Genomic DNA, 72089 nt, shown 5'->3' with positions numbered 1-72089 from the left:
CCTTGGAGAAGCTGCTTACATATTAGGCATCAAGATCTATAGAGATAGATCAAGACGCCTCATTGGTCTTTCACAAAGTACGTACCTTGACAAGATATTAAAGAAGTTCAATATGGATCAGTCCAAGAAGGGGTTCTTGCCTGTATTGCAAGGTGTGCAATTGAGCACGGCTCAATGCCCGACCACGGCAGAAGATAGAGAAAAGATGAGTGTCATCCCCTATGCCTCGGTCATAGGGTCTATTATGTATGCCATGCTGTGTACCAGACCCGATGTAAACCTTGCCGTAAGTTTGGTAGGAAGGTACCAAAGTAATCCCGGCATGGAACATTGGACAGCGGTCAAGAATATCCTGAAGTACCTGAAGAGGACTAAGGATATGTTTCTCGTTTATGGAGGTGACGAAGAGCTCGTCGTAAAGGGTTACGTCGATGCTAGCTTCGACACAGATCTGGATGACTCTAAGTCACAAACCGGATACGTGTATATTTTGAATGGTGGGGCAGTAAGCTGGTGCAGTTGCAAGCAAAGCGTCGTGGCGGGATCTACATGTGAAGCGGAGTACATGGCGGCCTCAGAGGCAGCACAAGAAGCAATCTGGGTGAAGGAGTTCATTACCGACCTAGGAGTTATTCTTAATGCGTCGGGCCCGATGACTCTCTTCTGTGACAACACTAGAGCTATTGCCCTTGCCAAGGAGCCCAGGTTTCACAGGAAGACCAGGCATATCAAGCGTCGCTTCAACTCCATTCGTGGAAGTGTTTAAAATGGAGACATAGATATTTGTAAAGTACATACGGACCTGAATGTAGCAGATCCGTTGACTAAACCTCTCCCTAGAGCAAAACATGATCAACACCAGAACTCTATGGGTGTTCGATTCATCAGAATGTAACTAGATTATTGACTCTAGTGCAAGTGGGAGACTGTTGGAAATATGCCCTAGAGGCAATAATAAAATGGTTATTATTATATTTCCTTGTTCATGATAATTGTCTATTGTTCATGCTATAATTGTGTTATCCGGAAATCGTAATACATGTGTGAATACATAGACCACAACATGTCCCTAGTGAGCCTCTAGTTGACTAGCTCGTTGATCAACATATAGTCATGGTTTCCTGACTATGGACATTGGATGTCATTGATAACGGGATCACATCATTAGGAGAATCATGTGATGGACAAGACCCAATCCTAAGCATAGCACAAAAGATCGTGTAGTTCGTTTGCTAGAGCTTTTCCAAATGTCAAGTATCATTTCCTTAGACCATGAGATTGTGCAACTCCTGGATACCGTAGGAGTGCTTTGGGTGTGCCAAACGTCACAACGTAACTGGGTGACTATAAAGGTGCACTACGGGTATCTCCGAAAGTGTCTGTTGGGTTGGCACGAATCGAGACTGGGATTTGTCACTCCGTATGACGGAGAGGTATCTCTGGGCCCACTCGGTAATGCATCATCATAATGAGCTCAATGTGACCAAGTATTTGGTCACGGGATCATGCATTACGGTACGAGTAAAGTGACTTGCCGGTAACGAGATTGAACAAGGTATTGGGATACCGACGATCGAATCTCGGGCAAGTAACGTACCGATTGACAAAGGGAATTGTATACGGGATTGATTGAATCCTCGACATCGTGGTTCATCCGATGAGATCATCGTGGAATATGTGGGAGCCAACATGGGTATCCAGATCCCGTTGTTGGTTATTGACCGGAGAGTCGTCTCGGTCATGTCTGCATGTCTCCCGAACCCGTAGGGTCTACACACTTAAGGTTCGGTGACGCTAGGGTTGTAGAAATATTAGTATGCGGAAATCCGAAAGTTGTTCGGAGTCCCGGATGAGATCCCGGATGTCACGAGGAGTTCCGGAATGGTCCGGAGGTGAATAATTATATATAGGAAGTCCAGTTTCGGCCACCGGGAAAGTTTCGGGAGTCACCGGTATTGTACCGGGACCACCGGAAGGGTCCTGGGGGTCCACCGGGTGGGGCCACCTATCCCGGAGGGCCCCATGGGCTGAAGTGGGGAAGGGAACCAGCCCCTGGTGGGCTGGTGCGCCCCCCTGGGCCTCCCCTGCGCCTAGGGTTGGAAATCCTAGGGGTGGGGGGGCGCCCCACTTGGCTTGGGGGGCAAGCCACCCCCTTGGCCGCCGCCCCCCTTGGAGATGGGATATCCCAGGGCCGGCGCCCCCCAGGGGGCCTATATAAAGGGGGGAGGGAGGGCAGCCGCACCACAGCCCCTGGCGCCTCCCTCTCCCTCCCGTGACACCTCTCCCTCTCGCTGAGCTTGGCGAAGCCCTGCCGAGATCCCCGCTACTTCCACCACCACGCCGTCGTGCTGCTGGATCTCCATCAACCTCTCCTTTCCCCTTGCTGGATCAAGAAGGAGGAGACGTCTTCCCCAACCGTACGTGTGTTGAACGCGGAGGTGCCGTCCGTTCAGCGCTCGGTCATCGGTGATTTGGATCACGACGAGTACGACTCCATCAACCCCGTTCACTTGAACGCTTCCGCTCGCGATCTACAAGGGTATGTAGATGCACTCCTCTCTCTCGTTGCTAGATGACTCCATAGATTGATCTTGGTGATGCGTAGAAATTTTTTGATTTCTGCTACGATCCCCTACACTTTACTCGTTCCGTAATACTTCATCCCGCAACTAACTCATTAGTCACATTGCTTGCAAGGCTTATAGTGATGAGCATTACCGAGAGGGCCCAGAGATACCTCTCCGAAACTCGGAGTGACAAATCCTAATCTTGATCTATGCCAACCTAATAAACACCTTCGGAGACACATGTAGAGCATCTTTATAATCACCCAGTTACGCTGTGACGTTTGATAGCACACAAGGTGTTCCTCCGGTATTCGGGAGTTGCATAATCTCATAGTCTGAGAAACATGTGTAAGTCATGAAGAAAGCAGTAGCAATGAAACTGTAATGATCATAATGCTAAGCTAACGAATGGGTCTTGTCCATCGCATCATTCTCCTAATGATGTGATCCCATTCGTCAAATGACAACACATGTCTATGGTTAGGAAACATAACCATCTTTGATAAACGAGCTAGTCAAGTAGAGGCATACTAGGAACACTTATGTTTTGTCTATGTATTCACACATGTACTAAGTTTCATGTTAATACAATTCTAGCATGAATAATAAACATTTATCATGAAATAAGGAAATAAATAATAACTTTATTATTGCCTCTAGGGCATATTTCCTTCAGAGGCCCCGATCTGCGGCGAGTATATAGCGTAGGTTCGGTTTGGGAGCTAGCCGGCGGCGTTGGGGAGTGGGCGGCTGGGCCGGAGTGGCGTTTTGCGACGGAGGTCTTCCCCTCCGGCGGTGGAGGTCCGAGGAGCTCCGCTGCCGATCTTCCGTCTTCCGCGTGCTCGGGGCTCGGTGGAGCTGCTGGGTGCACTTTTCCCTCGCCGTAGTCCGCGGGACGGTGGATCCGGGATCTCGAAGTTCTGAATCGAGCTGGTGGTGCGGTGCAGGGCGTTGGCTTCGACGACGCGGGATGGAGGCCTTCCGGGGCTGAGCTTCATCGACTTCCCGTCCGCAGAGGGTCTGTTCCAAATCCAAGGCTTGTGTGGAGCAGCCGCGGCGGCGCGCCGGCGATACGTCGTCGTCGTCTTCGTCAACGGGGTGCTAGGGGGCTTCAATGTAATTTTTTCTTATCTCAGGACCTTTCTGTAAGAACCCTGTGCTAAATATCAGCAGTTCTTTTCCCGCAAAAAATATATATAAAGAGTTATAAATACTGCTCGGAGTATAAGGTATCGGCTAGAGATGCTTCTAAGATTCGTAAGTCCCATCTGCCCTGTCTTTTGTGGGCGTGATTTCCTTACACATACATCAAAGATGTTTGATGCAAAACTACTGGGTTGGTGTTAGTGTTTTTCCATTGTGTTTCAGGTTGTATTCGAGAAACTCTTTCGATATTGTTGATTAATCAATAAAGCCTACGCTCTCTCAAAGAAAAATGTCGTATATGCAAGGCCAAGTGCCAACTCTGCTCACATCCTTGTGGGGGCAGCCGCCTTATGTTGGGCGTTGTGGCTCACCAGGAATGATATAGTTTTTAATCATAAATGCGTTCCATCTGCTATGCAGGTTATTCATATATGTTCGCGATGGCTCCATACGTGGTCTATCCTGCAGAGGCCGGTGGACAGAGACCTTTTTATGATGGCATCTACTCGGCTGGAGCGTTCGGCAAGGGAGGTTTTCTACCTCATGAATGGCGGTGTGACCTTCGGTTAGGATCAGCCACATCGTAGGTTGGCTTTGCTTTCTTTTTTAATGTGTTGGCTGTGTCAGCCTATTATGTTTGCTTTTAAGTAGGACTAGACGTGTTGTCTGTGTGCATCTAGTTATGCAGAGGCCGGGCTTTCTATGAAACGATTGTATCATCTCGATATTTTAATTCAATAAAATGCTCTTTATCGAAAAAAGTGCCAACTCTGTGTAGGGCTACTAGTCAAAGAGGATAAAAAAGCAGATCACTGGGGCTACCACCAAGTCTCATCGTCACGTCCATGTGGGACGCCAGTACAACTTTTTTGCAGAGCACGAGAATCTTGTATAGTCTGCTTGTTTTGTTTTTCCTTTGCGTGGAGGAGAAACAGGTTGTTCTCTTCACTCATCAGAGTAAGTAAAAAGGAAAAGTTGTTTTCAGAGTTCATGTTCCAAACACGCCTTGGATGAGTGCACTCTCTTGTGTTACTTTCAGCGCTAGGAATAGTAGGGCAGCCATCATAGAACTTTTTTTTAGCGGGGTGCTATCATAGAACTAGCGTGTCGCGTTGCGTTCGTCTCAGCCTTCCGGTCTTACTCTAGCTTTTCTCACTGATGATGGCCAGTGGCGTTTTGTGTCTTTTTGACCTAGAGAATTTCTTGGGCACGCAACAACTGAAAGCCTGGGAGTCATCACTGTCTCTTTTCTGCAACGTGGGGCGCACAACGAGGACCGACATGGCCAGAGATGGATGCCGTGCTGCGTATCCGTCGTCCCTAGAAACGGCCGTGTAGGTTGTGTGCACGATATTTTGTCAATCATCGTGGATTATATTTGTCCTGTCTATTTTTTTAAAGAATTGGATGTAAGTTGAGGAAGATTTGTGGGCGTCCGGACCTCCGTTACGTAGAACTTCGTCCATCGAAATCCTCCTTCAGATTATTTTTATTTCACTCCGCCTCTTCTTCCCCTTAATCTGCATTCTAACCCTCCTTGTTTGACACCGCTGATGTACCCATTCGACCGCCGCACATGCATTGTCAATGTCTGTAACTCTAACCACGCGCATCCCGCATTGGACTACGCCGCCGTCCACCTTGGATCCGGCCGCAATCAGGTACCCTCCGCCCCCCGCCGACGCCGTCCAAGATGGACACCACGTCTGACAAGTGTTCGGTCAAGTGCCATTAAGATTTTTTACCTTATGGTTGTTTCTAGAGTAAGCACAATGACAGGGTTCTCGGTGATGAAGGATGAGTTGTTGTGCGATGCATGGTTAATCGTATCAGCAGACTTTATAGGCATAAGGCAAGGGGCCTTGACCTTTTTCGCCAAACGTGCATTCTTGGTTTTATGAGCAAAGCTACTTGGCACAATACAACTTGCATGTGATCTACTAACGCAATGTGAAGTCGCTAGCCCATCGGTGGTGCATCAACTTTAACTCCGTCATGAAGTATTGCGGCGCGATTGCACAGTTGTGGCCACCGGGTACGGCGGCGTTGAAGATCATAAATTTTGCTTCTTGTTGTTCTATATGTTGGTCAATTCATTAATTCACTCAATGTTGCAACTTAATTATTGATCATAGTGCAGCACACAAACGGAGGGCAGGTCGTTCATGTTGACTTATTATTGGATGAAGCTTAAGGGGCACAATGGATGGATCGAAATGTGCGCATACCGACTCATATAGTTGAATTTGGAATCAATGAATTCAAAAGACTTGTTGAACATCTAGTTATTTCAGATGTAATATTTATATTTGAACTACTGTTGTACCAGAAATATTTGCATGATATTTACGGATGAATTGTGTTATTTTTTATAATTATTTTGAGTGTTACGGGCTTAGAAAAAATATTGACCAATATTTAGGAGACATGGTTGAATGGTCGGCTTGTGTATCCATGTCCACGGACGAGTACAGACCCGTCCGTGAACAAATAGTGTGTCTGATTTAAAGGACGACATTGAAGATGCCCTTATTGAGCATGTGGGAACGTGAACTTGGCACAAATGAAATCTATGCATCGTTTGTTGCCACACGGAAGAACATGAGTGGACTGTGTTCAAAATCGACTTTAAAGAGGTTATGACAAAGTCAAATGATCCTTTCTAGAATGAAGGTTTTCTTCGAGAAATGACAGTCGGTAATTTCGTTTATGGACATAGCGTGACTACGAAAATCAATGATGGTGTTGGTCATTATTTCCATAAAAAAATGGGACTATGTCAGGGTGATCCATTTTCTTCAATGCCATTCAACATAGAGACAACATTTAGGATATTTTGATCAAACATGCCTAGTAAGACGATCAAATTGTAGGGGTAGTGTCGTGGATGGAGGACTCTTCATTCGGCAATACGTCGATAACACAATTCTTTTAATGGAATATGACTTTAAAAAGACGAAAAATTGAAAGTTTTGCTTTCAGATTTTGAGCATATGTCATGTCTTAAAAAATTTATATAAAAGTGAATTGTTCTGTTTTGTATAAGACTATAAGCCAATGAGGTAGTCGCTCAATACACTGAATTGTTTGGCTGCGAGGTCAATTCCCGGAAAGATACTAGGGAATTCCAAAACATTATCAATGTCTCACATGTGCGGAATGAAAGTATGTTGAAGAGCGCTTATATATATGGTTGACTAGTTGGAAAGGCAAGTTGTTCTCCATTGGAGGACAACTTGTTTTGATCAATTTTGTACTCGCAAGCATGTTTCTCTACATGCCCATTTTCCAACCCTCAAAAGAGGGTCCTGCAAAGACTGGATTATTGTAGGATATTCTTCTGGCAAGGGGTCAGTGAAAATAATAATATAGAGTGGCCAAATGGAGAAAGTTGCAGACTAAAGGACCATTGATGACTTGGTATACAAGACCTCTAGGTCAAAAATGAGGCCCTACTTAGTAAATAATTGTACAAGCTTCTTATCAAGAATGGTGTTAGGCAAAACCTTCTGCGCAAAAAGTATTTAGGCCCAAAACGTGTGTCTCGGGCATGTTGGATGTCAGGGGAACCACATTTCTAGGCGGGACTGATGGCAACACAGAAACATCTTTTTTCGCTTTGCTTCCTTCATGATAAATGACAACTCATAATTCCTATTCTACTACGACACATGGCTAGAAAATGCAACTCCTGGAGAACAGTATCGAGCCTTGCACCACATTATTCGCGATAAGATTGGTACTCTTGCACAGATATTGAACTCCTCCACATCGGATATATACTTTTAGAGGAATTTGGGCGACCTCGTCTTTCACCATGGCAACTAAAAATGGGTCGTGTACAATCGACTCTACGTACCGGACGCTTTCGCACTCGGAGATTTGATAACCCACAAGTATAGGGGATCGCAATAGTTTTCGACGGTAGAGTATTCAATCCAAATTTATTGATTCGACACAAAGGGATCCAAAGAATATTCTCAAGTATTAGCAGCTGAGTTGTCAATTCAACCACATCTGAAAGACTTAATATCTGCAGCAAAGTATTTAGTAGCAAAGTAGTATGGAAGTAACGATAACGGTGGCAAAAGTAACAGTAGCAGTTTTGTAGCAATTGTAACAGTGGCAAGGCAAAAGTAACAGTAGCAGTTTTGTAGCAATTGTAACAGTGGCAACAGCAAAGTAACGTAGCAAAGATCAATATGTGAAAAGCTCGTAGGCAATGTATCAATGATGGATAATTGTGTCGGATGGCATTCATCATGCAACAGTTATAACCTAGGGTGACACAGAACTAACTCCAATTCATCAATATAATGTAGGCATGTATTCCGAATATAGTCATACGTGCTTCTGGAAAAGAACTTGCATGACATCTTTTGTCCTACCCTCCCGTGGCAGCGGGGTCCTAATGGAAACTAAGGGATATTAAGTCCTCCTTTTAATAGAGAACTGGAACAAAGCATTAACACTTAGTGAATACATGAAGTCCTCAAACTACGGTAATCACCGGAAAGAATCCCAATTATTGTCACCTTGGGGTATGCGGATCATAACTCGTAATAGGTGTCTACAACTTGCAAGATAGGATCAAGAACACAAATATATTCATGAAAACATAATAGGTTCAGATCTGAAATCATGGCACTCGGGGCCTAGTGACAAGCATTAAGCATAGCAAAGTCATAGCAACATCAATCTCAGAACATAGTGGATACTAGGGATCAAACCCTAACAAAACTAACTCGATTACATAATAAATCTCATCCAACCCGTCACCGTCCAGCAAGTCTACAATGGAATTACTCACGCACTGCGGTGAGCATCATGAAATTGGTGATGGAGGAAGGTTGGTGATGATGATGGCGACGGATTCCCCTCTCTGGAGCATCGAAGGGACTCTAGATCTGCCCTCCCGATGAAGAACAGGAGGTGGCGGCGGCTCCGTATCATTAAACGTGATGAATCCTTCTCTCTGATTTTTTTTCTCCCCGAAAGTGAATATATGGAGTTGGAGTTGAGGTTGGTGGAGGTCCAGGGGACCCACAAGGCAGGGTGTGCGCCCTAGGGGGGCGCCCTCCACCCTTGTGGACAGCCGATGGGTCCCCTCTGGTTGATTCTTTCGCCAATATTTTTTATTTATTCCAAAAATATTCTCCGTGGATTTTTAGGTCATTCCGAGAACTTTTATTTCTGCACAAAAATAACACCAAGGCAATTCTGCTGAAAACAGCGTCAGTCCGGGTTAGTTCTATTCAAAGCATGCAAATTAGAGTCCAAAACAAGGGTAAAAGAGTTTGGAAAAGTAGATACGATGGAGACGTATCAACTCCCCCAAGCTTAACCCATTGCTTGTCCTCAAGCAATTCAGTTGACAAACTGAAAGTGACAAACAAAAACTTTTACAAACTCTGTTTGATCTTGTTGTTGCAAATATGTAAAGACAGCATTCTGGTTTTCAGCAAAGATTATGAACTAACCATATTCACAATAACATTTAGGTCTCACGTTTACTCATATCAATGGCATAATCAACTAGCGAGTAATAATAATAAATCTTGGATGACAACACTTTTTTCAAAACAATCAAGATATGATATAACAAGATGGTATCTCGCTAGCCCTTTCTGAGACCGCAAAACATAAATGCAGAGCACCCCTGAAGAACAAGGACTGACTAGACACTGTAATTCATGGTAAAAGAGATCCAGTCACAGTCATACTCAATATCAATTAATAGCAAAGCATACAAATAACAGTGGTGCTCTCTAACTGGTACTTTTTATAAGAGGATGATGACTCAACAATAAAAGTAAATATATAGGCCCTTCGCAGAGGGAAGCAGAGATTTGCAGAGGTGCCAGACCTCGAGCTTTTTGAAACAGAGATAAATAATATTTTGAGCGATATGCTTTCATTGTCAACATAACAACCAAGAGATCTCAGTATCTTCCATACTCGATACATTATAGGCAATTCCCAAACAGAATGGTAAATTTTTTACTCCCCCTCCGCCAACAAGCACATTCCACGGCTGGTCCAAAACAACGGGTACCATCCAACTAACACAATCCTAGGGGAATTTTGTTTGAAATTATACTTTGATTTGATTTGAGCATGGAACTAGGCATCCCAATTACCAGCCATTCTCTCGTGAATGACGAGCGGAGTCCACTCATCATGAGAATAATCCACCTAGCATGGAAGATACTGACAGCCCCCAGTCGCTACATGAGCGATTCGGGCATACAAAACAGATTATCATTTGAAGGTTTATAGATTGGCACATGCAAATTTACTTGGAACGGCAGGTAAAAACCACATATAGGTAGGTATGGTGGACTCATATGGAACAACTTTGCGTTTATGGAGATGGATGCACAAGCAGTATTCCCGCTTAGTACAAGTGAAGGCTAGCAAGGGATTGAGGAGCGACCCACTAGAGAGCGACAATAGTCATGAACATGCATTGAGATTAACCAACATTGAGTGCAAGCATGAGTAGGATATAAATCACCATGAACATAAATATGATAGAGGCTATGTTGATTTTTTTTCAACTACATGCGTGAACATGTGCCAAGACAAGCCACTTGAATTATTCAAAGGAGGATACCATCCTATCATACTACATCACAACCATTTTAAAAAGCATGTTGGCATGCAAGGTAAACCATTATAAACTCCTAGCTACTTAAGCATGGCATGAGTAACTACAATCTCTAATTGTCATTGCAAACATGTTTCATTCATAATGGGTTGAATCAAGAACGATGAACTAATCATATTTACAAAAACAAGATAGGTCGAGTTCATACCAGCTTTTCCTCATCTCAACCATTTCATCATATATCGTCATTATTGCCCTTCACTTGCACGATGATGTCTACTACGCAAGTTTATTCTTGTAGACACGTGTTGGGCCTCCAAGCACAGAGTTTTGTAGGACAGTAGCAATTTTCCCTCAAGTGGATGACCTAAGGTTTATCAATCCGTGAGAGGTGTAGGATGAAGATGGTCTCTCTCAAACGACCTTGCAACCAAATACAAGAAATCTCTTGTGTCCCCAACACACCCAATACAATGGCAAATTGTATATGTGCACTAGTTCGGCGAAGAGATGGTGATAAAAGTGTAATATGGATGGTAGAAATATATTTTTATAATCTGAATAAATAAAAATAGCAAGGTAGCAAATAGTAAACAGGCACAAAAACGGTATTGCAATGCTTGAAAATGAGGCCTAGGGTCCGTACTTTCGCTAGTGCAACCTCTCAACAATGCTAACATAGTTGGATCATATGATTATCCCTCAAAGTGCAATAAAGAATCACTCCCGAGTTCCTATTAGCGGAGAACAAAAGATAGAAATTGTTTGTAGGGTACGAAACCACCTCAAAACTATTCTTTCCGTTCGATCTATTCAAGAGTTCGTACTAAAATAACACAAAGCTATTTTTTCCGTTCGATCTATCCTGGAGTTCATACTAAAATAACACCAAAGCAAATTCATATTCGTAATACTCAATCCACACAAAGAACTACAAAGAGACCCCAAAGTTTCTATTGGAGAAAAGATAACAAAAACGTGCATCAACCCCTATGCATAGATTACCCCAATGTCACCTCGGGAATCTGCGAGTTGAGTGCCAAAACATATATCAAGTGTTCTCATATCTGAATATTCAATTCGACAAGACAAAACTTCAAAGGGCAAAGATTCAATTCATCACAACAAGAGTATAGAGGGGAGAAACATCATATGATCCATCTATATTAACAAAGCCCATGATATAGATCACGAGAGAGAGAGATTAACACATAGCTACTGGTACAAACCCTCAGCCCTGAGGTTAGAGTACTCACTCCCCATCGTGGTGGTCGCCGGGATGATGAAGATGGCCACCGGAGATGATCCCCCCTCCAGCAGGGTGCCGGAACGGGTCTAGATTGGTGCTTGGTGGCTACAGAGCCTTGCGGTGGCGGAACTTCTGATCTAGGTTAACCCCGAAGGGTTTTGGAATATTTGTGAATTTAAAGGGTAAAGAGGGGGTGCGGGAGGCCACCGAGGTGGGCACAACCCACCTGGGCGCGCCTGGGCCCCCAGGCGCGCCCTGGTGGGTTGTGCCCCCCTCGGGGCACCCCCCAGGTGCTGCTCTGGCCCATCTTGGGTGTTTTGGTCCATAAAAAATCTCCAAGAAGTTTCGCGGTGTTGGGACTCCGTTTGATATTGATTTCCTGCGATGTAAAAAACAAGCAAAAACAGCAACTGGCACTGGGCACTGGGTTAACAGGTTAGTCCCAAAAAATGATATAAAGTTGCTATAAAATGATTGTAAAACATCCAAGAATGATAAAATAACAGCATGAATACTTCATAAATTATAGATACGATGGAGACGTATCAGCATCCCCAAGTTTAATTCCTACTCGTCCTCGAGTAGGTAAATGATAAAAGAAATAATTTATGAAGTGTGAATGCTAGCAAAGTGCATAAGTTTGATCAATGATAATTTCAATCACTTTTCCAAGCATCATAACAGCAACTCTTTCTCATAAAACTTGTCATGATAAAGTAGCAATTGAAAATGGAATTTTTGTTGTGGAATGCTACCTATCATATCATCTCATATTCTTTTCTTTGTAGCATGGACATTTGGACTTTTATATGGTTCAAAGCAATAGTCTAGTTTTAACATGGGGACTTAAATACTCAAGCATATCAACAAGCAACAATGTCTTTCAAAATATCAACGCTAAAATAATTTATCCCTAGCCCATCATGCTCAATCATTGATCCATTCATGAAACACACTCGCATATTAGCTACACCCAATGCTCAAGTACGATCATAGTGCCTCCTAGTTGGTGCTTTGTAAGAGAAGATGGAGACTCAAATTAAAAAAAATTGCATAAAGTAAAAGAAAAGCCCTTCGCGGAGGGAAGTAGGGATTTGTAGAGGTGCCAGAGCTCAAAGCGAAAATTGAGAGATAAAAACATTTTGAGAGGTATACTTTTCCCACCAACGAAAACGACTTAGAGCTCCCAACACTTTCCATGCTAGATATATCATAGGCGGTTCCCAAACAAAAAATATAGTTTATTCCTTTTTCGACCATACTTTCACTTTCCATGGCTAACCATATCCACGGGTGCCCTCCATACCAACACTTTTCAAGGAATTTATTATTTGACAACATAAAGTAAATTCATTTTTCATTTCGGGACTGGGCATCCCTAATACCTCTGCCTTACTCTCATGCAATGACAAGTGAATAAACACTCATCGTGAGAATAACACATCTAGCATGGAAAATATTGGCCACCCCTCACCGCCTCGCGAGCGGTACGAGCACACAAAAGAGAAATTTATTTTGAAAATTAGAGATGGCACATACAAATTTTCTTAGAACGGCAAAAGAATATAGAATATAGGTAGGTATGGTGGACTCATGTGGCAAAACTGGTTTAAAGTATCTTGGATGCACAAGTAGTGAACATACTTAGTGCAAAATGAAGGCTAGCAAAAGATTGGGAAGCGACCAACCAAGAAACGAATAATCTCATAAGCGAGCATTGAGCATAATTAACACCGAATAATGCACCACAAATAGGATGTAATTTCATTGCACAACTATTGACTTTCGTGCCTGCATAGGAAATCACAAACCTTAACACAAATATTCTTACTAAAGCATAATTACTCATCAACATGACTCGCATATCACATCATCATATCTCAAAACTATTACGAGGAATCAAGTTTACTTTGTCCAATGATCTTCATGAAAGTTTTTATTATATCCTTCTTGGATATCTATCACTTTGGAACTAATTTTCATGTGTTGCTTTTGATAAGCTCAAACAAATATAAGTGAAGATCATGAGCATAATATTTCTTTCTCTCAAATTAATTTAAGTGAAGCAAGAGAGAATTTCTTCAAAATTACTAAAGCACACCGTGCTCAAAAAGCTATAAGTGAAGCACTAGAGCAATTCCATAGAAAAGAGCTTCGTTGACGGGATGTGCCTGCCGCTTACTTAGCCTCCCTGGCAACTATTTGATGACTCTATTTTATTTAAAAACTTTTTGATCTAAGTATTTTATTAAGACATCAAGCAAAACAAAATAAAATGGCATTCCAAGGATAGCACACATCGTGAAGAAGCAAAAACTTAGGATCAACCGATACTAACCGATAATTGCCGAAGAAGAAAGGTGGGATGCCTACCGGGGCATCCCCAAGCTTAGATGCTTAAGACTTCTTGAAATAATATCTTGGGGTGCCTTGGGCATCCCCAAGCTTGAGCTTTTGTGTCTCCTTAATTCCTTTTATATCATGGTTTTCCTAAATCTCAAAAGCTTCATCCACACAAAACGCAACAAGAACTCGTGAGATAAGTTAGTATAAACCAATGCAAAAACCTTATCATTCTCTACTGTAGCAAATCACTAAAATTATTATTCAACATTGCATAATAAATGCCTCTGCATATTTAATACTCCTATCCTCAAATAGATTCATTAAACAAGCAAGCATATGCAAACAATGCAAACATAACAGCAATCTGCCAAAACAGTACAGTCTGTAAAGAATGCGAGAGTATCAATACTTATTTAACTCCAAACATTATGAAATTCTACCACATTGTAGAAAATTTATAAGAGCTTATTATGCAAAAAGTTTCAACATTTTATCACATTCTGACTTTTCTCAGGAATTTTTGCAACATCGATAAACTTTCTGTTTTCAAACAGCAACATGTATACTTGCAAGATAAGCATGGCAAAGGTTATCAATGCCACTTTTATTGAAATAAAAGATGCAAAACATTATTCTAATTAAAAGCAAGCAAATTCTTAACAAAATAAATTGACCCTCCAAGCAAAACACATATCATGTGACGAATGAAAACATACCTCCAAGTGAGGTTGCTGATACGTCTCCATCGTATCTACTTTTCCAAACACTTTTGCCCTTGTTTTGGACTCTAACTTGCATGATTTGAATAGAACTAACCCGGACTGACGCTGTTTTCAGCAGAATTGCCATGGTGTTATTTTTGTGCAGAAATAAAAGTTCTCGGAATGACCTGAAACTTCACGGAGAATATTTTTGGAATAAATAAAAATACTGGCCAAAGAATCAACACTAGGGGGCCAACACCCTCTCCACGAGGGTGGGAGGCGCGCCCCCTACCTCGTGGGCCCCCTAAGGCTCCACCGACCTCAAATCCAACTCTATATATTCACGATTGGGGAGAAAAAAATCAGAGAGAAGGATTCATTGCGTTTTACGGTACGGAGCCGCCGCCAAGCCCTAATCTCTCTCGGGAGGGCTGATCTGGAGTCCGTTCGGGGCTCCGGAGAGGGAAATCCGTCGCCGTCGTCATCATCAACCATCCTCCATCCTCAATTTCATGTTACTCACCGCTGTGCATGAGTAATTCCATCGTAGGCTTGCTGGATGGTGATGGGTTGGATGAGATTTATCATGTAATCGAGTTAGTTTTGTTAGGGTTTGATCCCTAGTATCTATTATGTTCTGAGATTGATGTTGCTATGACTTTGTTATGCTTAATGCTTGTCACTACGGCCCGAGTCCCATGAGTTCAGATCTGAACCTATTATGTTTTCATGAATATATGTGAGTTCTTGATCCTATCTTGCAAGTCAATAGTCACCTACTATGTGTTATGATCGGTAACCCCGAAGTGACAATAATCGGGACCACTCTCGGTGATGACCGTAGTTTGAGGAGTTCATGTATTCACTAAGTGTTAATGCTTTGGTCCGGTACTCTATTAAAAGGAGGCCTTAATATCCCTTAGTTTCCAATAGGACCCCGCTGCCACGGGAGGGTAGGACAAAAGATGTCATGCAAGTTCTTTTCCATAAGCACGTATGACTATATTCGGAATACATGCCTACATTACATTGATGAACTGGAGCTAGTTCTGTGTCACCCTATGTTATAACTATTGCATGAGGAATCGCATCCGACATAATTATCCATCACTAATCCAGTGCCTACGAGCTTTTCACACATTGATCTTTGCTTAGTTACTTTTCCGTTGCCATTGTTACAATTACTACAAAAACTGCTACTGTTACTTTTGCCACCGTTACCTTTACTTCCATATTACTTTGCTACTAAATACTTTGCTGCAGATATTAAGTCTTTCAGGTGTGGTTGAATTGACAACTCAACTGCTAATACTTGAGAATATTCTTTGGCTCCCCTTGTGTCGAATCAATAAATTTGGGTTGAATACTCTACCCTTGAAAACTGTTGTGATCCCCTATACTTGTGGGTTATCAAGAATATTTTCTAGCGCCGTTGCCGGGGAGCATAGCTCTATTCTTTGAGTCACTTGGGATTTATATCTGTTGATCACTATGAGGAACTTGAAAGACGAAAAAACCAAGATTTATCCCTCAACTACGAGGGGAGGTAAGGAACTGCCATCTAGCTCTGCACTTGATTCATCTTCTGTTTTGAGTAAACTTGCGACACCTAAACCTACTCCTGCTATTGATTCTGATATGTCGCATGTTATTGATGATGCTACTTCTGCTGTGCATGATACTTATGATGAAACTACTTCTATGCTTGATAATACTGTGCCATTAGGTGAATTTCTTGATGAACAACTTGCTAGGGCTAGAGAGAATGAAATTATTGAAACTGATAATATTGATGAAAGTGATGATGAAGATTCTCCCCCTAGATATGAATTGCCTGATGTGCCTGAGGGAAACTGCTAGAGACTTTTTTGCTTGCAAAGATAGATATCATCTTAAGAAACTGTTAGCTAAGCTGAAAGAAAGTCTTTAAATGCTAGAATGAAATATGACCCTGCGTTTTCCACTTCACTTATCTGTATTTCTGATAAGGACTATGATTTCTCTGTCGATCCTGAGTTAATTACTCTGGTTGAATCTGATCCTTTTATGGCTATGAATCTGAAACTGTTGTGGCACATCTTACTAAATTAAATGATATAGCCACCCTATTCACTCATGAGGAAAAAATTCGTTACTACTATATCCTTAAGCTATTTCCGCTCTCATTAAAGGGTGATGCTAAAACATGGTTTAATTCTCTTGATCCTGGTTGTGTGCATAGTCCCCAGGATGTGATTTATTACTTCTCTGCTAAATATTTCCCCGCTCATAAGAAACAAGCTGCCTTATGGGAAATATATAATTTTATGCAAATTGAAGAAGAGAGTCTCCCACAAGCTTGGGGAGGCTTATCCAATTACTTAATGCTTTGCCTGATAATCCTCTCAAGAAAAATGAAATACTTGATATCTTTTATAATGGACTAACTAATGCTTCTAGAGACCACTTGGATAGTTGTCCTGGTTGTGTTTTCAGGGAAAGAACTGTTGATCAAGCTGAATTGCTATTGAATAATATGTTGAGTAATGATAATAATTGGACACTTCCAGAACCAACTCCTAAACCAACTCCGAAGAAAAGGGGTATTCTATTTCTCAGTCCTGAAGATATGCAAGAGGCAAAGAAATCTATGAAAGAAAAGGGTATTAAAGCTGAAGATGTTAAGAATTTACCACCTATTGAAGAAATACATGGTCTTGATAACCGGACACAGGTAGTAAAGGTAAGTTCTCTCTATAGATTTGATGAAGGTGATATTCCTCGTTATAAGTCTGCTAGCCAATGCTTAGATGAGTTTGATAATTTTATTGTTAAACAAGGAAACTTGAATGCTTATGTTGGTAGACAATTGAAACGTAATGCTTATATGATTGAACACTTGAGTGATTATAAGTCTAGAGTTAAAGGTGAACTTAAACTTATTAGTAAACATGCTTCTATGGTTACCACTCAAGTAGAACAAGTGCTTAAGGCTCAAAATGATTTGCTCAATGAGTTAAATAATAAGAAAAATGATAATGTTGTTAGAGTTATGACTAGAGGGGGTAAAATGACTCAGGAATCTCTGTATCCTGAGGGCCACCCTATGAGAGTTGAGCAAGATTCTCAGAGAACTAATGTTGATGCACCTAGTCCTTCTAATAGGAAGAAAAAGAAAAATGATAGGACTTTGCATGCTTCTAGTGAACCTGTTGTTGACACACCTGAGAATCCCAATGATATTTCTATTTCTGATGCTGAAACACAATCTGGTGATGAACATGAATCTAGTGATAATTTTAATGATGATGTTCATGTTGATGCTCAACCTAGCAATAACAATGATGTAGAGATTGAACCTGCTGTTGATCTTGATAACCTACAATCAAATAATCAACGTTATGATAAGAGAGACTTTGTTGCTTGGAAGCACGGTAAAGAAAGAGAACCCTGGGTTCATAAACCCATGCCTTTTCCTCCTAAACCATCCAAGAAAAAGGATGATGAGGATTTTGAGTGCTTTGCTGAAATGATTAGACCTATCTTTTTGCGTATGCGTTTGACTGATATGCTTAAAATGAATCCTTATACTAAGTATATGAAAGATATTGTTACCAATAAAAGAAAGATACCGGAAGCTGAAATTTCCACCATGCTTGCTAATTATACTTTTAAAGGTGGAATACCAAAGAAACTAGGAGATCGAGGAGTACCAACTATACCATGCTCCATTAAAAGAAACTATGTTAAAACTGCTTTATGTGATCTTGGAGCCGGTGTTAGTGTTATCCCTCTCTCTTTATATCGTAGACTTGATTTGAATAAGTTGACACCTACTGAAATATCTTTGCAAATGGCCGATAAATCAACTACTATACATGTCGGTATTTGTGAGGATGTGCCTGTTGTGGTTGCAAACGTTACTATTTTAACGGACTTTGTTATTCTTGATATTCCTGAGGACGATAGTATGTCTATTATTCTTGGTAGACCCTTTCTGAATACTGCAGGGGCTGTTATTGATTGCAACAAAGGCAATGTCACTTTTCATGTTAATGGTAATGAGCATACGGTACACTTTTCGAGGAAACAACCTCAAGTCCACAGTATAAATTCTATTGGAAAAATTCCAACGATTAGTATTGGAGGTTCTGAATTTCCTCTTCCTACTGTCAAGAAGAAATATGATATTCTTATTGTCGGGGACATCCATATCCCCGTTGAGGTAACTTAGTGTTATTCAAAAATTCTCCGGTTTCATGCGATTCGGAAAGAGTTTGTTAACAAGACTTGATCAACCTTGTTAGTGGATTCCTTTTGATGAGCATGAGATGGATGAAGTTAGAAAGCACAACTCTCTGTACCCTCCTTTTACTTTCTGTTATTTAGATTAAATAAAGCAAAAATAGTATTTTCTGTCTGTTTTTTGAATTATCCTTGCAATAAAAATACCCCAAAAATAAAAGTTCTCCAAATCTCCTGAAAATTATATATGATTTTTTGTAGAATATTTAAGAACATCTGGCACTGAGAACACACCAGGGGGAGCCACCACCTGGCCACGAGGGTCCAGGGCGCGCCCACCCTCCTAGGGTGCGCCCCCTGCCTCGTGGACCCCACGTGCCCCCCCTCCATTTATTCCAGCACCTACTCACTTCGTGTTCCTCTAGAATAAATCCTCCCATAGCTCAAACCCATGTTCTAGCTCATCTTGCTGCCATTTTTGATCTCCTTGCTCAAAGCTCCATTCACAAAACTGTTTTGGGGGATTGTTCTTCGGTATGTGACTCCTCCAATGGTCCAATTAGTTTTTGTTCTAGTGCTTTATTTATTGCAAATTTTTGCTGCTTAGGTGACCCTGTTCTTGAGCTTGCATGTCAAATTTATATGGTCCCAAGTAGTTCTAATGCATGATATAGCCTCTAGGCACTTGTGGGAGTAGTTGCTATCAATCTTGTTGAGTTTGGTTCAATTTTATTTTTGAGTCACTAAAAATTTCAGAAATTTTTCAGAGGAAGGAATATGTTTAGGAAAATGTACCAAGGTGGTTCCTCAAGGAAGCAAGGCCCAAGGCTCGCGATACGAGAGCCGGACAATGAACTACCAAGGGAAGCTCAAGTGCGGCCTTGTGAATGGCCGTCAGAATAGTTTATGGTCCAAGCAGGTATCAAGGATGAATTTGACGCGTATGTGCGTAATGCTGATCTTGAGGGCTTCGTGTTAGATAAGTGCCCACAATACTACTACCTAACTGATTCCTTTGTGACAAGTTTTAAATTTACATCCTCGCGCAATTCTCATACTGTTTTATTTGATCTTTATGATAAATCATATACCATGGACCTAGAAGATTTTAATACTGCTTGTAAACTCCCGCAGTGGTGCAATGTTAGTGAACCTCGCAAATATCAATATAAGGAATTTCTTGCTAGTATCACTGTGGGGGAATCTAGAGAAATTACACAAGCTACCATAGGGAACATTCATTTTCCTTCCATACATTATTTTGCTCTCTTCGTAGGTAGATGCATTAATGGTAAAGATGAGGCTTGTCACATGTGCATTTCGGATCTTAGTGTCCTTAAGAGTGCGGTATTAGGTGATAAACAATATAACTTGGGGGCCATTGTTGCACGAAGGTTGCATCTTAACGGTTTAAGTGGAGACTTGTTTGGTGGAATTTATGCAACTCGTGTAGCTAATTATCTTGATATACCCATACATGAAAATTATATGGAATTGCCTCCTGCTTATCTAGATTATAATGCTATGGTTCGCCATCAGTTTGTTGAGAGGAATGAACAGTTCCTCCAATACCGACTAATCTTTGACAGATGTCGCACCGTCCATGTTGCTCTTCCTGCCCCTACTTTCTTTGACTTTCAGGCAAAAAGGAGATATGTTATAACCAGGGAGGAGGCGAACGAGTATGAAAGGAGGACAGAGGCAGCTTGCCTCCAAGCTGCAGCTCGTCAGGCAGTAGCCGCTGCATCTCAGTACGACCCCAGCTACAACTTTGGATATCCGCCAGGCCAGCCGTGGCCTTAGACTAACTTAGTCCAAAAGCCTAAGCTTGGGGGAGTACGTATTTCTCACCGAAATTACATTCATGTTCACACACTCATGCCAGTTGTCGGTGCTCATACTTTTTCATCGTACTATCCATGCTAGTTTATTTTCTATTTTAAGCCTTCTTCTTGTGTGTTTGAAAAACCTTAAGAAAAACCAAAAAAAATTTAGTTGTAGTTTTTAGCTAGTTTACTTTCCATGCCTGTAGTAGTAATAACTAAAAGAAAACCCAAAAAGATTTCTCGTTCTTCTTTTGCTTGTTGGGAGCTTTCCCGTGTAGATAGTTTTATTTCTTTTCTTTTCTTTGGGGGTCGAGAGGAGAAGACCATGACGAAAATGTTGAGTGGCTCTCATATGCATTATTGTTGATTTAACCAAGAGCCCATATTTCCTTGTCTTCTCCCTTGTATTAAATGCTTGCAGATTCCAGCTTAGTCCAATGCATGTGCACCATTATTATTATCCACACTGTTCGGTCGTGCAAGTGAAAGGCAATAATGACGATATATGATGGACTGATCGAGATGAGAGAAGCTGGTATGAACTCGACCTATCTTGTTTTTGTAAATATGATTAGTTCATCGTTCCTGATTCAGCCTATTATGAATGAAACATGTTTGCAATGACAATTAGAGATTATAGTTGCTCATACCATGCTTAATTAGCTACGAGTTTATAATGGTTTACCTTGCGTGCCAACATGCTATTAAAATAGTTGTGATGTGGTATGATAGGGTGGTATCCTCCATGATATTTATGTTCATGGTGAATTATATCCTACTCATGCTTGCACTCAGTGTTGATTAATTTCAATACATGTTCATGACTGTTGTCGCTCTCTAGTTGGTCGCATCCCAGTCTTTTTCTAGCCTTCACTTGTACTAAGCGGGAATACTGCTTGTGCATACATTTCCATAAAACCCATAGTTATTCCATATGAGTCCACCATACCTTCCTATATGCGGTATCTACCTGCCGTTCCAAGTAAATTTGTATGTGCCAAACTCTAAACCTTCAAATGAAATTCTGTTTTGTATGCTCGAATAGCTCATGTATCAACTAGGTCCGTCTACATCTTCCATGCTAGGTGGGTTATTCTCACGATGAGTGGACTCCGCTCATCACTCATGAGAAAATGGCTGGTAACCGGGATGCCCAGTCCCATGCTCAAATCAAAATAATTGCAAACAAAACTTCCCCAGGACTGTTGTTAGTTGGAGGCACCCGTTGTTTCGGGCAAGCCACAGATTGATGCTTGTTGGTGGTGGGGGAGTATAAATTTGACCATTCTGTTTGGGAACCGCCTATAATGTGTGTAGCATGGAAGATATCGAGATCTCTCGATTGTTATGTTGACAATGAAAGTATGCCACTCAAAATATTGTTTATCTCTATTTCAAAACTCGAGCTCTGGCACCTCTGCAAATCCCCACTTCCCTCTGCGAAGGGCCTATCTATTAAAAAACACCAGTTGGAGAGCACCGCTGTCATTTGCATGCATTACTATTAATTTACATTGAGTATGACTGGATCTCTTTTACCATGAATTACAATATCTAGTCAGTCCTTGATCTTCAGTGGTGCTCTGCATTTATGTTTTGCGGTCTCAAAAAGGGCTAGCGAGATACCATCTTGTTATATCATATTATGATTGTTTTGAGAAAGTGTTGTCATCCGAGATTTATTATTATTGCTCGCTAGTTGATTATGCCATTGATATGAGTAAACAAAGTGTTATTGTGAATATGGTTAGTTCATAATCTTTGCTAAAAACTTGAATGCTGGCTTTACATATTTACAGCATAGCTCCAAGTGACGAATGAAAACATAGCTCCAAGTGAGGTTGCTGATACGTCTCCATCGTATCTACTTTTCCAAACACTTTTGCCCTTGTTTTGGACTCTAACTTGCATGATTTGAATGGAACTAACCCGGACTGATGCTGTTTTCAGCAGAATTGCCATGGTGTTATTTTTGTGCGGAAATAAAAGTTCTCGGAATGACCTGAAACTTCACGGAGAATATTTTTGGAATAAATAAAAAGTACTGGCGAAAGAATCAACACCAGGGGCCCACACCCTGATGCTGTTTTCAGCAGAATTGCCATGGTGTTATTTTTGTGCAGAAATAAAAGTTCTCGGAATGACCTGAAACTTCACGGAGAATATTTTTGGAATAAACAAAAGTACTGGCGAAATAATCAACACCAGGGGGCCCACACCCTGTCCATGAGGGTGGGGGGCGCCCCCCTGCCTCGTGGGTCCACTGAGGCTCCATCGACCTCAACTCCAACTGTATATATTCACGATCGGGGAGAAAAAAATCAGAGAGAAGGATTCATCGCGTTTTACGATACGGAGCCGCCGTCAAGCCCTAATCTCTCTCGGGAGGGCTGATCTGGAGTCTGTTCGGGGCTCCGGAGAGGGGAATCCATCGCCGTCGTCATCATCAACCATCCTCCATCACCAATTTCATGATGCTCACCGCCGTGCGTGAGTAATTCCATCATAGGCTTGCTGGACGGTGATGGGTTGGATGAGATTTATCATGTAATCAAGTTAGTTTTGATAGGGTTTGATCCCTAGTATCCATTATGTTCTGAGATTGATGTTGCTGTGACTTTGCTATGCTCAATCCTTGTCACTAGGGCCCGAGTGCCATGAGTTCAAATCTGAACCTATTATGTTTTCATTAATATATGTGAGTTCTTGATCCTATCTTGCAAGTCAATAGTCACCTACTATGTGTTATGATCCGGTAACCCTGAAGTGACAATAATCGGGACCACTCCCGGTGATGACCATAGTTTGAGGAGTTCATGTATTCACTAAGTGTTAATGCTTTGGTCCGGTACTCTATTAAAAGGAGGCCTTAATATCCCTTAGTTTCCAATAGGACCCCGCTGCCACGGGAGGGTAGGACAAAAGATGTCATGCAAGTTCTTTTCCATAAGCATGTATTACTATATTCGGAATACATGCCTACATTACATGATGAACTGGAGCTAGTTCTGTGTCACCCTATGTTATAACTGTTGCATGAGGAATCGTATTCGACATAATTATCCATCACTGATCCAATGCCTACGAGCTTTTCACATATTGATCTTTGCTTAGTTACTTTTCCGTTGCCACTGTTACAATTACTACAAAAACTGCTACTGTTACTTTTGCCACCGTTACCGTTACTTCCATGTTACTTTGCTACTAAAAATACTTTGCTGCAGATATTAAGTCTTTCAGGTGTGGTTGAATTGACAACTCAACTGCTAATACTTGAGAATATTCTTTGGCTCCCCTTGTGTCGAATCAATAAATTTGGGTTGAATACTCTACCCTCGAAAACTGTTGCGATGAAAGTATTGGGTTGTCTCCCAACAAGCGCTTTTCTTTAATGCCTTTTAGCTAGGCATGATGATTTCAATGATGCTCGCATAAAAGATAAGAATTGGAACATAAAGAGAGCATCATGAAGCACATGGCAAGCACATTTAAGTCTAACCCACTTCATATGCATAGGGATTTTGTGAGCAAACAACTTATGGGAACAAGAATCAACTAGCATAGGAAGGCAAAACAAGCACAACTTCAAGATTTTCAACACATAGAGAGGAAACTTGATATTATTGCAATTCCTACAAGCATAAGTTCCTCCCTCATAATAATTTTCAGTAGCATCATGAATGAATTCAACAATATAACCATCACATAAAGCATTCTTTTCATGATATATAAGCATAGAAATTTTGTTACTCTCCACATAAGAAAATTTATTCTCATGAATAGTAGTGGGAGCAAACTCAACAAAGTAACTATCATGGGATTGAAAATTAAAATCATGATGAAAAGTTGCATGGTTATCATTATTCTTTATGGCATACATGTCATCACCATAATCATCATAGATAGCAACTTTGTTCTCATATTAATCAATGTAAACCTCTTCCGAAATAGTGGATTCATCACAAAATAAAGTCATGACCTCTCCAAATCCACTTTCATCATTATAATCATCATAAATAGGAGGCATGCAATCATTATAACAAATTTGCACATCAAATCTTGGGGGACTAAAAATATCATCTTTATCAAATATAGCATCCCCAAGCTTATGGCTTTGCATAGCATCATGGATATTCAGAGAATTCATAGTAACAACATTGCAATCATGCTCATCATCCAAATATTTTGTGCCAATCATTTTTATTGAATTCTTCTTCTAACAATTGAGCACAATTTTCCGAACCATCATTTTCAAGAAAGATATTATAAAGATGATCAATAATATGATGCAACCTCAATTCCATTTTTTGTAGTTTTCTTTTATAAACCAACCTAGTGATAAAACAAGAAACTAAAAGATTCAATTGCAAGATCTAAAGATATACCTTCATGCACTCACCTCCCCGGCAACAGCGCCTGAAAAGAGCTTGATGTGTACTACGCAACTTTATTCTCGTAGACACGTGTTGGGCCACCAAGCGCAGAGTTTTGTAGGACAGTAGAAATTTTCCCTCAAGTGGATGACCTAAGGTTTATCAATCCGTGAGAGGTGTAGGATGAAGATGGTCTCTCTCAAATGACCCTACAACCAAATACAAGAAATCTCTTGTGTCCCCAACACACCCAATACAATTGCAAATTGTGTAGGTGCACTAGTTCGGCGAAGAGATGGTGATAAAAGTGTACTATGGATGGTAGACATATATTTTTATAATCTGAATAAATAAAAACAGCAAGGTAGCAAATAGTAAACTGGCACAAAAACGGTATTGCAATACTTGAAAATGAGGCCTAGGGTCCGTACTTTCGCTAGTGCAACCTCTCAACAATGCTAACATAGTTGGATCATATGATTATCCCTCAAAGTGCAATAAAGAATCACTCCCGAGTTCCTATTAGCGGAGAACAAAAGATAGAAATTGTTTGCAGGGTACAAAACCACCTCAAATCTATTCTTTCCGTTCGATCTATTCAAGAGTTCGTACTAAAATAACACAAAGCTATTTTTTTCCATTCGATCTATCCTAGAGTTCATACTAAAATAACACCAAAGCAAATTCATATTCGTAATACTCAATCCACACAAAGAACTAGAAAGAGACCCCAAAATTTCTATCGGAGAAAAGATAACAAAAACGTGCATCAACCCCTATGCATAGATTACCCCAATGTCACCTCGGGAATCCGTGAGTTGAGTGCCAAAACATACATCAAGTGTTCTCATATCTGAATATTCAATCCGACAAGACAAAACTTCAAAGGGTAAAGATTCAATTCATCACAACAAGAGTATAGAGGGGAGAAACATCATATGATCCATCTATATTAACAAAGCCCATGATATAGATCACGAGAGAGAGAGAGAGAGAGAGAGAGAGATTAAACACATAGCTACTGGTACAAACCTTCAGCCCCGAGGGTGGACTACTCCCTCCGCATCGTGGTGGCCGTCGGGATGATGAAGATGGCCACCCGAGATGATTCCCCCCCTCCGGTAGGGTACCGGAACGGGTCTAGATTGGTTTTCGGCGGCTACAGAGCCTTGCGGCGGCGGAACTTCTGATCTAGGTTAACCCCGAAGGGTTTTGGAATATTTGTGAATTTATAGGGTAAAGAGGGGGTGCGTGAGGCCACCGAGGTGGGCACAACCCACCTGGGCGCGCCTGGGCTCCCAGGCGCGCCCTGGTGGGTTGTGCCCCCCTCGGGGCACCCCCAGGTGCTGCTCTGGCCCATCTTGGGTGTCCTGGTCCATAAAAAATCTCCAAGAAGTTTCGCGGTGTTTGGACTCCGTTTGATATTGATTTCCTGCGATGTAAAAAACAAGCAAAAAACAGCAACCGGCACTAGGCACTGGGTCAATAGGTTAGTCCCAAAAAATGATATAAAGTTGCTATAAAATGATTGTAAAACATCTAAGAATGATAAAATAACAGCATGAATACTTCATAAATTATAGATACATTGAGATGTATCACACGACCGAACGGTGTGGATAAATAATCATAGTGCACGTGCATTGGACTAAGCTGAAATCTGCAAACATTTATTTCAAAGGGGAAGACAAGGTAATATGGGCTCTTTGTTAGATCAACAATATTGCATATGAGAGCCACTCAACATTTTCATTGTGGTCTTCTCCTCTCGACCCCCAAAGAAAAGAAAGGAATTTCAAAGAAACACACTGAAATATTTTTGGAGTTTTTGTTTTTCTGAAGAAAGTGAAACAAGAACGAGAAAAACTATTTACACGGGAAAGCTCCCAACAAGCAAAAGAAGAACGAGAAATCTTTTTGGGTTTTCTTTTAACAGTACTACTAAATAAACATGGAAAGGAAACTAAATAGAAGCTACAAGTAACTTTTTTGGTTTTTCTCAAGGTTTTTCAAACACACAAGAAGAAAGCGGGAAAAAGAAAGTAAACTAACATGGATAATACAATGAAAAAGAATGAACACCGACAACTGGAATCAATGTGTGAACATGAATGTAATGTCGGTGAGAAATACGTACTCCCCTAAGCTTAGGCTTTTGGCCTAAGTTGGTCTATGGCCACGGCTGGCCTGGCGGATATCCAAAGTTGTAGTCGGGGTTGTACTGGGATGCGGCAGCTACTGCCTGAAGGGCTACAGCAGCTACTGCCTGAAGGGCTGCAGCATGGAGGCGAGCGGCCTCCACCTCTCTCCCATACTTGTTTGCCTGCTCTCTAGTTATAAAATATCTCCCTCTGACCTGAAAGTTAAAGAAGGCAGGAGCACGAAGAGTAATATGGACAGCACGCTGTCGGTCAAAGATTAGTCGGTACAGGAGGGACTATTCGTTCCTCACAAGAAACTGATAGCGTACTAAAGCATTATAATCAAGAAAAGCAGGTGGTAACTCAATGTCATTCTCCCTTATGGGTACCTCAAGATAATTAGCTAAACGGGTGGCATAAATTCCACCAAAGAGATCTCCATGTTTAGCATTAAGGTGTAACCTCCTCACAATAATAGCCCCTAAATTATATCACTTATCACCCAACACAGCACACTTGAGGACACTAAGATCCGATGCACAAAGGTGGCTATGATCATGTTTACCATTAATGCATCTACCTATGAAGAGAGCAAAATAATGTATGGCAGGAAAATGAATGCTCCCCATGGATGCTGGTGTGATATTTCCAGTTTGTCCTACAGTGATGCTAGCAAGGAAATCATTGTATTCAGTTTTGCGAGGCTCACTAAGAATACCCCATTGTGGGATTTTGCATGCATCACTAAAATCTTCTAGGTCCATGGTATAAGATTTATCATAAAGATCAAACAGGATAGTATGAGTATTGCGCTAGGATGTAAATTTAAATCTTCGCACAAATGAATCAGTGAGGTGATAGTATTGTCGGCACTTATCTGACATGAAGTCCTCAAGGCCAACATTTTGTACGTATGCATCAAACTCATCCTTGAAACCTGCATGAACCATGAATTCATCTGATGGCCATTCACAAGGCCGCACTTGAGCTTCCCTTGGTGGTTCAAGGTCCGGCTCGCGTAACGGGAGTCTTGGGGCTTGCTTCCTCGAGGAACCACCTTGGTACATTCTCCTAAACATTTTTCTTCCTTTGAAAAATTTCTGAATTTTTTAGTGATTCAAAATAAAAGTGAACCAAACTCAACAAGATTGATAGAAACTACTCCTACAAGTATCTAGAGGCTATATCATGCATCAAAACTACTTAGGACCATATAAATTTGGCATGCAAGCTCAAGAACAAGGTCACCACAGCAGCAAAAATTTGCAATAAATAAAGCACTAGAAGAAAAACTAATTGGACCATTGGAGGGGTCACATACCGAAGAATAATCCCCCAAAACAGTTTTTCAAATGGAGCTTTGCACAAGGAGATAAAAAATGGTAGCAAGATGAGCTAGAACACGGGTTTGAGCAACCGGATGATTTTTTTCTGGAGGAAGACGAAGTGGATGGGTGCTGGAATAACTAAGGGGGCCTACATGGGACCCACAAGGCAGGGGCGCTCCCAGGGGGTAGGGCGCGCCCTCCACCCTTGTGGTCCACTGGTGTATCCTCCTCGTGCATCCTCAGTGCTAGAAATTCCAAAATATTCTATAAAAAATCATACTAAATCTTCAGGGCATTTGGAGAACTTTTATTTTTGGGACATTTTTTATTGCACAGATAATACTATTTTTTGCTTTATTTATTCTAAATATAGAAAGTAAAAAGTGGGTACAAAAAGTTGTGCTTTCTAAATTCATCCATCTCATGCCCATCAAAAGGAATCCATTAACAAGGTTGATCAAGTCTTACTAACAAACTTCTTTCGAATAACATGCAACCGGAGAATTTTCGAATAACACTAGGTTATCTCAATGGGGATATGCATGTCCCCAACAATAAGAATAACATATTTCTTTTTGACAGTAGGGAGAGGGAATTCAAAACCTCCAATAGTAATAGTTGAATTTTTTCCAATAGAATTGATATTATGAACTTGAGGTTGTTTCTTCGGAAAGTGTACCGTATGCTCATTACCATTAACATGAAAAGTGACATTGCCTTTGTTGCAATCAATAACAGACCCTGCAGTATTCAAAAAAGGTTTACCTAGGATGATCGACATACTGTCGTCCTTGAGAATATCAAGAATAACAAAGTCCGTTAAGATAGTAACGTTTGCAACCACAACATGCACATCCTCACAAATACCGATGGGTAAAACAGTTGATTTCTCAGCCATTTGCAAAGAGATTTCAGTATGTGTCAACTCATTCAATTCAAGTCTACGATATAAAGAGAAAGGCATAACACTAACACCGGCTCCAAGATCACATAAAGTAGTTTTAACATAGTTTCTTTTAATGGGGCATGGTATAGTTGGCACTCCTGGATCATTCAATTCAAGTCTACGATATAAAGAGAAAGGCATAACACTAACACCGGCTCCAAGATCACATAAAACAGTTTTAACATAGTTTCTTTTAATGGAGCATGGTATAGTTGGCACTCCTGGATCTCCAAGTTTCTTTGGTATTCCACCCTTAAAAGTATAATTAGCAAGCATGGTGGAAATTTTAGCTTCCAGTATCTTTCTTTTATTTGTAACAATATCTTTCATATACTTAGCATAAGGAGACATTTTCATAATATCGGTCAAACGCATACGCAAAAAGACAGGTCTGAGCATTTCAACAAAGCGCTCAAAATCCTCATCATCCTTTTTCTTGGATGGCTTAGTAGGAAAGGGCATGGGTTTCTGAACCCATGGTTCTCTTTCTTTACCATGTTTCCTAGCAATGAAGTCTCTCTTATCATAACGTTGATCCTTTGGTTGTGGGTTATCAAGATCAACAGCAGGTTCAATCTCCACATCATTATCATTACTAGGTTGAGTATCAACATGAACATCATCATCATCATTAGCACTAGGTTCATGTTCATCACCAGATTGTGTCTCAGCATAAGAAATAGAAATATCATTTGGATTCTCAGGTGTGACAATAACAGGTTCACTAGAAGCATGCAAAGTCCTGTCGGTTTTCTTTTTCTTTTTATTACTAGGAGGACTAGGTGCATCAGTATTAATTCTCTGAGAATCTTGCTCAACTCTCTTAGGATGACCTTCAGGATACAAAGTTTCCTGGGTCATTTTACCACCTCTAGTCATAACCCTAACAACATTATCATTGTTCTTACTATTCAACTCATTGAGCAAATCATCTTGTGCCTTAAGTACTTGTTCTACTTGAGTTTTTACCATGGAAGCATGCTTACTAATAATCTTAAGATCACTAACAGTTCTAATCATGTAATCACCCAAGCAGTCAAGCATGCAAGCATTACATTTCAATTGTCTACTAACATATGCATTGAAGTTTTCTTGTTTAACAATAAAATTATCAAACTCATCCAAGCATTGACTAGCAGACTTATTATGAGAATATCACCTTCATCATATCTACAAAGAGAACTTACCTCTACTACCTATGTCGGGTTATCAAGACCATGTATTTCTTCAATAGGTGGTAAATTCTTAACATCTTCAGCTTTAATACCTTTTTCTTTCATAGATTTCTTTGCCTCTTGCATATCTTCAGGACTGAGAAATAGAATACCTCTTTCCTTCGGAGTTGGCTTAGAAGTTGGTTCAGGAAGTGTCCAATCATTATCATTACTCAATATATTATTCAATAGCAATTCAGCTTGCTGAACAGTTCGTTCCCTGAAAACACAACCAGCACAACTATCTAGGTGGTTCCTAGAAGCGTCGGTTAGTCCATTATAAAAGATATCAAGTGTCGGGGATATTACCACTGGGCGTAAACCGGCCAGGAGAGGCCGGGTTAACCCCATAAGTAGTTCATCTGTATCTGAAGTCCATGAAGACAGACGTGACGCTTTATGAAGGCCCAGGGCCCAAAGCCGGTTTAAGGCCTATAGACATAAACCGGCATGGATATGTAAACTTGTGTTGTAAGATAGAAGTAGCAGAGACCGAGCTGGACACGATTATGAGCCGGCCTCGGGATTCTGTAAACCGACGGGCGTCAACCCATGTATATAAGGGGACGATCCGACGGCGGTTCAAGGACAACAGACAAAAACTCGAGGCTCAAGCAAAGCACATTCGCTCCCTGGTCATCGAAACCCCAGCAATTCCGTCACAACTAGACGTAGGCTTTTACCTTCATCGTAAGGGGCCGAACTAGTATAAAACTCTCTTGTGTCCCTTGTCCGCTTTAACCCCTTTAAGCTAACCCGTAGCGATGGCTCCACGACTAAGTCCTTTCTCTAGGACACCTGTCGTGACAAAACCACGACAGTTGGCGCCCACCGTGGGGCTATCACACGATGGTTTCAAGTTCTTGGAGGGCAACTTCGAAGGACTCAAGGGTTATGTTGTGGGACGGATGACCAAGAGTCGTCGCGGCAAGCTGTACATCGACGATGCAGGCTGGGGCCCCGAGGCCGGCTCAATCGAGTACGGGTACCGGGTCCCCTTTGGTGGCATACACATTTTCATTGCCAAGATCGGCGAACCGAGCCCTGAGCCGGACATCTGCACCGACCTCGTTGAAACGGCTTAGCATGCGAGATCTGACCGGGTCAAGCCTGTCATGAAGCGTGCCTTCGTGGGAGTTATCCATGGAACGGAAATCTGAGGATAGATCGGTATCTGGTGGTGAGACCGTCGTTTATTCCGGCGACGAGTCATCGACCGGAGAGACCGAGTCGTTATATCAGTTACAAGATGGCCGGATTGGGGACTGTTCCGATGGCGATAGTATTCCGGACCCCTTTGATCTGCCAAACCGGGTTGTGATCTTCATGGCCGGTACGCAACCGGCGCTCCACTCTTCGACCGCAGCGGCGATGATTTCTGGATCGGCAACGGCAACAGCGGCCGGGGCAGGAGGCCCTGTGCGACTGCCAGCTCAGGTTCTATCTGATTTGTTTGACGCGTTGACAACGCTGATGGCAGAGGTTAACCCGGCGGATCAGGATGCACACAATGCGGAAATCGTGAAAGTGAAAGATCAGATCACCCAGGCCAAAGCCGACTTAGTAGCTGAGGATACCAGGATGGCCGCGGAGCGGGCCGCTTTGGATGCACAAGCTTACCGGATTATGCTGGATCAGAGTGCGTCGAACGAAGTCCTTATGAGGAGGTACCGATCTCGCTTGCCGCTGGTGTATGACGCTAGAAATCTCTTTAACACCCCAGGAGCAGGGACCAGTAATCCGCCGGTGGTAAACCGGGCGGAGGCACCTGGAGCTGGGGCGTCGGTTCAGCCACGTTTGGTGGATCCGCCTTGTCAGAACAACATTGTAACACCGCATGTCCCCACGCCACCGGGTCATTACTCTAACCCGATGGACAACATTGTCGCTGCCGCTTCACGGCTGGCGGCCATCCCGATCGAAGGCGATTCTCCGGCGGCGGTCGAGACGCGTCGGGTTAAGGAGCTTCTTCAGACCGCCTTGGTTCAACAGGAGGCTTATTCATATAGTCGCGATCGGATTCATTCCACTCCCCGTCCAAGCCGGAGTTACAGCAGGTGTATGGATGAACCGGCAGTGTCAAGCAATGCACAGAACCATGATCCGCCCTGTGGCAATAACCCGGCGGGTGGTGCTGGTGATGCTCAGGAGGTGGTGGACCGGGCTCGGGCACGCAGAGAGGCCGAGTTAGCGGCGCAGCATGAAGCCCGTCAGCTTACTCCGGTTCGTCCAACCACATCGGTGGAACCAGGAGTTACCTCTTGTTCTTTGGGAGTGTCGTGTCTCGTCCCGGCGTTGCGCAATGTGCGCCTGCCCAAGGATTTCAAGGGCCCGCGCAAGGTGCCGAATTACACCGCTGATTTATCCCCTGAAACATGGGTCGAAAGCTATGAGATGGCCATGGAGATGCTGGATGTGATGATGCGGCATGTGCGAAATACTTCACCATGATGTTGAAAGGGACGGCCCGCGCTTGGCTAAAGAGCTTACCGGCTAATTCTATCAGGTCATGGGCCGAGTTGAGAGCCCAGTTTATTCAGAATTTCAAGGATACATGCAAGCAGCCCATGTCAATTGTGGACTTAGCTGCCTGTGTCTAGGAGGAAGGAGAGTCAACAACCCATTGGGTGCGTCGGGTTTCGGAGATTTTGCATTCATCAGACCGCATCAACGTTGACACCGCAGTTTTAACATTGGAAGGCAATTGCCGGTTTGAACCCCTGAAATTGAAGTTGGGACGGCTCAAACGTCATTGTAATGACATGGGAACCCTCATGGCTGCACTGGTGAAGTATGCCGACTCTGATTGTACCAAGGATTCCAAGTCTGACGATGATAAGACAGGGAAGGGAAAAAAGGGCGGCAACGCCAAGGGGCAGCACCACAACCCGGCGGGTCATGGAAACGGCGGCAAGCGTAAGGCGGACCACGGTTTAGACTTTGTGGCTAATACTAATACACATGACAAGGGTCGGCGGCGTAAGGGTAAACCGCCCCAGCGCGGTGGAGGGCCAAGTCCTAATCCGGACCGTTTGTCTTATCTGTTGAACCAGCCCTGTCCAAAGCATGGGACGAAGGAGATCCCGTCCACACACCTCTGGAAAGATTGTTACATCATGCAAGAGTTCAAAAATTCTGATTCTTTCCGGTATGATCATGGACCAGGAGGCGGTTCGGGCCCCGGGTCTCATGGGCCGCGTTATGGTGGAGGAAATTCCGGTTCAGGCTTCCACGGCAATCATGGTGGACATAACAATCAAAGTAATCAGGGTAATCAAGGTGGCTATAATCATCAGGGCAATCAGCAGCAGCAACAGCAGTCGGGTTACCAGATCAACCCGAAGCAGTTGAATAGCGGACAGTATCATGTCTTCACCACTAGCTTGCACAAGCGCGATCAGAAGCTTCATAAAAGGGCGGTGAATGTCGTTGAACCGGCGGTGCCCCATTATTTGCGCTGGTCCGAGAAGCCGATTGTGTGGAGTAGAGAAGATCATCCACCCCGGGTTGACAATCCGGGTCATCTGGCTCTGGTGGTGGCACCTCAGGTGGGAGGTTATAAGTTCACTAAGGTACTCATGGATGGAGGGAGTAGTATAAATATCCTTTATTATGAAACTTTCCGTGCATGGGGTTAACAGATAAAAATCTTAAACCATCCAATACGGTGTTCCATGGTGTGGTGCCTGGTAAGTCGGCATATCCTGTTGGTAAGATAGCTCTGGAGGTGGCTTTTGGAGATGAGCATGACTCGAGATCAGAAACCTTGACCTTTGAAGTGGTGAAAATCAGAAGCCCGTATCATGCCCTATTTGGACGGCCAGCTTATGCTAAGTTTATGGCACAGCCTTGTTATGTCTATTGCAGCTCAAGATGCCGGGTCACAAGGGAACTATAACCCTGCATGGGAGCCGCAAGATTGCTCTGGAGTGTGAAGAAGGTGATGCGGCTTATGCTGAGTCGGTTTGTGCAACAGAAGAGTTGAAGTTTTACAAGGACAATGTTGATTCGGCAGATATGACTTCGTTGAAGAAGCCAACTACAGAGCATGATCCGGCCCTGAAGTTTAAATCGGCTGATGAGACTAAGCTTGTTGACTTCGTGCCTGGCGATTCGTCCAAGCAGTTTAGCATCAGCGCTAACTTGGATCCGAAATAGGAAAGCGCGCTCATCGAGTTCATCCGTGAGAATCGGGACATCTTTGCATGGAAGCCTTCTGACATGCCAGGTGTACCGAGAGAACTTGCTGAGCACACTCTCAATGTTGATCCCAAGTATAAACCGGTTAAGCAGTTTCTCCGCCGGTTCAATGAAGAAAGACGCAAAGCTATTGGAGAAGAAGTAGCCAGGCTCTTGGCGGCTGGATTTATCGTTGAAGTATTCCATCCTGAGTGGTTGGCTAATCTGGTGCTGGTCCTTAAAAAGAACGGCACTTAGCGTATGTGTGTGGACTACACATACCTTAACAAAGCTTGTCCAGCAGATCCTTTTGCCCTTCCCCGTATTGATCAAATTATTGATGCTACGGCTGGTTGCGAGCGTTTAAGCTTTTTGGATGCATATTCTGGTTATCATCAGATCAAAATGGCAGTTAAGGACCAGGAGAAGACAACCTTCATAACCCCCTTTGGAGCCTTCTGCTATGTGTCCATGCCCTTTGGGCTCAAGAGTGCCCAGGCGACTTATCAACGGTGTGTGCAGAATTGTCTTCATAAACAGATCGGCCGCAATGTTCACGCCTATGTGGATGATATTGTGGTAAAATCAAGGAAGAAGGAGACATTGATTGATGACTTGAAGGAAACCTTTGATAACCTGCGGGTTTATAAAATGATGCTTAATCCGGCCAAGTGTGTCTTTGGTGTACCTGCAGGCAAGCTTTTGGGCTTTTTTGTGTCTAACAGGGGCATTGAAGCTAATCCGGAAAAGATCAAAGCCATCACCTCCTCGGCTAAACCGAAGTGTATCAATGATGTTCAATGCCTGGCAGGCCGGATTGCCGCGTTGAGCCGGTTTGTCAGTCGCCTTGGCGAGAAGGCCATCCCTTTATATCAGATGCTGAAGAAAACGGATAACTTCGTCTGGAATGACGCCGCTAATGAAGCATTTGAGGACTTAAAGAGGCAGCTGGCTAATCCGCCGATTCTCGCTGCTCCAGTGGACAAAGAACCATTGTTGCTATATGTGGCAGCTAATGATCGGGCTGTTAGTGTGGCTATTGTGGTGGAGCGTAAGGAGGCAGGAAAGGAATATCCGGTTCAGCGGCCGGTTTACTATATCAGTGAGGTACTCATTGAGTCCAAGCAGAGGTACCCGCATTGGCAAAAATTGGTGTATGGGGTTTTCATGGCAAGCCGGAAGCTTAAGCAGTATTTCCAAGGTCATCCCATCATGGTGGTCAGCTCTGCTCCTTTGGAGGATATAATCCAGAACAGAGCAGCAACTGGTCGGATTGCTAAGTGGGCTATCAAGCTCGGGCCTCACGGGTTGAAATACATACCCCGAACGGCGATCAAATCTCAGGCACTTGTGGATTTCATCAATGATTGGACAGAATTACAAGCGCCAGAGGAGAAGCCGCATCACACTTATTGGACTATTCATTTTGATGGGTCCAGGCAATTGGAGGGCTCGGGGGCTGGAGTCGTATTAACTTCCCCATGAGGTGATAAGTTTTGTTATGTTCTCCGTTTAATGTTCCCTTGCACTAACAATGTAGCTGAATATGAAGCCCTACTCCATGGTCTTCGGATGGCTAAGGAGATTAACCTAAGCCGAGTTAAGTGCTTCGGTGACTCGGATCTGGTGGCTCAACAAGTGTCCGGCACTTGGGATTCCAAGGACCCACTCATGGCAGCATATCGTCGTGAGCTGGATATTGTTGCAGGTCACTTTAAAGGTTATTAGGTGGATCATGTGGACCGGCGGAAGAATGAGGCGGCGGACGCTTTAAGCCGCCTGGGTTCCCAACGTAAACCGGTTCCGCCTAATGTCTTCCTGGATGTTCTGCATAATCCGTCCGTCATGCTCCCTGGTTGAGAGGATTTGGCTATTCCTGATCCGAAAGCTCAGTTGGTGGCGGCTCTTCATGTTATCTCGGATTGGACGGTTCCATATCTGGCGTATATGAACCGAGGCGAGTTACCAGAGGATGAGACTTTGGCCAGGCAGATAATCTGGCGGTCCAAGTCCATGACTATTATCAATGGAGAGTTACATCATTGCAGTGTGACAGGGGCGTTTCAACGCTGTGTGTCTCCTGAACAAGGCCGTGAAATTTTGCGTGAGATCCACGAAGGAGATTGTGGTCACCACGCCGGTTCAAAGTCTTTGGTGGCCAAGGCGTTTCGTCACGGTTTCTATTGGTTGACAGCTCATGCTGATGCCGAGGACTTGGTCAAAAGATGTGATGGCTGCGAGAAATTCTCAAGGCGCGCTCATGTACCGGCTCAAGAATTGAGGATGATTGTAATCACCTGGCCGTTTGCAACTTGGGGGCTGGATATGGTTGGGCCTTTCAAGAGGTCCAAGGACAAGAAGACCCACCTTTTGGTGGCGGTTGATAAATTCATGAAGTGGGTGGAGGCAGAGCCAGTTAGCAAGTGTGACGCAGCCACGGCGGTTCAATTCATCAAAAAGGTGATCTTCCAGTTTGGCTTTCCACACAGCATTATAACAGACAATGGTACCAATCTGTCGAAGGGTGCCATGAAGGAGTTCTGTCAACGTGAGCACATCTGGCTTGACGTGTCATCAGTGGCTCACCCCCAGTCCAATGGTCAAGCGGAGAGGGCCAATCAAGAGATCTTGAGAGGCATCAAACCCCGGCTTATGGTTCCTTTGCAACGGACGCCGAGTTGTTGGGTTGAGGAGTTACCTTCTGTGTTGTGGAGCATCAATACCACACCCAACAGATCGACAGGATACACACCATTCTTCATGGTTTATGGAGCGGAAGCAGTTCTTCCTAGTGACATCCTTCATGACTCACCTCGTGTAGCGGCATATGTTGAAGCTGACAACAAGAAGGCACGGCAGGAAGCTCTTGATCTGTTAGATGAGGAACGTGACATGGCGGCAGCCCGTTCGGCGATTTATCAGCAAGATCTGCGTCGTTATCATAGCCGCCGGGTTAGAACCAGAACCTTTCAAGAAGGTGATTTGGTGCTTCGGCTCATCCAGGATCAGACGGATATGCATAAGCTATCCCCCCCCTTGGGAAGGACCCTTTGTGGTCAGCAAGAATCTGCTCAATGGGTCATACTACCTAATCGATGTTCGAGAGCGCAAAGACTCACGTAAATCGGAGGAGGAGACCAACCGGCCGTGGAATATTGCTCATCTTCGGCCCTACTATACTTGAGCCATAGACGCTGCTTATGTACATATTATGACATTGTATATATTATGATCAATATAATAAACCGGAACCTCAGCTAAAGCGGGGTATCCGTTGTTACATCATGTGTGGTTACATGGAGCTTACAAAGCGGCGTCCGGTTTACCCCTTGATTTAGCTTCGCAAAGCTTTATATTACATCACTTGGGGGCTTGGTCGTATCCGAACCATAGCCACACCTCTTGATCGGTGCAATGCCACAGCATCACTTGGGGGCTTGGTCGTATCCGAACCATAGCTACACCTTTTGATCGCGCAATGCCACAGCATCACTTGGGGGCTTGGTCGTATCCGAACCATAGCTACACCTCTTGATCGGCGCAATGCCACAACATTACTTGGGGGCTTGGTCGTATCCGAACCACATTCACACCTCTTGATCGGCTCAAAGCCACATCAATCCGGGGCCAAAGAGAGTGTTGTAAAACAACAACTCAAACATAGGCACCCATTGAGCACAGCTCACAATGTTGCTTGGGGATTCTTTGCTGTCGAAATGAACTAAGAATCTACACTTGTAATAGGCTATCAAGACATGGCTTGGAAGCCTAGTGTATACACCTAAAACCCTGGGTTAACCTACCTATTTAAGTAAGTCACTCCGCCCAGGTAAACCTGGTATGACCCTTCGAACTTTGACAAGTTACTCTAAAATGAAGACCCTGAACTTGTCAAGTTAAAACGATGATTGGTTAAGGATTGAGGACCATCTTAAAAGGCTTTGCAAAAATGGTTTAACTCAGTGGCCTGGCAGCCCATGAAAAGCCTCGAATTTGGGGCCTGGCAGCCCGTGAAAAGCCTCGACTACAACGGTTTTTATTTGCCTTTTGCTAAGTTTTCTTTGTTTCATAAGATTTGTGATGTTTTTAAAACCGGTGTTTATCAACCCGGTTAGGCTGTCAACTACAAGTTGTCAGTACACGATCAAATTATAATCCGGAGACTATTAGCCCGGTCTGGTTTTGACTCAAAGTCACCAGTATGGAATAAACCGGTGTTTATCACAGCCCGGAACGGTTTTCTGATAAACCGGCATCATATAACAGGAGTTACTTCTTCTCCGGATTAGGGTTATTACCCTCATTACAAAGTTGGTCAGCCAACACTATGCCTAAAGGTCACAGGTATCATATATTTCCATATTTGGTTATCTTTTACAACCTTGGTTATAAACCTTGGTCATATATATATTTGGGTATCATGACCCGCCCGGTGGTAAACCGCCAGGGCGCTTTAAGCTTCTTATCTGCAGGAACAACTTGAATAAATGGCTATGGATTATGGACATCATATCTTAAGCATGTCGGATTAAGCAAGCATCAGTCGCAGATAAATATGCACGAAGGCATAACAGACCAAGTGTTTTAACTAGCCTATTACAAGGTGTTTCAGTGCCCAAAGGATAATTGTTTTCTCAAACACGTGTTGCAGTATGTAGAAGGCTAAACCGGCCTCCGGATTATGATTGGTCACCAGCTTGACCTGACGGCTGCAGATCATTTTGCACCGGTTCATCCTCTTCGTCTCTACCCAGCGGCTGGAAGTCAATAGTTGTCCAGTCGATTCCAGTTAACGCTTGGAACACAGCTTCGTCGCTTATAAGGGTGGACGGTTCAATATCAGGGGCATAAGTGTGCTTACGGATTGGAGGGATCAGATTTTGCACTTCCGGAATTGGTGCAGCAACCCGTCTGTTCTTGTCATCATAACTTGCCTGATAGTATGAGAGATCAGCTTCTTTAGCCAATTGACAAGCCAGTGGACGTACTTCCCGGTTTATGGCGCGCAGATCCTCCTAGCCAAGTTCTGATCCGTCTTCTTTTAAGCTTGGGAAGCCTTTAGCCACGTCCACCGGATCAAGATCAGGCACCCACGCCTTTGCCCGGGTTAGAGCGGTCAGAGCTCCGGCCCTTGTCGCAGCTTTCTTTAGTTCTTCAACCCGGGCAGGCAGCATGGATAGCCTTTCTAAGGTGTCCTTGATCAATGTTGGAGGAGGTTTATTGTGTGAAGCGGTGCAGATGATCCGCTGCGCGCCGGTATACAGCTGCACTATCAGAGTATAGGCCGCTTTCAATTTCTTCTGTACGTCAGAGCCCAGATGGCTAATACGAGTTCCTGCATCATTATAAACATCAGTAAACCAGCAACACATGGGAAGATATGTTGAAAGTATAAAGCAAGGATGCTTACCAAACACAGCAGCGGTCATAGCATGTACTTGCCGCTCTACACCAGTCAGCTCGTCTACCACCGGTTTGAGAGCTGCTTCTGCGTCTTCAGCTCTTTTCTGCAAAGCGGATTTCTCTGTGTTCCAATCCGCCCGCTCCTTGTTGAAGCTCTCCTTTAGCTTTTCCATAGCGGCTAAGGCGCTCGTCAGCTCATCTTTTGCCTTGGAAGTTTCGGCCTGTTGGGACTTGATATTTTCTTGCAGATCAGCGGTTTGGCTTTCCTTCTTGCTCAATTCAGCCTATAAAGAGACAGATATATAATGAGTTGACAGTACATATTTGAAGTACCAAGCACATAACAAGTTATGCCCTTAGTACTTGGGGGCTAATGCATATTTGCTCTTTATCAGAAATTTTTACAAGTCCCAAGCACAATACAAGTATTAAGCTTGGCACTTGGGGGCTAATGTGTATTTGCTCATAAAATGCTGATATGGAAATTCTTCTACAAAGTCCCGGTTCATCTTTATAAAGTTAAACCGACACTTGGGGGCTACATCAGTGCAGTTAAGATGCATTGTTGCAAACATGAAATTGTTACTAAGTCCCAGTTTAAATTGGTATCTTAAACCGTTACTTGGGGGCTACTGGAGTTGATAAGCTGCAATTAAATATAGGAGAGAAACACTTATGAAGTTACCTCATATCGCTCCTTCATCATATTTACCAAACCGGCTTCATAGTCACGGCTGGTGTACAGACGGTTCAGGAAGCCAGAGTGAAGGTCTTGAGCATTCAGATGGGCATAATTTGACAAATCGGCGTTCCATTTGCCTTTGCCAATTGCAGAGAGCTCATCTTTGGCAGTATGCTTTGACAAAGCGACAGGATTGCCCGGAGCAGTATGGCCAGTGCCAGTAATCATAATGTCATCATCTTTGTCATCAGCAGCCGTTACTAGGGTTGGCGGTTTGTCAGTATTTTTAACTAGACTTGCCGGTCTATTGTCAGTTTGGACAGGGCTGGTTGGCTGGTCAGCATGGCTTGTGGTGTCAACTTCTGCCTGCTCAGCAACGAAGTCATGATCGTGAGGCGGTGGGTCATTCAGTATGGCATCAATGTTGGTCTCTTCAGGATCTGGAGTTTTCTCCGGTTCAACAGCCACGTCTTCATCAGCCGGTTTATTCAACCGAGCTTTCTTGCTGGGTCTGGGCTTGGCGCTGAGAAAAATAAACATGAGGATCAGTACAGTATATCAAAATAGCAACATCAAGGATAACAACAAGTGTATAGCTCACCCAAGAACCGTTTTGAGGGGTGGAAGTTTTGTGGCCGACGACTCGCCAGAAGATGAATGAGACGTACCCTGATAATTTGAATCAGACGGGTTAAGAGGCTGGCGAAAACAACCTGCTTTGGGGCATGAAGTATCAATGGGATAAGAGATCTCTGATCGGCGTTTCCGAACCGGACTGTTCGGTAAACCAGCAGAGGTAACTACCTGGCCGCTGTGCCGGGTTGTACGGAGAGCCTCGTGCTGCTACGTCTTCAAAAGAAAGTTTGGGTCCAAGTAAGCAAGGGGGTGAGAAAATTTTACTTTCCAGTTTGCTTGACAGATTTTTTATGTTGGCAGAGGATCTGAATCAGAGGAAAGAATGGTTACCTCTACGTCATCAGCATGACTGCCTTCAGCGTCGTCCTGATAATAATCATTGTCAATGAGATGTATGAAAAATGAACCAAGAGAGTCTAGTTCTACCTCTGATTCCGGATTACCCACATCGTCATCAGCTGGTAGCTCGGAGGATGCAGTGTTCCTTTTCTTGGCAGGTTTTTTGATAACCTTGGTCTTTGGACGAACTGGCTTGACCGGTTTATCTTGCGGCTTGACCGGTTTGTCTTGTGGTGGTTTCTTGTTCCAGAATGGATCATCACCCTGTCAGAAAATAATCACACTTTCAGAGAATATTTGGAAAAAGCTACTTCAGATAAAAAAGATTATATGATTCTTACAGCTAGCGGTTTGTTGAAAGCGCATAAAGGGGGTAGCCCGGTTTGGGCACAGACAGCCTCCGGTTCGTTCAACATTTTCTTTACAGCCTCAGTGACTTCTGCATTTGTAAGCTGAATGTCAATGTGCCGCTGAGCATCCTTCAAACTCCCCGTATACTCACACATCAAACCGGAGCGCCGGCTTAAGGGCAGAATACCCCAGCTTATCCAGCAACGAGCAAGATCAACTCCTGTCAAACCGTTCGCCATGAAGGCTCTAAGCTTTGATAATTGGGGAGCATAGTTGGCCCTTTCTTTTGCCGTCAACCTCTGAGGAAAAGGATGTGTGTTGCTAAGGCGTTCAGGGCGGTAACCTGGCAGGGGGTTTTCATCAGGTGGAGATGTATCCTTGCACTAAAACCAGGTCTGGTTCCACATTTTGGGGTGACTGTGGACCTTGGGGTGAGGGAAAGTGGTTTCCTTCCTTTTCTGAATCGCCATTCCGCCTAGTTTCGTATTGGGTCCATCCGAGAACTCTGTGCGACGGTTTAAGTGAAAGAAATCCCTAAACAGTTTGACTGTAGGTTCCTCTTGCAGATAAGCCTCACAGAAGACTTGGAAGTGGCAGATGTTGGTCACAGAATTGGGACCGATGTCTTGAGGGCGCAGTTGAAAACTGGCCAGTACATCCCGGAAATTTTTTGAACCGGGAGGGCTAAAACCTCGTCCGAGATGATCGGCAAACACGACTACCTCTCCGTCCTTGGGTGTAGGAGGACTTTCCAGGCCAGGGACCCTCCAGTGGATGACATCTTTTTTGGCTAAAGCGCCCGTTTTAACAAGATTGTTTAACTGTTCTTCGGTTACTTGAGAAGGAGCCCAGTTGCATTCATAGACTTGCTTGGCCATGGCAATGAAAGATCTGAAACATGATTATTGCCGGTTTAAGATTTACAGTGGACAACTACACAACGGTATAAGGATACAAGCATATTGATATTCCGGATTTGGTTATTCGTAAACCAGAGTCTGACAATGGAAACAGTGTAATGCTTTGGCGGTTCAACAAGGGACTAATGGTATCTACCGGGTCATAATTTTTTCTGTGAAGTTAAACCGCCTAATCTGGCATTAAAGGTATAAGTATAAAGATGCATAAGTAAGGGAAAAAACAAGTTTCACAGTTTGGCATGGGAATTTCAGATCTGCCGTGCGTTGGATAATCAAAATATAATCTGGTCTAATATCAAGCGCTCAAAAAGTTCAGTAAATTCAGATGAGTTAGATATCAAGCAGGTGCCTTAACAAGAAGAAAGGATTCTAAACTACAAAAGGTGCTGAAAATAGTCAGATCTAACCGGCCATTGGTGCTACCGAAGGAAGAACAGCTTCAAGCTATGAAGAACATCGAACCCTAATGGCAGATCTAGGGCGAGAAGAAGAGGGACTTACTGGTGCAGGAGGAAGCAGCGGAGGATCACCGCTTTTCTCTGATACGATCAGGTTGATGCAGCGGCCTTTGTCGAAGCAGAGGCGAAGGACGACAGCGGCGACAGAGCTTGAGGGTCGGTCGGCGCGAGGAAGACGACGACGCGAAGAGGCACGAGGGGGAAAATGGAAAGACCCCCTGGCCCTATTTATAAGGGCAGAAAGATAAGCGTCAGGCGCGAAAATCGAGGAGCCTAAATTTTGGATATGAGGCGGAGCTGTCGCCTCGATTGTCGGAGGCTCATTAATGAAGGTGGATTATACATAGTTTTAAATAACAGGGGATGTCACGGCGGTTTACCATGGTCCTGGAAGATGATGTCATGGCGGTTTACAAGATTATGTGAAGATGTTGAAGAAGAAATTTTCTTAAGTATTAAGGATTGACATGAACCAGTTCAAATCAATCTGGGGCCTAATGTTGGGGATATTACCACTGGGCGTAAACCGGCCAGGAGAGGCCGGGTTAACCCCATAAGTAGTTCATCTGTATCTGAAGTCCATGAAGACAAACGTGACGCTTTATGAAGGCCCAGGGCCCAAAGCCGGTTTAAGGCCTGTAGACATAAACCGGCATGGATATGTAAACTTGTGTTGTAAGATAGAAGTAGCAGAGACCGAGCCGGACACGATTATGAGCCGGCCTCGGGATTCTGTAAACCGACGGGCGTCAACCCATGTATATAAGGGGACGACCCGGCGGCGGTTCAAGGACAACAGACAACAACTCGAGGCTCAGGCAAAGCGCATTCGCTCCCTGGTCATCGAAACCCCAGCAATTCCATCACAACTAGACGTAGGCTTTTACCTTCATCGTAAGGGGCTGAACTAGTATAAAACTCTCTTGCGTCCCTTGTCCGCTTTAACCCCTTTAAGCTAACCCGTAGCGATGGCTCCACGACTAAGTCCTTTCTCTAGGACATCTGCCGTGACAAAACCACGACATCAAGTATTTCATTTTTCTTGAGAGGATGATCAGGCAAAGCATTAAGTAAATGGATAAGCCTCCCCCAAGCTTGTGGGAGACTCTCTTCTTCAATTTGCAAAAAGTTAAATATTTCCTTTAAAGCAGCTTGCTTCTTATGAGCAGGGAACTACTTTTCAGAGAAGTAGTAAATCATGTCCTGGGGACTACGCACACGACCAAGAGCAAGAGAATTAAACCATATCTTAGCATCACCCTTTAACTTAGCATCACCCTAATGGAAACTAAGGGATATTAAGGCCTCCTTTTAATAGACAACCGGACCAAAGCATTAGCACTTAGTGAATACATGAACTCCTCAAACTACGGTAATCACCGGAAAGAATCCCAATTAATGTTACCTTGGGGTATGCGGATCATAACTCATAATAGGTGTCTACAACTAGCAATACAGGATCAAGAACACAAATTTATTCATGAAAACATAATAGGTTCAGATCTGAAATCATGGCACTCGGGCCTAGTGACAAGCATTAAGCATAGCAAAGTCAAAGCAACATCATTCTCAGAACATAGTGGATACTAGGGATCAAACCCTAACAAAACTAACTCGATTACATAATAAATCTCATCCAACTCATCACCGTCCAGCAAGCCTACGGTGGAATTACTCACGCACGGCGGTCAACATCATGAAATTGGTGATGGAGGAAGGTTGGTGATGATGATGGCGATGGATTCCCCTCTCCGGAGCCCTGAACGGACTCCAGATCTGCCCTCCCGATGAAGAACATGAGGTGGCGGCGGCTCCGTATCCTTAAAACGCGATGAATCCTTCTCTCTGTTTTTCTCTCCCTAAAAATGAATATATGGAGTTGAAGTTGAGGTCGGTGGAGATCTAGGAGACCCACAGGGCAGGGGGTGTGCCCTCCACCCTTGTGGACAGCTGGTGGGTCCCCTCTGGTTGATTCTTTCGCCAATATTTTTTATTTATTCCAAAAATATTCTCCGTGGATTTTCCGGTCATTCCGAGAACTTTTATTTCTGCACAAAAATAACACCAAAGGCAATTCTGCTGAAAACAGCGTCAGTCTGGGTTAGTTCCATTCAAATCATGCAAATGAGAGTCCAAAACAAGGGCAAAAGAGTTTGGAAAAGTAGATACAATGGAGACGTATCAAGATTCCAGTGGACAATAAAAAGCTGAAAGTCAAAGATAACAATCAAAGTTAAGATCTTCATGTGGTACCTCCGTCAAGGTGTTGTGTTGACAAAGGACAACGTCCCTCGGTGCTACTACTTCAACATAAGTTGTTGGGATCCCAAGCGGAAGGGGTGATGTAGTCAAACAAGCAAGTTTTTTCCTCAATTAAGAATCAAGGTTTATTGAACTAGTACGCACTATCAGCCTTCGGTTAATGAGCGTGCACACAATTAACTAACCTTTTCTTGTCCCCAACTTGGTCGGGAAGGTTACAAGTCCTCCGGTTTTGCTAGTTATAAGGATTAGTGGTATAGTGTGATAGATGTTGATAATTGTAAATAAATAAATAAACGGATCATGTTATGATTATTCATGGTATTATTGCATATAGACATTACGTCTTTGTACCTTGCTACTTCTTGAGCTTGCGTTGGTTTTTCCCTTGAAGAGGAAAGGGTGATGCAGCAAAGTAGAGATAAGTATTTCCCTCAGTTTGAGAATCAAGGTATCAATCCAGTAGGAGACAACGCACAAATCACCTAATACCTGCACAAACAATCAAACAACTTGCACCCAACGCGATAAAGGGGTTGTTAATCCTTTCACGGTTACTTTCAAAAGTGAGATCTGATAGAGATAGATAAACGGTAAAGTAAATATTTTTGGTATTTTTGGTTTATAGATCGAAAAGTAAGAGATTGCAAAATTGTAGATCGGAAACTAATATGATGGAAAAATAGAAACTTATATGATGGAAAATAGACCTGGGGGCCATAGGTTTCACTAGAGGCTCATCTCAAGATAGCAAATAATACGGTGGGTGAACAAATTATTGCCGAGCAATTGATAGAAAAGCGCAAAGTTATGACGATATCAAAGGCAATGATCATGAATATAGGCATCACGTCCGTGTCAAGTAGACCGAAATGATTCTGCATCTACTACTATTACTCCACACATCGACCGACTCCTGCCTGCATCTAGAGTATTAAGTTCATGAAGAACAGAGTAACGCATTAAGAAGATGACATGCTGTATGATACGTCTCCAATGTATCTATATTTTGTTTTCAGTAATTTGTTTTCTGGTCCAAGAAAAATCATCGCGAAGGTTTCATTCCGTTTGGTATTCCTTTTCTGCGAAACTCAAAAACAAGAAAAAAACTGGAACTGGCACTGGGCTCTAGATTAATAGGTTAGTCCCAAAAATAATATAAAATAGCATATTAATGCATATAAAACATCCAAAACAGATAATATAATAGCATGAAACAATCAAAAATTATAGATACGTTGGAGACGTATCATACCTATAGACCATTATCCAACAGCATCTACAACTAACACTCCATCCCAAGACCGTTATCCAGCATGCATCCCGAAGTATTAAGTGAAGTAGAGCATTGCATTAAGTAAGGTGACATGGCCCGACTATAAGATGGACACAGAGGACTTGGAGTACACGACGAGGCGACTGGTGTCCAGGAGGACTCCTCCAACCAACTAGGATCATGTAATCCTAGACCCAGGTACCCATATAAGTCAGGGTAGGTTAGTCGATAGGAACAGAACCTAAAGTTAATACTCAATCCCTCTCTCATTGTACCCCCTATATGCAATCAATACAACCGAGCAGGAAGTAGGATTTTACGTCCTCCGCGAGGGCGTGAACCTAGGTAAATCCTTCTTTGCTTCCCATTCGACCTACTTGTCCGGCCAGTGTATCATGTTGAGGGATCTGCCGGAAATAACTCTGACACACAAGAAGTTAACACACGCCACCGCGAAGGACGCTAGCGAGGTTTGCTCCAAACTGTCTTGGCGTCACTTCTTGAGCAAGTGATTCGGACTCCGAAACAAGTGATCATTGACAAAAGCCCATGTCAAACAGTCTGATCCCAAAGTCTAGCAATAGAGGAGAAAATATGCAAGGTTCACACTAAAGAGGCTACCACCATTGGACCAACCGCCACCTATCATGCAACCACATGGTAGAGGTCAGAGCAACTATATATGACCTCCTCTGACTTTAGCATCAAGAACTTTCTTCTTCTTCTAAAACTTCACCATAACCCTCATGTAGTGTCTTGAAAAAACAACGATAAACCAGAGGATTATTTTGAAGATTGTAACACTTCAGTTTCTTTGATGGGCTTTAGTGGGCAGAATAGACCCGGGACAACCCCAGGCCTAGGACTGAAAGCATATAAACTCAAAAGGAAAAAATCTCAAGAAAAACGAAGAGAACATCTCAATTCATCATTTTTATTGTGAATGAATTGATTTGATCGAACCAGTAACTATTCCATTGATGATCACGGTTTTTATATAAGCAGAGAGACGTGATTGAAAGGACGCGTCCATCGCGGGGCGTGGGAGAACGGCCGCGTCGGTTGCCTAGCAATCCGCACGAGCGGTTTGTACAAGGGAGGATTATCCTTAATTACTGAAACAAATTAATCTTAACAATTTTTGCCTGTTCCGTTGATTTGGAAATGTGGTAAACCGAGTGAGCAGCCCACGTGAAAGCAAATAATCCTGGTCTCACACACACTTATCCACGAGAAAAGAAAAAACCGAAAAAGAACGGCAGCTCCTCTGGTTCATCTCTCTCCGCCCCTCCATCCATCATTCATCCCCATGATTCGATCACGCGCACACCTCTCTCCCCCCACGACTCCTCACAAGCCAAGCCAACAACCAACGGAACGGGCATGAAAAGCTCTCTCCTCCTCCTCATCCTGTAGACTCGGCTGTGGGCAGCCAGCCTCCCTCCTCTTAGATTCGATACCTTTCCTCCCCTTCCGCCCAACCCCAGCCCCAACCCCACCGCGAAAGAGAGAGAGAGAAAGAAAGGCTGCGGCCGTCGCAGTCCAATCGATTGCCCCACCGCCCGGCCGCGCCGCGCTTTCCCGCCCTCCCAAGCCGAATCCGATGGTTCCACTCGTTGACCGCCTCCGCCATCGGAGGCCGCGCCGCGCCACCCTCGAACCCCGCGCCACCCCCATCCACCCCCTTCTCCCCCGCAGCCGCCTATAGATACCGATCGCTCCGGCCCAATGGCGGTCGGCGGCGACGACGACATGGAGCGGGACTTCGCCGCTAGGCTGCGCCTCGCGCCCTCCAACCCCTCCTCAGCCTCCGCCTCCGCCTCGGCCTCCCCCACGGCGGCCTCCCCTACTGCGGGCGGCGGCGGGATCGCCTTCCGCGCGCCGCAGGAGCAGTTCACCGCCGGCGACTTCGAGCTCGGCAAGATCTACGGCGTCGGCTCCTACTCCAAGGTAGTTAGAGGTGGCACACGATCGTGTCGCCCTCGTCCTTGTTTAATTATTCAGTGGACGGACGGTTCCCTCCTTGTTTTTACTCCCCTGGCTTGGTGACCGCGTGGGGAACGGGATCGTGGGAATTGCCGTTGCTGAGGCCGCTTTGTTTTTGCGTCAGGTGGTGAGGGCCAGGAAGAAGGACACGGGCAACGTCTACGCGCTCAAGATCATGGACAAGAAGTTCATCACCAAGGAGAACAAGATCTCCTACGTCAAGATGGAGCGCATCGTGCTCGACCAGCTGGATCACCCGGGCGTCATCAGGCTCTTCTTCACCTTCCAGGACACCTACTCCCTCTGTTAGTAGTGTCCCTCTTTCTTTGAATTACAATAGTTAATTAACAACTCGGTACACTTGGTTTTAGTTTAGTTCTCAAATGCTGGTTACATTTTGGATGCTTACATTCGCTGAACATGGCATTTCTTTTGCTGTGCAGACATGGCACTGGAGTCCTGCGAAGGCGGGGAGTTGTTCGACCAAATCGTACGGGTTGGTATCAACCTGCTCACAATGTGGTTGATTCCTGTTCTGTATTTGCTTCTTATGCATGGGTTTTGCTTGCAGAAAGGCCGCCTGTCTGAGGACGAGGCGCGGTTTTATGCCGCTGAAATTGTTGACATTCTGGAGTATTTGCATAGCGTAGGCCTAATTCATCGGGATGTGAAGGTGTGTGAATTGTTTGTCCTTGAGTTAATGCCATCATTAACAATGACTTAATCACATTGTTTGATCTTCCAGCCAGAAAATTTACTCCTTACTTCTGATGGACACATCAAGATTGCTGATTTTGGTAGCGTGAAGCCTACTGTGGACACTCCAATCAAAGTCCTCCCAAATTCAACTAGTAAGATAAACATATGCAGAGCTGGATTCTCTTAGTATTTGGTGATGTAAAGCTCTTAATGTTCTGCTTTCCTTACACTTACCGTGCAGATGAGAGGGCCTGCACATTTGTTGGAACAGCTGCATATGTACCACCAGAGGTCCTGAACTCTGCCCCAGCAACTTTTGGGTAAGTGAATAACTTCATTTGTTGATGCCCTTGACAATCCTTGCTTTCTTGGTACAATTTTACTTTTGTGATATTTACGGTACTGCATTCTTTGATGTGATTTTATGTTTTGACTCTGAGCGATGTATTCAATCGCATTATTAAGCACCTTCCTGTGCATTTATTGGCTACGTACTTGGCACCTTGGTACTCTGAGTGACTGCACGTGCTTTAAGTTACAAATGGCATCAACGTCCGAAAGCTTATCTTGCTAGAAAACATATCTTGTAGACAACTGCCCTAGCTATCAGTATTGTCATGCTTCTGGAGTTGAGGTTACTAGCAGAAGTTGAAATTTCATGTTATAACATCAAAGACTTCAAGATGAAAGTACACACAATAACAATAGGTACGAATTGTGCTAGCTGAGATGTATTCCCGGTGTCTGTCTGTCCCATCAGCATAGAATCGTGCAAGTCTTGTCAGTTCAACATTTGTATCAGAAAGTCACCTTTTCTGAGTATGCATAAAAGATGGTAATTGTTGTATTCTATTTTTGCTGACATTAGATTCTTCTTCTTTAACTGAAGACATTAGATTCTTGATGCATCCTTTAGCTGTTATAAAAGGATAACTTAAGTAAATTGCATCAAGGAAAAACCATTTTCCATGATGAATCTCTAATCCTAGTCTGCTGCCAGTTGCGAAACTGTTAAGCTTCTAAACAACAGTGCCTTTTGTGGTGTCACAAGCAGAGATTTATACACATTTTTCTGATGGGCTTCTATATGTTCTTGGCAGAAATGACTTGTGGGCATTGGGGTGCACGTTGTTTCAAATGCTTTCTGGCTCTTCGCCATTTAAGGATGCCAGTGAGTGGTTGATTTTCCAGCGAATTATTGCTAGGGATCTCAGATTTCCTGAGTTCTTTTCGGATGAAGCAAGAGATCTCATTGACAAGTTGCTGGTATACAATTATACAGATTACTTCTTGAATTCTTTTTGTTTTTGGTCATAAGTTATATGTTGTTCTTAGAAAGAGCACAGAAAAAAAAGTATAGATAATATCATGCCAGTAACTTCAGTATAAAAAAGGCTACAAGCATAAAACCAACTCACATCCTAATTCTAATCATTTCATGGTTTATCAGCTACAGTTGCGTTCCAAATACATAATGAAATTGCATAGTCCCCACCCCAGCTAAAAGAGAAGAAGCATCCTTAGATCTCTAAGTCAAATTTCCAACAGGCAGGACCTTCTTAAACTCTTCATTCTGCAGGATGTTGATCCAACCAAACGACCAGGTGCAGGACCTGATGGTTATGCTTCCTTGAAGAAGCATCCTTTCTTCAGAGGTATTGACTGGAAAAATATAAGGAAGACGCGCGCACCAAAGCCCGCTGTGGAGGCAAATGTATGCTATCTTATGTCAGTGTAATCACTTAACTCTACTCTTCATCATTCTGATGATCTCCCTATTCAGGCAAATGAGGATGAGGATAATCAGGATTCAGATTGGCTGTCACACATGGGAAGTGCACATGTCAACCGAAATGTCCCTGTTGGGAATAATGGTGCTGCGTCATCTTCTGAAGTACGGTCCCATGTATCTAAATTAGCTTCCATCGACTCCTTCGACTCTAGATGGTAAATACAGACTATCACAACATTTTATTATACTTACAGGCGAGAAAAGAAAAATGAAAACGGGGGAAATGGTCGACTACATGCTCACAATTTTTCCACGGGTGAGAGGTGATTCATTTCAGTGCATATTGCTTTAACAATGTGGCAGGCAGGATTTCCTGGAGCCTGGTGAATCTGTAGTGTTGATATCTAAGCTGAAGAAGATTAATAAGCTATCAAATAAGAAGGTCCAGCTGATCCTCACCAACAAACCTCAGTTGATCTGTGTTGACCCTGCAAAAATGGTGACCAAGGGGAATATTAGTTGGTCTGCTAATCCAAGTGAACTCAATGTACAAGTAGGCAACTCCTCGCATTTCAGGATCTGCACGGTATATATTCCTGTGCGCTCTTACTGCCCCCTGGTATCATCCGAGATGTTCTATTTGATCATACCTAACTGAGTTCTCTTACAGCCAAAAAAGGTGTTTGTATTTGAGGATGCAAAACAGCGTGCCTGGCAATGGAAGAATGCAATTGAAGATCTCCAGAACTGCCAAAAGATATGATTTTCAATTGAAATCAAGATACCGACCAAAACAGTTGATGTTAAGCACTCTGAATACACCTTAGCCATGTTTTTCACTTGGAGGAACACATTGGGGTTTCTCGCTCCTGCCCTCCTCGCGTGCCTGGGAAGGAAATCACTTGTGGCATGTTGATCGATGTCCCCCGTCCGTAGACAGTTTTGTTTGTTTGTTAGTTGCTGCAGCAGATAGCATCAGAGTGATTGAAATGTTCGCCCCCCGGAACGATTAACAAAAGAAGTCCATGAGATGATCGATTTGTATTGTTGTATTTGTACCATCGAATCACCTTAACAATGTTGCCGTAGCTTAATTATAACAAGGCTCCAAAACTTGTATATACAATAGAGCAAAAACCCCTAGTATATATGAATAGGACTCCCTCCCCTTGTCCAATTCAGCCCCCCCCCCCCCCCCCCCCCCCGCACCAAGTTGCCTTCCACCTCTTGGCCTTTTAAGGCCCATTGATATTTAAATTAAATATAAAATGTTCTAAATACCTCTAGACCATTATATATATGTTTTAACATACCCAAAACATTTTCCACCTATATATAATTTATTGATAATACCTGGTATTACTTGATACTCCCCGAAACTCTTCTAGGGACCTCGAAACGCTATCGGATCCTCTTGAAAGTCTTCCACATATAAACTCTTCAATTACGAATATGTAAATATAATGATACAAATATTATTGCGGGCATATTTCCAACATTAGGCTTCTCTCGCATCCCCTTCACTTATGTTAACCTGAGAGCATGTGCAAGTAATGTAGAGGTTTACTTATGTTAACCTGAGAGCATGTGCAAGTAATGTAGAGGTTTGGCTTGACACGACAACGACAACCAATGATTGGAGTAATATGTTTCCGCACTACCTTTGGCAACCAAACGTGCCTTGTGCCTGTCAATGGTGCCATCAGATTTCCTCTTTACCTTGTACACCCATTTGCAGTCAATCACATTCCTATCCTTGACTGGTGGAATCAAACGCTGTTTTGTTCTTCATGAGAGCTAAATACTCTTCATCCATCGCCTTCTTCCACTTGGATCTTCATCCATCGCCTTCTTCCACTTGGAATCACTAAGGGCTTCCCTTAAATTCTTTGGTTCACCTGTGGCATAAAAAGAACCCCAACGAATGCAACCATCTTTATAAACCTTGGGTTGAACAATACCACTTTGTGACCTGGTGTGTGAACGCACAGGAGGAGGCGGAGCTGGTTGTCCGGAGGGGTGTGGCGTACCGTAAAACGGGACTCCACGGGATACTGTTCATCCACCGTCAATTTCCTCCAGCCTCCACCTACTACTGTTCATCCACCATGACTTCCTCCAGCCTCCACCAGCCACTGTTTATTCACGGCTACTGTTCATCTAGCCTCCACTGGCTACAGTTCATCCAGCCTTCACGAGGTCCTGTTCATCCACCCCCAACCGGCTGGGTGTGGCGTACTGCGACACGGCCTCCTCGGGGTCCTGTTCATCCAGGGGCAACCGTCTACTACCACGGGGTCCTGTTCATCCAGCGGCAACCGCCTACACACGACCGGGGTCCTGTTCATCCAACCCCCAGGGAACTGCTCATCCACAGGCAACCAACCGGCTAGGTTGACTGACCACGTCTCGACTCGTTCTACGAATCGCGCGCGCAACAGCAACGGGCATTGTTCATCGAGAGGCAAACCCAACACACTAGGTGGCTACGTCTCATACGAGGCTCGATCGGCTTCAATATAAGCAGCAACATCGATCAATCACCCGGGTTCAGTTAGCAGCACCAGCGAAGGAATTGCTCGGGCTCAGTTAGCAGCGAAGGGATCGATCGGCTTCAGTACATAGTGCGATCGATCGATCGCTCGGGTTCAATAAGTGAACGCCTCGCTCGGGTTCAGTTAGCGAGCTCCTCGCACAACAATCGCGCGTACGAGAGAATCGCGCAAACCACACTGCATCGCTTGGCCCCGGCCACCCACCGTAACCGGGAACTCCGCGAAAATTTCCTCGCCCTTACTCCTACCATGATTTTTTATGTCATGGACGGCACAAAGAGTGTCATGCATGTGCGTCCCCGGCCCGCCCAGGACGAAAAGCCCATTTTCTGTCTTAATTTGTTGTCATAGAAGTAGGAGCTCACCACATCTATGGTGATATGTGTTTTGTAACAATTATCGTGATAGAAGTATCATAAGCATGACAAAAAAAGTTTTCGTTCAGGCCATAATGTCACAGATGTGTCTTTTTTTGTAGTGTAACTTATATTTGATTGGTCATATTGATGGCAAATCTATCAATGGGTGTAAAATGAATTACCTGCTATGGATAGATGTGTACAAACTTTGTACTAAGTTTCATAAGTGTTAAGCGAATTACTTGCTATGGATAGATGTGTACAAACTGCCGGTCCTATTACTAGCAATAGTGATTATGGTAAGTTGTATGTAGAATAAAAGAAGTGCAAGTAATCTACTAATGCCGTAGAAATATATATATATGACAATTCTATACATCGAACATGTGACCATTACTTTTGTCATATGTACTTGTAATTTCCAAAGCCATGGAAGAAAATTTAAATAAAAAAGAAATCCTCACGCTAAATTTTGCCATGTAATTCGACAAAATGACACACCCTTGTGTCATTGACATGTGGGGTTAGGGGACACCTATCAACGGCATGGACTATGTCGTTTGTCAGCATTTGTCTCTCTTGCTCTCAACCTCGTGGCTGGCTCAGTGTCGCCCAACTTCTAGTGTATGCGCGGCAACATGACCATTCTGGTCCTCAATTTTCTGGCCCGTCTGATGGTGTCCAAGACTTCTCTTGCCGCATCCACGCCACCAACCTTATAACCCTAGATACACTACCTGGCGTGTATATAAGCCAAAGGTTTTAGTCTGTAGAGGGGACATCAACGCAATCTCATTCACCTAGCCCTAGAGTCAGAACACATCTTACGATCTCAAGGTAGATTAACTCTGCATTCAATATATCTCCATTAATATAAAAAAAGAACATGACGTAGGATTTTACCTCCATCAAGAGGGCCCGAACCTGGTAAACATCGTCTACTTGTTCATGTTACCATCTGGCCGACATCCACAACTCGGGACCTGTTGGGGATATAATCCCGCGGTGTGACCCGCCCAGAAGGGGTCGAGTTACACCATTGGCGACTCAACAAGAGAGAGCCCAAGTAGGGCCAAGGAGAGAAAACATGAAGACCGGTGGCGGCTTACAAGGTGGGCCTACTGAAGGTCAAAGACCTGGTGGTAGGATCATGACCCGGAAGGTGTGAGCCGCCATGATGGCGAGTTGCCTAGCAAGGCAGGGCGACTTGGAAACTAAGTTGGTCACGTTGTGTGATCTGATTTGGACTCTTGTAAGCCCAGGGCCTCGGCCTGTGTATATAAAGGCGAGACCCTGCGGCGGGTTAACTCAAGAAACAATTAATCGATAGCTAGGTCAAGCGGGTCTGCTCCCTTGTAATCGATACTCAAGTAATATCAACGAAAGCAGGAGTAGTATTTTACCTCCTCCACGAGGGGATGAACCTGGGTAAACCTTGTGTCCTTTGTCCCGTCCAACCCCTTCGAGCTAACCTACGTTGCGATGGCTCCACGCTTAAGTCCTTTCGCTAGACATCCGCCGTAACAAATCCACGACAGTTGGTGCCCACCATGGGGCCAGCGCACGGTGGTTTCGAGTTCATGAAGGGCTATTTCCCAGGGATCGAGGGATACGCCGTTGGCAGGATGACCAAGAGTCGCCGTGGCAAGCTCTACATCGACGATGCTGGCTGGGGCCCCGAGGCCGACTCAATTGAGTACAGGTACCGGGTCCCCTTCGGCTGTATTCACGTCTTCATCAGCAAGATTGGCGGATCAGAGCCTGAGCCGGACATCTGCACCGACATCATCGAGCCGGCTCAGCGCGCGCAACCCGCCCAGGCTCAACCTGGACGGAAGCATGTCTTCGTCGGTTTTGTACATGGGGCGGGTCTTGAGGAAGATTCTGCATCTGGTGGAGGGACGGCCATCTATTCAGGTGATGAGTCTTCAACCGGGGAAACAGAGTCAATTAACCAACTTCAGGACAGCGGGCTTGGGGGCTATTCCGATGGTGATAGTATTCTGGACCCCTATGAGCCGCCTTGTAGGGCTGCTATCTTCATGGCTGACACTACGCCGGGTCTCAACTCTTCGACGACGACAACTATGACGTCTGGCTCAACTGCTGCGGCGACGGCTGGAGCCGCCGGGTCAACTCGGCCGCCGGCTCAGGTTTTGTCTCAACTTTTAGGCACCTTAACAACCCTGTTGGCAACTGAGGTTACTACAACAAATCAAGTAGAGCACAACGCGGAGGTTGCAAAGGTGCGAGATGAGTTAGCTAAAGCTCAGGAGGAGCTCAATGCAGAGAACGCCAGGATGGCAACAGAGAGGGCTCAGATGGATGCTGAGTCGCAACGTATAAGGGTGGAAGAGTTTCGCTTAAGTTTGGATCAAGATGCCTCCAATGCAGTTCTTCGGAGGAGGCACCAAACCCGCCCGCCTTTACGGTATGAGGGGCGGAACCTTTTTAACACGCCTGGGGCAGGGACGAATAACCCACCTGGCACAACACGGGTTGCGGAGGCGCCAGGAGGCGGCATGGCGGCTCAGCCTCGGCTGTTAGACCCGCTCCGTAGGGATCATACCCCGCCCCAGCAGTTCTCAACACTGCTGGGTCATTATTCTAACCCGGTGGACAACATGTTAGCAGCGGCAACCCGTCTGGCGGGGATCCCGATCGAAGGAGAGTCACCGGAGGCAATAGAGACTTGGAACGCTGTTGAGTTCCTTCGAACAGCTGTTGCGCAGCAGGCGGCTTACTCATACAGTCTTCAACTCAAGGCTTCATGTGCACATGAACAGGAAGATGCAACTTGTTGATTTGTTACAACATGTTGAGCACTGTGTATCCATAATGCCTAAGAATGAAGCAGCATTAGACGCAGTAGCGTCACATACGATACCCTTCACTAAGCTGAATGCACACCCTCCGGAGATTGTTGCCTCTTATATTTATACAACTGTAATGTTTCCATGGGTAAAGCGTCAGATTGTCGAAGGAACAAAATGGCAGGTCACAGACCAGGTAGCGTGTGATGCTTTGGTTGTGTTTGGAGTTTTGCACAAAGTCCCATATGATAAAGTCCCATATGGTAAGGATGCTAGAGAATTGCAAGGTAAGGATGGCAAGGACGGGATGCTAAGGTTCCTATAGACTTGGAAGGTAAGGATGGTGAGGACTTGCATGCAAAAAACTTGGATGCTGATGATCCCAATGACTTGGAAGGCAAGGATGGTGTGGACTTGGATGCAAAAAACCTGGATGGTAAGGACTCGGATGCTAAGGTTCCTACAGACTTGGAAGGTAAGGATGGTGAGGACTTGCATGCAAAAAACTTGGATGCTGAGGATCCCAATGACTTGGAAGGCAAGGATGGTGTGGACTTGGATGCAAAAAACCTAGATGGTAAGGATGCCAATGACTTGTAAGGTAAGGACAGTGAGGAGTTGGATGCAAAAAAGTTGGATGCACAAGGCGTGGATGCTAAGTCTGTGGATGTTAGATATCATGTGACTTGTCTGTTTAAAGGAGCAAGACTGGATGCTGTAGCTTGTAAATGCAAAAAGTTGGAAAGTGAGGATTACCCACACACATATATTCTGCATTCTGGATCATCTTGGTGTACGCACATTTCCAAAAAAAATTGTGAGGACAAGATGGACAATGCATGCCAAGCCAGCGTTTCCTTCTTCAAGGACTGCGAATACTCATGTATGGTCTGATCACATGAATAAGTATCATCAACTAGGCAACATGGATAGTGACGCTTTATTCACAGCCGCAGCTAGCGATTCACAGTCAGAACAGGTGATGGAGCTCCTCCGGAGTATATTGGTTGATGGAGAAAAAACTGATTTAGAAGAAGGCCGAAAATCGTTTGTTCCTTTGTCGGCATACTTCTCTGCTGCTCGAGAATGCTGCACTGATGACGTGGAAAATCCAATCAAAATAGTTCCAAAAGGGAGACCAACTACTGAAGAATCGAACAAGAGGATTAAATCTAGGCGCGAGCGGATGAGAGGAAAAAAAAGCAACGAAGTTAGTGCACATTTTCATCTCATTGTTCATTTCCACACATGCTTACAGTCTTAATATGTTCTTCGGGAGAGTGTTCACATGTTTTTCTTCAATTTACGCAGTGTCGCGAGAAACCACGGCCACCTATGGGACCAAGGGCCCCTTGCTGGTTCGGCGGGGGGATGGCACGTTGCACAAAGAGCAGAGGAGCATGGAGCAGCACGGTAGAGATCACATGGGCAGTCTTTACCCAGGTTCGGGCAGCCGTGAGGCGTAAAACCCTACTCCTGCTTTGGTGGATTGATGGTGAAAAAGTGGTGGTGAGCGCAACACGCTTGCCCAATAGGTTTGGCCTGGGCGAAACGGCTACGCGCGTATGAATATGTGAGGGGGTGGCTTTGCTAACCGAGCGACCAACCCTTTCTATAGTTGCCTTGGGCCTCCTTTTATAGACAAAGGGTCACCACAGTGGCAAATCAGTCATTATACACTGATTAGATAGCAAATAGTGCTATCATACCTAACTCTGCAGGCTGACAGAGCGCATTAAATGCTCCGCTTAACATCACATCTTAGCTCGCCCGGCAAGCCCTGCCTGGCTGGTTTGCCAGCTTCGCGCCTGCTTGCTCGACACGTCGCAGGACGGGTGTCATTTGGAGGTTTTTCCTGTAGGAAGTGGCTGCCATGTGGCGAATAGCAGCCACTTAGTCACTTTGGAGCTTGACACCGCATTGATCGACGACGTGCGTGTTGATGAGGTGGTGCGGTGAGGTGGTTCTGCCTCCGCGAGCCCCGGCAGGCCTGCCGGGACGGCACGAAAGCTTGCTCCCGGAGGTGATCCCATCCTTGCCAGGCACGCCTGCCCGGCAAGGGAGGTCTCTTCCTTAGCAGTATCTTGCTTCTCTGGCTAGTCTTGGTCCTCTTGTGCTGCATGTTGGTCCTTCGAAGAACTGATCCAATGCACTCCAATCTGACCTTAGTTCTGCAACCTTGTTCTCGTGCATGTTGGCTTCCTCGTCTGTGCACGAGTCAGGGGAAAATATACACCCATGTTTATGTTCCCCGACATAAGCCCCCGGGCCTGAGCCATACATGTCGCGTGACACGTTGGGTTAGGCCCCAAACAGTGCACGAACACGTGGCAGGAGAAGGCTGCGCGCGGCGGTTCGCCATGACGACCAGTCAATCCAACGCCCACTTCGGACAATTACCGCGAGTCGTGGGATCGTGGGACTGTAGCAGTTATGGTAAAATGGCAACTTTCTGAAGCGTCGCACCTCCGCTCCACGCCCTTTTCTCCTTAAGATAGGAAAACGCGGAGCGGTACGGTTCACTTGTCGCCTGCCCTGCCCTCCCATAATCTTCCTTCGCAAGCCAAAACAACTCTCCCCCGCCCGCCGCCGCTCCCCCACCCAATTCTTTTCCACATTCGCATCGGCGTCCGAGGAGATGGGGAGGAAAACTGCGGCAAAGGGGAAGCAGACGGCCGTGGCGAAGGAGGTGGCCGCCGAGGGAAGCAAGAGGGTGACGGAGCTGAACAAGAAGCGGAGGGGAGACGTTTTCTTCTTCCCTTAGAATCTGGACGGCCCGGTTCTGCAAGCCAGGTACGGGTACCTGTGGGGGAAGGGAATTCCCGAAAGGGCACGACACTCCCAAAGTTCTGGCGGAGGGGAAAGAGGATCCGAGCAATGCGTATCGATTCTTCTATGCATACTTCATCTGTGGCCTCTGCTCCCCTTTTTTTGAATTCTTTGAGGCGATGATGATGATTTACGGGTTCCATCTTCTTGACTTCACACCAAATGCAATGGCGACCATGGCCATCTTCGCCCATCTCTGCGAGAATTTTGTTGGAGTTGCTCCCAATGTCGATCTGTTCAGGCATTACTTTGTTCCATGGGTGGAGAACAAGGCACACCGCTCCGGGAACATTAGCTGGATGCCACGGGTGGCGAGGAAGTCCTGGGATTATATCTCTGGTCTGCAGTGTGAGAGGTGGGAAGAGTGGAGAGGAGACTGGTGCTGGATTCAGGACGAGGAAGCTCCAGAGTTCTACGAAGTGCGGATAGTATGTGTCGAGCACGACAAGGAATGGATCGCATATGGCCTCACTGACGATAGGCTTCACCCGCCAATAAAGAGGATCACCCGCTTGAAGACTGCCGGGCTAACTATCGAGCACATGGGGGCAAACTTTCTTCTTCGTCGTATCGCTCCACTTCAGAAGAGGGATAGGCCTGCTTGGTTGTATGGTGATGCTGGGGACATGATGAGATTACTTCCAGGTTTGGCCAATAACTTATCTATTTATGGCCACGCCTGGATGTGCGACCATTTGGTTGACCCCGGCAAACATCATCCCTCTGAATGTCAATTCTGCCCGAGACCAGATCTTGAACTGGAAGCCGGACTGTAATGCCCATGGGGTGGCAGGGGATTGGCGGCTGCCCTCTCTCGACGAAGAACTCAAGTGGTCCAGTGCTCTGGTGGAGAGGGCTGTCAGGGTCGAGCCCAAGATACAAATGCACCTCCTCCGTGGAGGTAGCATTTATCAGGAGGAGAATTGAGGAGGACAAGGCTGCCCAAATGGCTACGATGGCAGGGGCCGCGATTGCCGGGAAGGAAAAAGGAGTAGCCGAGGGCGAAGGTTCCTCTCAAGGTGGTAGCGAAGCGCAGGCCACGGAAGGGGTTGCCGGGGATGACCCTGCCATGAACAAGGCTTCCGGGCTTGAGGCCCTAGCCATCGTGGCGGAAGAGTTCCAAGAGGAGGAGGAAGCCGGTGAGGTAGCAGAGCCCGAGGCAGAGTGGCTCGCGGCTGGACCTCAAGCCCCCGAGCCAATTTTGGATCAGCGGCCCCGCAGGCGTGCTGCTAACCGAGGAACGGTGACCCCGAGTTCTGCGCCTGCCGCCAAGAGGTGAAGAAGACCACCACCAGGAATGCCAAGACACACGTGGCGCCCCGCCAGTCTTCCCGCCTTGTCGGGGGTCAAAGCTTCCCCCGCCAAGCAATTGGCGGATGTGGAAGTTGACTCCAGCTCTCATTCCGGCTCGAGCTCTTCACAGAGCTCGTCTCCATCGGAGCCCCCGATGCCACAGCAGGGCTTAGAGCTGCCGGAGAGCTCTGCCCCTCTGCCCCAGAAGAGAGGCAGGGCACCCTCGCCTCCCATCGAGTTCAAATTGAACTCCATGCTCATTGATGAGGAGTAAGAAAGATTCCCTTTCTTGTAAATAGCTTCAACATACTTGATTATTTTGCTGACTGACCTCCTGTCTTGTGGTTGTGGCCAGGGAGGTGGAGGAGGATACGGAAACCCTCATCCACCGGTCGAAGAGGCTCCGGTGTGATGGGTGTCGGTGTCAAAACCGGCGGATCTTGGGTAGGGGGTCCCGAACTGTGCATCTAAGGTCGATGGTTGCAGGAGACGGGGGACACGATGTTTACCCAGGTTCGGGCCCTCTCTATGGAGGTAATACCCTACTTCCTGCTTGATTGATCTTGATGAATATGAGTGTTACAAGAGTAGATCTACCACGAGATCGTAATGGCTAAACCCTAGAGGCCTAGCCTGTATGACTATGGTAATGAGTATATCCTTTCCAGACTACCCCTCCGGTTTATATAGACACCGGAGGGATCTAGGGTTACATAGAGTCAGTTACATAAGAAGGAATCTTCATAGTTGGTTGCCTAGCTTGCCTTCCACACCAAGGAGAGTCCTATCCAGACACAGGTACAGTCTTCGGCCTTCATGTCTTCACAGCCCATCAGTCCAGCCCATGGATAACAGGCCGGATGCCCGAGGACCCCTTAGTCCAGGACTCCCTCAGTAGCCCCTGAACCAGTCTTCAATAACGAAGTGTTCGACACACAAATTGTCTTCGGCATTGCAAGGCGGGTTCCTCCTTCGATGACCTCCAAGTAATGTATTCGGCCGTTGATCAATGTCGCTCCCCTCGGCTTCTGCGCGTCAAGTAACTTCGTCTTCCACGTGTCGAGCTGTAACGCCCACGATGCGGCTATATCTCCCACGTGTCGAGGCACGACTTAGAGGCATAACCGCATAGTGGTTTTGTCGCAAGAAGGGTCATCTTCACACAATCCCATGTAATGAACAAGAATGGGATAAAGAGTTGGCTTACAATCGCCACTTCACACAATACATAAATATCATCATACATCATCCAAAATACAAGCAGATAGACCGACTACGGTCAAAATCCAGATGAAAATAAGACAACCCCAAATGCTAGATCCCCGATCGTCCCAACTGGGCTCCACTACTGATCATCAGGAAAAGACACATAGTAACGACCACGTTCCTCGTCGAACTCCCATCATCTGCACTGGCATCATCGGCACCTGCAACTGTTTTGGTAGAATCTGTGAGTCACGGGGACTCAGCAATCTCACACCCGCGAGATCAAGACTATTTAAGCTAGTAGGAAAGGATGGTGCAATGAGGTGGAGCTGCAGCGGCAAAAGCATATATGGTGGCTAACTTGCGCAAAAGAGAGCGAGAAGAGAAGCAACGGAACGGACGTCATCTAGCAATGACCAAGAAGAGGTCCTGAACACCTACTTACGTCATACATAACACAGACCGTGTTCACTTCCCGGACTCCGCCGAGAAGAGACCATCACGGCTACACACGCAGTGGATGTATTTTAATTGGGTCAAGTGACAAGTTATCTACAACCGGACATTAACAAATTCCCATCTGCCTCATAACCGCGGGCACGGCTTTCGAAAGATATTACCCTGCAGGGGTGTCCCAACTTAGCCCATCATAAGCTCTCACGGTCAACGAAGGATAAACCTTCTCCCGGAAAGACCCGATCAGTCTCGGAATCCCGGTTTACAAGACATCTCGACAATGGTAAAACAAGACCAGCAAAGCCGCCCGAATGTGCCGACAAATCCCGATAGGAGCTGCACATATCTCGTTCTCAGGGCACACCGGATTGTCCAAGCTTCCGATAGGCCAGCCCAGAGTTGCCCCTGGTGGCCACCGGCGACTGACAGTTTGGACCAATACTCAGAGGAGCACTGGCCCGGGGGTTTAAAATAAGATGACCCTCGGGCTCGCGAAAACCCGGGGGAAAAGGCTTAGGTAGCAAATGGTAAAACCAAGGTTGGGCCTTGCTGGAGGAGTTTTATTCAAGGCGAACTGTCAAGGGGGTCCCATAAATCACCCGACCGCGTAAGGAACGCAAACGCAAGGAACATAATCCCGGTATAACAGTAACTAGGGCGGCAAGAGTGGAACAAAACACCAGGCATAAGGCCGAGCCTTCCACCCTTTACCAAATATATATATAGATGCATTAATTAAATAAGAGATATTGTGATATCCCAACATAACCATGTTCCGACATGGAACACACTTCAACTTCACCTGCAACTAGCAACGCTATAAGAGGGGCTGAGCAAAAGCGGTAACTTAGCCAAACAACGGTTTGCTAGGAAAAGATGGTTAGGGGCTGACATGGCTAAAATGGGAGACATGATATAGCAAGTGATAGGTAGCGGAGCATGGCAATAGAGCGAACAACTAGCATAGCAAAGATAGAAGTGATTTCGAGGGGTGGTCATCTTGCCTGCAAGATTCTCAGAGTTGTCGAAAGCTTGATCCTCGTACGCGTACTCGACAGGTTCCTCGTTCACGAACTCGTCTCCCGGCTCTACCCAAGACAAGAACACAAACAAACGGAACCACAATCAACAACGAGAAATGCACAAGCAACATGATGCAAAACATGTATGATATGCAAGATATGATATGCGATGCATATGCGTGCTCCGGAAGGAAAATGATGAACATGGCAGTAACTTGGCAAACCAAGCATGCCACTGGAAAGATGAGATGATTTCAGTCGAAATCTATATAAAGATCACCGGAATCGGATGCACGGTTTGCAAATGGCAAGCAAAACAAGAATGACACGAATCTGCGATAAACAGCAAAATAGCACTTAAAATGCAACAAGTAACAATGCTACAGCACCCCAACATAGCAACAAAGCACATGGCAGTAATCTACAGGAGATGCTTGACAAAAGATGAACACTGAGCTACGGCTAGTTCACAACATATCAAGCTCAAACAAGCATGGCAAAAGTGCAAAAGATTACAGGTTCACAGACTTAGTGAAAAACTGGACATGGCAGAAAACAGTATCAGGTAGCAATGTTCAGAGCATGAAATCAACATGCTACAGGAACTTAACATAGCAAAACAAGGCATGGCAGTGTTCTACTAAGTGCACATGACAAAAGTCCCTTACTGACCATAAGCCAAAAAGGACCAGAAGATATGATGGCAAGCATGTAAACATAGCAAGTTTCGTTATCAGGTTTCAGACTTAGCAGAAAACAGAGCATGGCAGAAATATTAATAAGTAGGCCTCTTTGTGAGCTTGATGCACTCACTACAGAGCAATGCATGACAAACCAAGCACCTACAGCAATATGGCATGTTTATGAAGCTATCCATGGCAAGAACAATTGCATAGCATGTATGGATCAACTACAATAAGCTTGGCAAAATTGCATATCATGTTAAGAATCTGCCAGAAATATTTTATAGCAAAAGTAGAGCAAGATTGAGTCATGCTATGGCACTCCATAATTGCAAACAATTGCAAGAATAGATCAATTACAACTATAGCTACAAAAACATCCTTACTGAACATCTCCATAATATGCATGGATCTCTCTGTAGCATCAAGTTTACATGGCAACAAAATTACAGCAGACAAGGACTTAGAGAAATCACTAAGTCCCTGAAATCAGAAATATTACGGGGCCTACTTTGCATGCTTGTGCTAGTCACCACAGAGATCACAAAAATACATGGACTATACCACTGGAAATATGGCATGGCATACTTCAAAACACATGTAGAGCTCATGCTCAAAAGATGCACAGATTAAATGATACAAAAATGACAAATCTCCAAAATCTGATAAGAACCAGAGAATAACAGCAACTAGCCCTCTTCCAACAGAGATTTGGGCATCAATATGACCTCTAATGAACATGGTGCAATTGAATAAAATGAAGAGCATCACGAGTCGAACAATTTGACATATTACACGCACGAATCGGAACTGCATGCACGGAGTTATAGCAGTACGAACAGAGGCACTTGCTGAAGATTTTCCAGGACTTAGAGAAAAAAAGGAAGGGCGAGAAGGTCAACGCTCAAGTACAGATCGGATCGGGGCTCGGGCTCCCGAGGTCGCTCGCCGGCGACGGGAAAGGCGAGGGAGGCCGCGGCGGCCGGAGGAAAGGCGCGGGGCGACGACGGAGGGCACGGGCGGCGGGCCGCGGGTGGCCGGAGGAGGGCGCCGGCGGCGGAGCTCCGTGCGGCGCCGGACCGGCGACGGCGGCAATGGCGGCCGGCGGCGAGGCACGAGGCGGCGCACGGCGATGGTGGCGGCGGCGGAGATGGCGGGGCCGGCGGCCGGCGCGGGAGGCGAGGCGGCGGCGGGCGCGCGCGGCGCGGGCGGCGGCGAAAGGGCCGGTGGGCCCGCGGCGGGCTTCGCGGGCCGGCGCGGTGGAGAGGGCGGCGGCGACACATGTCGCGATCTGGTTGGCCGGGCGGCGCGGCGGACGTTGTCCGGCCGGAGCGGACGCGTCCGGCGCGGCGCGGAGGGAGAGGGTTAGGGTTTCGTCTGTGATTTCGTTTTTCGGGGGAGATGGAGTTTAGGTAGAGGGAGCTAGGAGACTCCAAATGAGGTGCGGTTTTCGCCCACACGATCGTGATCGAACGACCTAGAGCATGGAAGAGAGTTTGGTGGGTTTTGGGCTGGTTTTGGAGGGGGTTTTTGCTGGACACTCAAATGGACTTTGCGGATGCCCGGTTAACCGTTGGAGTTCCAAACGACCTCCGAATGGAACGAAACTTAACCGGTAGTCTCCGGGTGGTATATTAAGACCACTTGACAAGCCTCGGTCCATTCCGAGAAAGTTTGACACACGCACACGAAAGAAAATAAGAGGGGTGCACTGGAGGAGATAGGAGCGCCGGATTAGAAAACGGACAACGGGGAAAATGCTCGGATGCATGAGACGAACACGTATGCGAATGCAATGCACATGATGACATGATATAAAAATGCATGACATGACAAAAATACAAAACGAAAGACAAAACCCGACAACGGAGGGAAAACATATCACATAGCCGGAAATGGCAAGAGTCGGAGTTACAAATATGGCAAGTTACATGCGGGGTGTTACACGAGCGAATACGGAAGGTCAGGGTATTTTTGCAATCAGCACCCCGTCCAGGCAAGGAAGAGCGCCTTGAAAGTGCGTTATATCGACTAGAGGGGGGTGAATAGGCGATTTTTATAAATTCTTCACTGAGGAATTTGTGGGTGAGGAAATTCCTTAGCGAAGAACTACTTGCAGCGGAATAAGTACTCAAAAGTATGCATAGCAGAACACAAGCATAGTCATCATGATGAAATGAAAACAAGCACAGTACAGAAAGCGTAAACACAGGATGAAGACAAGCAGACTGAGGAAATTGAACTCAGGAGATTGAGAAAGTCTTGAGTCAAATTCTTCAAACACAGATATGAACAATTGCACAACACAGGAATGAGGAAATGAAAGAGTTGAGGAAATAGAACCAGTTGGCTTGGTGAAGACAATGATTTGGTAGACCAGTTCCAACTGCTATCTCAGTTGTACATCTGGTTGGAGCGGCTAGGTATTTAAACCCGAGGACACCCAGTCTCGGACACACAGTCCTCACTGTATTCTCCTTGAACTAAGGTCACACAGACCTCGTCCAATCACTCGTGGTAAGTCTTCAGGTGACTTCCGAACCTTCACAAACTCGGTCACTCGGCTATCCACAATTTCCTCTTGGATGCTCTAGACCATGACGCCTAACCGTCTGGAAGAAGAACAGTCTTCAAAGGTAACAAGCGTCGGATCCACGCAGGATCAATCTCTTTAGTGATGCTCAATCACTTTGGGTTTGTAGGTGTTTGGGTTTGGGGTTTTTCCTCACTTGATGATTTTCGCTCAAAGTCCTCGGAGGATGGGACGCTCTCAAATGACAAGTGTCAGTTTCTCTCGGAGCATCCAACCAGCTAGTGGTTGTAGGGGCGGCTATTTATAGCCTAGGGAGCAGCCCGCATGATAAGACATAAATGCCCTTCAATGATATGACCGTTAGGTGGGTAGATATTTTGGGACAACTGGTGCATAGCATAGCAACGGTCGGAAATTTGAGTATTAAATTCCTCAGGGCTATCATGTTCCTCACTGTGTAGGCAATCCACACTGGCGAATTCCTAACTCCTCAGTCAGAACAAATTCCTCAGAGACCAGAAGAACTTCGTCTCTGTCACTGAAGAATATGACTGAACTGTATGAGATTTCCAATGGCTTCACTCGAAGGGATTGATAGGTGTAAGATTTTGAGTTGAGCATCACATGGAAATTTTTCCTTAGTATTTCCTCGACCCCCTTTAACACTACGGTGTTTCCTATGACTCAAGAAAGATAAAATGAAACTACGAAAACAAAAGTCTTCACGCTTCATTTCCTCAAATTAATACCAAGTCTTCAAGGTCACACCAATTTCTTCACTTTCAAAGTCTTCAGAAAGTCTTCAGAAATCCAAAGTCTTCAGTCGAAGAACTTCATTTTTAGGGGCCGACTTTCTCTGTAATTATCAAACTCCTCATAGACTTATAGATCTGTGTACACTCACAAACGCATTAGTCCCTTAACCTATAAGTCTTCAATACACCAAAATCACTAAGGGGCACTAGATGCACTTACAATCTCCCCCTTTTTGGTGATTGATCACAATATAGGTTAAGTTTTCAACGGGGATAAACATATGAAGTGTAAATACTGATATTGAGGAATTTGATTGCAAGATATAGAAGAACTCCCCCTGAAGATGTGCATAGTGAGGAATTTGCTTTTGAAGCAATGCACACTTGAAGAGTTGAATCATGGAGATCTCCCCCTATATCTTGTAATTCATACACGCATTTGACATAATATATGAAGAATTTGAAATGCATGATGAAATATGGTGACCGATGTAATTCAGCATGTGTGCAATAACATTAACGAGGAATAAGCATGCAGAAGAAACAACAAAAGTATCAGGTCACCATAGAGTTTAAGTTTACAACTCGATCCAGCAAAGTCTTCAAAAGAACGAGAGTTGCAACTTAGAAAAAAAGCCCATATAATAGACCCGCTTGAAGAATAACTCAAATTTCCCCCCTTTGTCATCAAATGACCAAAAGGGTCAAAAATGAGGACTAACGCCCCTGAAGAATATCAAGGTGATGAAGGAGCGTCAGCGTTGTTGGGGTCGGTTGTTGGAGTAGGGCCTACCGCAGTGTCGTCAAAATCTTCATTTTCATTAGTGTCACGTGATGAAGAATAGGAGCTGACCACCAAGGAAGGAACCTTGACCTTCTTGTACTTCTTTGGAGGAGGTGCAGCCCAGTCAAGATCGTCCTTGAGACCCATTGTCTTCAGATCTTCTTCACTATAGACTTGAGACAGAACAGCCCAGGTGCGGTTGAGGATTTCATGAAGGTAGTAGTGGTTTTTCTTCACTGCATTGTGAGTAGCAGTCATGTTGTGAAGAATTGAACCAAACTGACGCTTGACCCACTTATGATTGCGATCAACCTTCTGGTGAAGACTGAGGAGTAGCTCACGGTCAGTCATCACCCTGGATGCTGTGCCTTGAGGATTTTGCTTGGGTGCGTTGGCGGCAGAGTCATGGGTGGCAGAGTCATCATTGGTGGAGTAGGATGCAGCCTTGCGAAATTGTCCATCCAATGGACGACTGCCTTCATCAATTACAGCAGTAGCCTTGCCCTTTTCATCAGCTGAGGAAAATGTCCATTTGAGGACTTCAATTGGGGGCAAGTAGCTGCAATGGTTCAGTGTATCAGCTTTATAGTTGAGTGAAGACCTTGTCCTGATGAATCTCATAATCCAAGGTGCATAAGGCTTCAACTCAAATGGTGACATGGCGACATTAGCCAGAGTCCTCATGAAGAAATCATGGAAGTTGATGGGTATGCCATGAATGATATTGAAAAGCAGATTCTTCATGATGCCAACGACTTCTTCTTCATTTGAGTCGTGGCCCTTGATTGGACTCAATGTCTTCGTCAGAATGCGATAGACAGTCCGAGGCACATACATCAATTCCTTCACAAGGAATTTTGTTCTTGAGGTCTGACCTGGCTTCAAAGGCTTCATCAGCACTTGCATGTAGTGATCGGTTAGCTCGGGTTCATTGTAGACGCAACAAGCACCTTCAAGGGGCGGACTGAGAGGTAAGGCACGAAGCAATTCAGTAGTTGGTGCCTTGTAGTGAGTGTTTTCAGACATCCAGTCCAACACCCATGAATTCACATCTTCAGAATTTCCGGTGATGTGCAGCGTTGCATAGAATTGAAGAATAAGTTCTTCATTCCAATCACAGATGTCAGTGCAGAAATTTAACAGTCCAGCGTTGTGAAGAACACTGAGGACTGGCACGAAGCTCGACAGAGATTCCATGTCCACGTGAGGAATGTGCTCATGATCGAAGACTTTGTCTTTGTTGAACAGCACTGAGGAATAGAAATTTGCCTGGCTGGTAGTCCAGAAATGCCTCTTCCTTATGTGAGCAGAGTCATAAGGGTTGTAATCAGTGAAGAATAAATGCTCGCCAAAGAAGGCATCAGTCTTGAATTTTTGCTTCCTGGAGAAGGGATCCTTTGGTTTGGGCAGAGGAGTGTCAGTGAGTTACATCACAACCTCAGGAATCACAATCTCAGGTTCTTCAGGCTGAGGAATTTCTGGTTCCTCTTCAGTGGCAGCCTGGTTCTGGAATTCTTCATTTTCAGTTTCTTCAGCACTAGCGGCTGGAATGTCTTCATGAGCTTCATCAGATCCCATTTGAACTGTAGTGACTGGGGACTGAGGAATTTGCTGCAGTGGAGTGAAGAGTGGAGAATTGGGGTGCTGACTTTCCCAAAAGTCATCATTCATCAAAGGGGGTACAACCAATGTCCACATCTTCATCTTCAATTTCTTCAACGCCGACCTCTTCAGCAGTAAACTGAGGCACATGCGAGGAAACTACTGGGGTTGAAGGGATTTCATCCACTTCAATTTCTTCATCCATCTGCTCTGACATAGCAGCAGAAGGAGTTTCTTCATCAGATCCGCTAGGGATCACATATTCTTCACCAAAAGGAATAAGGTCCTTTGATGTCATGGTTGAGATTGGAACAGCATCAATCGGGTTTTCAAAAGAGCTGGTCATAGGCTTCATTTTCTTTGGAGCAGAAGAATCTGAAGAAGCTGATGCTTTCCTTTTCTTCATAGCTGCACGCTCTGCAGCCTTGGTCTTCTTCACATCGGATGCAGATGGAAGGATCGGAGTTGGGGTAAGCGCAGGAGGAGCAGAGGAATTTGGTTCAGTTTCTTCAGGCACAACTGATGCAGTTGCCCTGACCTCTTCATTTTCTTCAGGCGCACCGCTAGTGGGTGCCCTGGAACTCACATTATCTTCAGCAGCCTGATTGTCATCAGCAGTGCTGGCATGTTCTTCAGTTTGCTGAGCAGATGCTTCAGCCTGAGTGACTTCAATATGCACAGGAGGAGCGGCACTTGAAGTGAGTGTCTTCGTCAGATTGACGAACCTGACCTTGGCTCCTTTCCAATCAACATAGTAAGCGTTGAAATCATCGCTAAGGACTTTGATTTCAGACTGGAGCTTTACAAGTTCATCAATTGTCATAGAGACAACGTTGTTCTTCAGGAACTTCTCCTTCCTGTACTGTGCTTTCTTGAGTTGCATGGCCTTCTCATATTTCCATTTTTCTTCGCTGATGAAATGGGTTAGCATGTGACTTTGGCTAGGTGTCAACTTGAAATCAGGCATAGGAGTGTTTGGGTCCTTGTGCTAGAGATCAATATAGTCGAGGATCAGCTTTGGATCCAAAAGTAGTGGCACTTCTGTGCCCTTGGCTCTAGCGGCCCTGACTTGCCTGTCTCTGATGATTTCAGCAAGTTCTTCATCATCAGCTTCCTCTTCATCAGCCGGTACTTGGAAGGCGACCTGCTTCTTCTGAGGACTTGGGCGAGAGCCCCGTCCAGCAGTTGTCTTTGTCTTCAGCAGAGAGGGTCCTGTTGAAGACTTTGGTGCAGCTGAGGAACTAGCTAAAGCTCCTGAGGCAATAGAGATGCCTGCAGTCCTTTGGCACGTGGCAAGATGCACAGGTGCTGAGGATTTTTTCGGAGCAGCTGAGGACTTTGGAGGAGCAGGAGCGGCTTGAGGAATTGGCCGTGAGGGCTGAGCTGAGGAAATTGGCCGTGAGGGCATTGACGAAGAGGCACTTGGCTTGTGCGCAGGCTTCTTTGCCATGGATTTCTTCGGCCGTACAGAGGCCTCAGCAGCAGCAGCAGTGGAATCTTCGTTGAATTTCTTCACTGCATCTTTTGCCTGTTTGGCCAACTTGGCTTGGCGCTTGGCCCATTCTTCAGGAAAATCCTCACCGCGCTTGATGCTAGTGGGAT

At 44.8% G+C, this 72089-nt stretch overlaps 1 protein-coding gene across 2 annotated transcripts; it reads left to right on the top strand.

Moving 5' to 3' along the window:
- The first annotated feature begins 48483 nt into the window (after window positions 1–48483).
- Window positions 48484–52649, top strand: LOC109758876 (3-phosphoinositide-dependent protein kinase 2). Of its 2 annotated transcripts, none has more exons than XR_012205446.1 (11): window positions 48484–49130; window positions 49291–49471; window positions 49610–49662; window positions 49738–49839; window positions 49912–50017; window positions 50107–50185; window positions 50966–51131; window positions 51445–51579; window positions 51649–51759; window positions 51852–52183; window positions 52268–52649. XR_012205446.1 is itself a non-coding variant. In XM_020317738.4 (11 exons), exons 1-11 carry the CDS (start codon window positions 48909–48911, stop codon window positions 52358–52360), a joined length of 1524 nt encoding a protein of 507 aa, XP_020173327.1. In that variant the 5' UTR covers window positions 48484–48908; the 3' UTR covers window positions 52361–52649. The 2 variants fall into 2 exon arrangements, 1 of the variants encoding a protein (XP_020173327.1); XM_020317738.4 differs by having other exon boundaries at window positions 51649–51812; window positions 51961–52183.
- Window positions 52650–72089: the final 19440 nt, after the last annotated feature.

Source organism: Aegilops tauschii, chromosome 3 (assembly GCF_002575655.3).
Source record: "Aegilops tauschii subsp. strangulata cultivar AL8/78 chromosome 3, Aet v6.0, whole genome shotgun sequence".
NCBI classification, from domain to species: domain Eukaryota; kingdom Viridiplantae; phylum Streptophyta; class Magnoliopsida; order Poales; family Poaceae; genus Aegilops; species Aegilops tauschii.
Note: the sequence above shows the minus strand (reverse complement) of the source record. Positions and strands in the feature narration are given on the sequence as shown.

Coding starts and splice junctions, on each gene's coding strand:
- LOC109758876 (XM_020317738.4), top strand. CDS start 48,909: ATGGCGGTCGGCGGCGACGACGACATGGAGCGGGACTTCGCCGCTAGG. Junction 49,472..49,609: donor CCAGGACACCTACTCCCTCT/GTTAGTAGTGTC, acceptor TTTGCTGTGCAG/ACATGGCACTGGAGTCCTGC. Junction 51,813..51,960: donor GACTCCTTCGACTCTAGATG/GTAAATACAGAC, acceptor ACAATGTGGCAG/GCAGGATTTCCTGGAGCCTG.